We start from the raw sequence: 72,089 nt of genomic DNA on the forward strand, positions 1-72,089 counted from the left end.
AAGCTGTTTTTCAGTCTCTCGGTCCCTGTTTTGTTGCACCTGTACTGACCTCGCCTTCTGGATGATAGCGGGGTGAACAGGCAGTGGCTCGGGTGGTTGTTGTCCTTGATGATCTTTATGGCCTTCCTGTGACATCGGGTGGTGTAGGTGTCCTGGAGGGCAGGTAGTTTGCCCCCGTTGATGCGTTGTGCAGACCTCACTACCCTCTGGAGAGCCTTACGGTTATGTGCGGAGCAGTTGCCGTACCAGGCGATGATACAGCCTGACAGGATGCTCTCGATTGTGCATCTGTAGATGTTTGTGAGTGCTTTTGGTGACAAGCCGAATTTCTTCAGCCTCCTGAGGTTGAAGAGGCGCTGCTGCGCCTTCTTCACGACGCTGTCTGTGTGGGTGGACCAATTCAGTTTGTCCGTGATGTGTACGCCGAGGAACTTAAAACTTACTACCCTCTCCACTACTGTCCCAATCGATGTGGATAGGGGGGTGCTCCCTCTGCTGTTTCCTGAAGTCCACAATCATCTCCTTTGTTTTGTTGACGTTGAGTGTGAGGTTATTTTCCTGACACCACACCCCGAGGGCCCTCACCTCCTCCCTGTAGGCCGTCTCGTCGTTGTTGGGAATCAAGCCTACCACTGTAGTGTCGTCCGCAAACTTGATGATTGAGTTGGAGGCGTGCATGGCCACACAGTCGTGGAGGAACAGGGAGTACAGGAGAGGGCTCAGAACGCACCCTTGTGGGGCCCCAGTGTTGATGATCAGTGGGGTGGAGATGTTGTTACCTACCCTCACACCTGGGGGCGGCCCGTCAGGAAGTCCAGTACCCAGTTGCACAGTGCGGGGTCGAGACCCAGGGTCTCGAGCTTGATGACGAGTTTGGAGGTTACTATGGTGTTAAATGCTGAGCTGTAGTCGATGAACAGCATTCTCACATAGGTATTCCTCTTGTCCAGATGGGTTAGGGCAGTGTGCAGTGTGGTTGAGATTGCATCGTCTGTGGACCTACTGTGGGGCAAAAAAGTATTTAGTCAGCCACCAATTGTGCAAGTTCTCCCACTTAAAAAGATGAGAGAGGCCTCTAATTTTCATCATAGGTACACTTCAACTATTACAGATGAAATGAGAAAACAAATCCAGAAAATCACATTGTAGGATTTTTAATGAATTTATTTGCCAATGATGGTGGAAAATAAGTATTTGGTCAATAACAAAAGTTTTCTCAATACTTTGTTATATACCCTTTGTTGGCAATGACAGAGGTCAAACGTTTTCTGTAAGGCTTCACAAGGTTTTCACACACTGTTGCTGGGATTTTGGCCCATTCCTCCATGCAGATCTTCTCTAGAGCAGTGATGTTTTGGGGCTGTTGCTGGGCAACACAGACTTTCAACTCCCTCCAAAGATGTTCTATGGGGTTGAGATCTGGAGACTGGCTAGGCCACTCCAGGACCTTGAAATGCTTCTTAAGAAGCCACTGCTTCGTTGCCCGGGCGGTGTGTTTGGGATCATTGTCATGCTGAAAGACCCAGCCACGTTTCATCTTCAATGCCCTTGCTGATGGAAGGAGGTTTTCACTCAAAATCTCACGATACATGTCCCCATTCATTCTTTCATCAAAAACTAAATTGCAGCTTTTATGAATCAAATGCATTCAAAGGGATGTTGTCTATTCTCACGATTCAACTGTAATCTAACCTGGAAATTGCAAAGGAACATGCATTTAGGCCTACCTTTACTTGGAAATGAAGTCCATTTGTCTGGTGAATCTCTTGATGACAGCAATGTCAGAGTCACAGCAGAACCCCATGTCCATTCTTTTATTCTGCACACAGAAGGGAGACGCAATCCCAAGGCCTCCTTCGGTTCTATTCTCACACTGACACAAAAATCATTACATCCAAAAAGCAAAAGTAAATGTCCAAGATGTGTAAAAATCCAGGTAAAAAAGTATTAATTGGTAATGACATTTCACACAAGCGGACAGTCCAGTGCTCACTGTTTCCCTGCCTGACAGCTAGCAGTGAGGGAGATGGTGGTTGCCTGTCATGCTTTGTTTGGTCTTAACTTTCATTATAGTTGACGTTCCACTCTTCGAACGCTCCAAATGGCACGTTACATTATTCCATCTTGGAAAATAGTTTGAGGCGCTGTAGTGTCCATTGGTCAGGTTGTTTATGATAGCTAGCTAGCTTTGTTCAGTTCAAGGGATGCGAGAGACAAATGATGTAGACACACCCAACTGTGCACAGCTTACCCCAGACAATATCCACACGACATGTTTAGGCAAAACATGCGCAAAATATGAAATCAGCCCAATGCAACGAATAGAGACTAGGCAAAGCCTGTGCTGACCCTGTCCGTAACTGGAATCTGGAACGGCGGCGGCATCAACGATTTGAATGGCTGGAAAGTAAGGCATGAATACTCAGGGGCTTCCTTAGGGTTTGATGCTGTTTTAACACATGTTGAGCATAAAAACCACCAGAATCATTGAGAAAAAATACAATGTCATTATTTTTTTGTTAATTTGGCTTTTCATAACAGTTTTTTTTTATTAGATTAACACAGGGTAAGCACTGCCTATGTAACAGTATAACTTTAGACCGTCCCCTCGCGCGAACCAGGGACCCTCTGCACACAACAACAGTCACCCACGAAGCATCGTTACCCATCACTCCACAAAAGCCGTGGCCCTTGCAGAGCAAGGGGAACTACTACTTCAAGGTCTCAGAGCAAGTGACGTCACCGATTGAAACGCTATTTAGCGCGTACCACCGCTAACTAAGCTAGCCGTTTCGCATCCGTTACACCTACCCTGACTGCACATCACTGCACATATGTACACAACGACATATATAAGTAAATATGTGTTATCATGCACAATGGACACAAGCCTACAGTGCCTTCAGAAAGTATTCACACCCCTTGACTTATTCCACATGTTGTTGTGTTACAGCCTGAATTCAAAATGGATTAAATAGATTTTCTTCTCACCCATCTACACACAATACCCCCTTTTTTTTTAAATGTTCACAGATTTATTGAACATGAAACACAGAAATATCTAATTTACATAAGTGTTCACACCCCTGAATACTTTGTATAAGAAACGTTGGCAGCAATTACAGCTTTCAATCTTGGGTATGTCTGTATCAGCTTTGCACATCTGGATTTGGGGATTTTCTCCCATTCTTTCTTGTAGATGTTCTCAAGCACTGTTAAGTTAGATGGGGAATGGTGGTGAACAGTAATCTTCAAGTCTGTCCACAGATTTTCAATGGGATTCAAGTCTGGTCTTCGGCTGGGCCACTCATGGACTTTCACAGTCCTGTTCAGAAGCCGTTCCTGTGTTGCTTTGTATGCTTGGTGTCATTGTCCTGCTGTAATGTAAATCTTCGCCCTAGTCTAGGGTCGTTTGCACTCTGAAGCAGGTTCTCATCAAGCCTGTATTTGGCTCCATTCACTGTTCTCTCTATCCTTACCAGTCTCCCAGTCCCTGCTGCTGAAAAGCATCCCATAGCATGATGCTGCCACCACCATGCTTTACGGTAGGGAGGGTGTTCGACGGGTGACGAGTCGTGCCTGGTTTTCTCCAGACGTAGCACATAGCATTCAGATCAAACAGTTTTAAAAAATTGTCTCATCAGACCACAGAATCTTTTGCCCTATGCTCTCAGAGTCTTTCATGTGCCTTTTTGGAAACTCCCAGGCATGCTGAGCATTTTTATCAGGAGTGGCCTCCGTCTGGCCGCTCTCCCATAAAGTGAAGTGCTGTAGAGACTGATGTCCTTCTAGCAGGTTCTCCCATCTCAGCCAAGGAACTCTGTAGTGGTCATTGGGTTCTTGGTCACCTCTTGACTAAGGTCCTTCTTACCCGGTTGCTCAGTTTGGTCAGACGGCCAGATCTTGGCCAAGTTTGGGTAAATCCATATTTCCCAATGACGGAGACCACTGTGCTCCTTCCCCAGATATATGCCTAATATCGAATATCTACGGACAGTTCCTTGGACTTCATGGTATAGTTCCTGCTCTGACATGCACTGCCAACTGAAGGAACCATATGCAGGTGTGTTTCTTTCTCAAATCACAGGTGTACTCAAGTTGTAGTGACATCTCAATGATGATCAAAGGAAATTGGATGCACCTGAGCTCAATTTGGAGTGTGTACGCTTGTGTAAATGAGATATTTCTCATTGTCAATAAATGTGCTAAAATATCTAAGAACGTGTTTTCACTTTGTCATTGTGAGGTTGTGTGTGTAGATGGGTGAGGCGAAAAAAATGGATTTAATCCCTAATTTGAATTCAGGCTGTAACACAACAACATTTGGAATTAGTCAAGGGGTATGAGTACTTTCTGAATGCACCGTACGTAGAGTAAATACGTGGTCAGTCACTTCATTATATCCACCATCCCTCATTCGCCGAGGCATGGACACAGACAGTAATGTCTGATTATCTGTCTTCTAGGTGTCTTTTTGTCCTTCTGTCAGGTTGTTCTTAGTATGACTACCTGTCGGCCCAGGTGTGTTTATTTGTAGATGGAAAGAGGTGGATTGTCTGTTGGTCCAATTAGAGTTACATTTACCTAGTATTATTTTCTGTACAATAATGTGTTGAATAACCATAGCATAACATTGACATTTTCCACACCTTCCAACCTTTAAATTGTATGCCATCATAATCACCTGTGTCGTTGGTTTTCCTTGACAATGTCCTGCAATGGGAGGACATTCAAGTATGCAACAGGTGTAACACACACACACACACACACACACACACACAGAGTACGAGTACAGGTGGTTTCGCCACATTGTCATTCAGCAGTCAGCCGTGTATGAAGGTCAATACTTAAAAGGAGGTCATGTGAAGAACAAGCCAATCAGAAGTAAGAAATTAGATGAAAGTATGATTGACTTGTCGAGTGAGAGTGAGGCACGGTATCTGCATACGAAATGAGGATATCAGCCCTGCTGCAGATGAAAGAGCTTGTTGCTGTGGTAACACACCTGCAGTGTCAGAATGTCAGAGAAACTTCAGTGATGGAAAGGGTTTGAGGCAAAGGAGGGTGGGAGTGTGTCAGTTTGGGGTGGGGGGGGGGGGGGGGGGGGGGTTAGTGTACACCTGTCGCATGAACATTCTTATCCACTTCAGAATTCAGGTTTATCTCAACATCCTATGAGATAAACAAGGGGCTAAGCGCATTTCCCGCTCTCTGTCATTGGTCTGCGAGGTACACTGAGTGTACAAAACATTAGGAACACCTGCTTTTTCCATGACATAGATTGACCAGGTGAAAGCTATGATCCCTTATTGATGCCACTTGTTAAATCCACTTCAATCAGTGTAGATAAAGGGGAGGAGACAGGTTAAAGAAGGATTGTTAAGCCTTGAGACAATTGAGAAATGGATTGTGTATGCCATTCAGAGGGTGAATGGGCAAGACAAAATATTTAAGTGTCTTTGAAAGAACGGGGCATAGTAGTAGGTGCCAGGTGCACCGGTTTGAGTGTGTCAAGAACTTCAACGCTGCTGGGTTTTTCACACTAAACAGTTTCCCGTGTGTATCAAGAATGATCCACCACCACCATTGGGCAGCATTGGAGTCAACGTGGGCCAGCGTCCCTGTGGAAGCCTTTCGGCACCTTGTAGAGTGCCCCGAAGAATTGTAGAGTGCCCCGAAGAATTGAGGCTGAATTGAGAATTGAGGCTGTTCTGAGGACAAAAGGGGGTGCAACTCCATATTAGGCTCCTAATGTTTTGCACGTCTCCCTTAAATGGTCTTTCCTTGGGAGCTCAAATGGTCAAAACCTCACGGCAAACAACAAATAAATAATATGATGGCAGTGATCCAAAGAAGATTATCCAATTTAAGAGAGCGATAATGAATAAATGACATTTCTTAAATTATTATATCAGAGTATTAGTTGTATGTTTCAGTTCACTGCATGCCTTTGCACATCATATGTGTACAAAGATAAAACTGACCATTACAGAAATATATAATGTGGTATACCAAATACATAGATAAGATAACTTTTCTGGACTGTACACTAATAGTCCAGAATAGGATATATTCAGTTAGTTTTTAGGGTCTTTTGAATGACAGGGTATAGCGCAAGATGTGTTCAAAACTTTAAAGAACATACTTTGAACATGTAAAAGCGCCCCTTTCCATCATCGTCTGCACGTGCTCTAGGAAGGGCATGGACAACAACGTGAGTTGTACCTTCACTGTACAGACATGGCCTGACACTTACATAGACAGATAGATAAATAATGAAGGAATTGGAGAGGGAGGGTGAAAGAAGCAGAACCAAGGCTGTGGAGGAATACTCCCTTCTTGGCTAGATGAAGAGAAAGAGAGAAGGCCCTGTCCTCGTTTACCTCTCCACTCCTCTTCTCTCCACTCTCATTTATTTCAATTTGTCATGCTTTACTTTTCCCTGAAGAAAAGGCGCTTGGTGGCGAGCGGCCACATATACAGGCAGAGAAATTGTCTGCGCTCTGCCTGTAATGAAAACATTTAGATGCAGGGAGAGCGATGGTCGTGCATTAATACGAGCATCGGGCCTATAGGCTGGTCTCTAGCACAGCAGTCCCCTGTATCCAACCCCTGGAGTCATAATGCAGGACTAAAGTGGAAACAGCTCCTTTCTTAGAAATCAAAATGCATCTTCACCCTTGAAGGGTTAAGGGCTCCTTTTTGATTGATCTGTCTTTGGTTTTGGTTTTGGGTTAAGAGCTCTACAATGGTGTATAAAGGTTGTAGGGGGTTGAAGTTCAATGGAGGTGTGTTGTGTTTGTAATGATGACTGATGGTGTTTGCTATGGCAGTAGGTCTCAACCAGTTTCCCAACCGGTTGCACATTTGTACTCCAGCCCAGCACTAACATGGGGTTGCTCAAAACGGCGTGACGTTTGATGTACAGTATAACATTTAAGGTCGAAATGTAGCAACTAAATCTGATAGGATTACCTATACTCTCCCTGACAACAGATGTTATTCGTACTGTAATCATTTCTCACATGGATTGTCAGGTCTAAGTCAGGATTAAATGGAGATAAATAGGAGAGAAATTAAATGTTTTAACGTAACATACATAACATAAGGCGAAAAACCAAAAGTAGATTCATTATCATAAGGAACTCAAAGCAGTGTAACACCAAACCAAACTGCTTAAGGTTCCAACTGCAGCACGTGTTGCAGCATATGTTGATAGCTATGGGAGTGTTAAAATGTCAAAAGCTATGAATAATTTGCTTTAAAAGCATTGGTATTCACCTTGTTTCTTAAGCCTGTGAGGGTGTTAACCCTTGGATGTTTGCTTAAGATTTTTACATAAAAAACAAAACAGTTTTACATGGCTTACGTTTACTTAATCATACATGGAAGTGTATATCTAGTGTATGCAAATGACTTCTTCTCATATTTAAATATGGAAATGTGTTTCAACAAAACACGTAAATATCTCTGCACAGGTGCCACATTACTACAAAATAGAATGATATTTGAGAAATGCATGGCATTAGGACATAGTATGTATTCATCTTTAAAGGCAAGACGTAGATTCGATGTCACGGGCTAGATAGAGTCAAAAACATGCATGACACCAGGTCTTTTCACTGCCATATTGAGTCTCGGATTAACCTCAACACTATGCCTTGCACCACACATCGCAAGGAACCATATGAAATTCACCAATTCACTGTATTGATATGCATATGTGTATGTCTCCTTATATTCAAGAGCACTCCCTTTGATAGAACGCCAGACTTTTGTGCTCCTATTTTCCAAATGCAAATCTGAATAAAACATTTTTTAAATGAAATAAAAGGACCTGAGGGAGCAGAGCATTCGTGGAGGGCTACTTTCCTTTTTACCTTTAATAGAGAGAGAGAGAGAGAGATGGAGAGAGAGAGAGAGAGAGAGAGAGAGAGAGAGCTCCAGGCACAAGTCCACTTCGTTACATGTTTGTGGAGAATGAGGCTTTGTTCATTTTAGGAAACCGTGAGTTTATTTTCCCTGAGCTGGTTAGGGTCTGACATTTCTGCAATTGAGAGATCAAAGGAAAGTGTATAATGGTGAAGTTATTCCGTTGCTTTGTTATGTCCACCGGACTTTGAGGTCAGAGTAGGCGGGATGGGGGGGGGGGGGGGGGGGGTAAGAGATTCTCAATCAATGTTTATCTGAAACCCCAGGGGGGGGGTGTGTCTGTATGTGTTAACAATCGAGGATAGACAGAAATGAAAGTAAAGGAGGGGGAGACCAAGAATGAGGGATGAAGGCAAGATGGAGAGAGAAACAGAGGGAGGGAGGGAATAAGAACTGTTCGTAAAGTGTCTAAGCAAAGTTTGCCATGACAGTTTTACATGACTGACATTACAGGGGTGATATCACCAGTCTGATCGCCATAAGAGTCAGTCCCGTAACCATGCTATAACTCTTTATCTACTGTATCTCACAATGCTATCTCCACACACTGGGTTGAAAATGGCTAATGTCTTCACCAGGAAGCCAATTCATCTCCCCCAGCCAAGCGAGACAAGCTTATGAAATAACCATCACCGCCAATGTAATTAGTCTGTAGTTATAAAAACAAAAGGCTGTAATGAATTGCATGATTCCTGATAAGCAGTCCTTTTTTTTACAATTGAAAAGTTATTATTCTATCTCAAGATCACTTTAACATTGTGATTGTCACGTAGATTCAATTGTTTAGTTACATGTTGACTTTTAATGTAAATCCGGTAATCATTTTAGGATGGGAGACAGCCAAAGGACACAGACATTCGCATGCACACATGCTGGAACACACACATATACACTACCGTTCAAAAGTTTGGGGTCACTTAGAAATGTCCTCGTTTTTTGAAGAAAAAAAAAGTGTCCATTAAAATAACATCAAATTGATCAGAAATACAGTATACACATTGTTAATGTTGTAAATGATTATTGTAGCTGGAAACGGCAGATTTTTTTATGGAATGTCTACATAGGTGTACAGAGGCCCATTATTAGCAACCATCACTCCTGTGTTCCAATGGCACCTTGTGTAAGCTAATCCAAGTTTATCATTTAAAAGGATAATTGATCATTAGAAAACCCTTTTGCAATTATGTTAGCACAGCTGAAAACTGTTGTCATGATTAAAGAAGCAATAAAACTGGCTTTCTTTAGACTAGCTGACTATCTGGAGTATCAGCATTTGTGGGTTTGATTATAAGCTCAAAATGGCCAGAAACAAAGAACTTTCTTCTGAAATTCGTAAGTCTATTCTAGAAATTAAGGCTATTCCATGCGAGAAATTGCCAAGAAACAGACTCCTCACAAGTCCTCAACTGGCAGCTTCTTTAAATAGTACCCGCAAAACACCACTCTCAAAGCCAAAGAAGAGAAGAGGCGTCTCCGGGATGCTGGCCTTCTATAGAGAGTTCCAGAGTTCTTTTGCCCATCTTAATCTTTTTTTTTTATTGCCAGTCTGAGATATGGCTTTTTCTTTGCAACTCTGCCTAGAAGGTCAGCATCCCGGAGTCGCCTCTTCACTGTTGACGTTGAGACTGGTGTTTCGCGGGTACTATTTAATGAAGCTGCCAGGTGAGGACTTGTGAAGCGTCTGTTTCTCAAACTAGACACTCTAATGTACTTGTCCTCTTGCTCAGTTGTGCACCGGGGCCTCCCACTCCTCTTTCTATTCTGTTTAGAGCCCGTTTGCGCTGTTCTGTGAAGGGAGTAGTACACAGCGTTGTATGAGATCTTCAGTTTCTTGAGTTTCAGAAAAAAAGTTTTGTTTCTGGCCATTTTGAGCATGTAATCGAACCCAAAAATGCTGATGCTCCAGGTACTCAACTAGTCTAAAGAAGGACAGTTTCATTGCTTCTTTAATCAGCACAACAGTTCTAAGCTGGGCTAATATAATTGCAAAAGGGTTTTCTAAGGATCAATTAGCCGTTTAAAATGATAAACTTGGATTAGCTAACACAACGTGCCATTGGAACACAGCAGTAAATGGTTGCCGATAATGGGCCTCTGTACGCCTATGTAGATATTCCACAGCAACTTCCAGCTACAATAGTAATTTAAAACATTAACAACGTCTACACTGTATTTCTGATCAATTTGATGATATTTTAATGGACAAAAAAAAAAAGTGTTTTTCTTTCAAAAACAAGGACATTTAAGTGGTCCCAAACTTTTCAACAGTAGTGTACTTGCCGGTGTCTGCCTGACTAGCGTATCCCTTTTCCTCATACTTGATACCTGTGATGACACCTTTGTGTTGTTCAAACTGTATTTATCAAAAATGAATGTAGCTTCGTACAGACATTCAAAGCCATACATTCAAAACCCATTAAACTTTAAGGCCCTTACTCTCTCTCCTTCCAGTAACACCAGCAGCGTTCAGGCTGATTTAGATGACACTTGTTTCCTGTTTCCTCCTCCGTGTGCTGCTTTGCAAGTTAAGTGGAGTGTTTGTGACAGCTTGTGCGGTGGCAGTGAAGGCAAGCAGAGCTTTGGATTGCAAATGTTCCCTGAGGGGGTCGGCCCTGGTTTGATATACTTAATAAACTTCAAATCCGACAAGCTGGCAGCAGCAGCCATAGCGCTGCTTATTTCTTCCCTCCGCGAGATAAGGGACTGGGAAAATGGAAAATGGCAAAAGTTTAGAACAGTTTCTGATAGAATTTGGTGGTGTGTGTGTGCATACATGCATGTGCGTGGATTTCCCAGGAAGTTATGTAATGAAATGATTTCATACCACATCCTGCCTTTGCCGACCCAAAATTGTTGGATGAATGAATGTGTTATGATGTGTTTTGATGAATTAATGAGTGAATGGCTCAACATAGATGCTGACTTTAGGGAGGCGCAGTGGTATTGGCAGTTGGGAAGTAATTGGCGAGATAGTGTACAGCTTCAGCAAGGCATCAGAACGAGTGAGGGTAGGAAAGGAAACAGTGATAAATTGGTTTCGGGACTAGATTAGCGGTTCATTAAAGGACATTGGAGGGAGGGAGGGAGGGAGGGAGGTGTAGCATTAATGCTCAAAGTTTGTTTGTTTTTCTTCCCCAATAGTGAATGTGTCGAGTCCCGCAGCTATATTGTAGTACACTGTTAAATGAAAGAACAAAATTAGACTAGTCTGTGCCTTTCCTTGGCCAACAGGCTGCCTGATTCTTTAAGATGGAGCAGAAGGTAGCCTAGTGGTTAGAGCGCTGCGCCAGTAACTGAAAGGTTGCTGGATCGAATCCCCGAGCTGCAAAGGTAAAGAAATCTGTTGTTATGCCCCTGAACAAGGCAGTTAACCCACTGTTCCCCGGTAGGCCTTCATTGTAAATAAGAATTTGTTCTTAAATGACTTGCCTAGTTAAATAAAAGTTAAATAAATACATTTAAAAACGACCTGGATATTAGTAGGAGTTTGCTATGCTAACCCTACTTCACAGTAGCTACCCTGTCAATGGTGCTGTGTATAGGGCTGCTGTCCATGGTCCTGAATCCAAGCCTCTGCTGTCCATGGTCCTGAATCCACTGAATCCAAGCCTCTTGAGGGGCCTAAGTGGAGACTTCTATTCCAAATAAGATTCAGAAGCAAAGTTTGAAAAGGTCCAATGCAGATGTTTTTATGACAATATCAAATAAATTCTGGGTAAAAATTAAATACCTTGTAAAATTAAAAATGTACAAGGATAACTTCTTAGCAAAAAGCAATTTCTCAAGCAACAATTTTGCTAGGACTGTCTGGGAGTGGTCCAAGTGGGTAGGGGAAAACTAGCTGTTATTGGCAGAGAGGTTTGGAACTCTCTTTATTTTTGGTCTATTAACTCATTTTCCGCCTTGGTATGTCACCAGGCAGCCAAAAACTCCATCCCAGAAATTCTAGGCGTTTCTTTTAAATTGCTCTTACACTAAAAGGGCATTGTCATCATTTTTTACAATGTCACGGTATTATTTCAACCTCATAGTGGAAATATACATAAAGCACAGGACAATCACAGTTTGACTGCACTGGGCCTTTAAGTGGTGCTGCTGCTAACACAATCAAGATAAGTCTAAAGTAGTTTTAGGAATAACCTGTCTAGGCTGCCTCTTGTGAATGTGAACCTACTAACAGAGAAAATAATCCAGCATCCCCTCTCTCAGGAGCTACATCTAATCATCCACTTGTGAATGTGAACCTCCTAACAGAGAAAATTATACAGCATCACCTCTCTTAGTAGCTACATCTAATGCTCCTCTAGTAAATTAAAGTGAGTTACATTGAATTAAACACTTCCTGTCCAATCCAGATTTAGAACAAAGTATCTGATGTAGTACAAATTATTATAAATAGTATTTTTTCTTTAGTCGTAGTGTTCTTAGTTGAAATGTGTTGCTGTTCCTGTCCATTAGTGTCCTGTATTTTGTCATGTTCTATGTTTTGTGAGGACCCCAGGAAGATCTTATTGTATCTTATTGGTTTCACATTGGTTGTGGGAAAGAAGCCACACTTTTCCTGACCGTTAAAACTGAATGTCTTTTAAACGATCTGAGAAAAAGAAGTAAAGATTTCACCTGTTCTGAGAACATTTATACTAATCTGTTAATTTTAGACTATTCAGACAGACCCCATTTCAAAGGAAACAAGCACTTATTAAGATCAGGTCTGGCCAATTAGTGGGCGTGGCCAACACACCTGAATACACAAAACAAGATAGAGGATAGAGATCATTTTGTTGATGCTGAGAACAGAATGTACAGTACCAGTCAAAAGTTTGGACACACCTACTCATTCCAGTGTTTTTCTTTCTTTTTACTATTTTCTACATTGTAGAATTATAGCAAAGACAAACTATAAAATAACACATATGGAATCATGTAGTAACCAAAAAAGTGTTAAACAAATCAAAATATAATATATATTTGAGATATTTCGAAGTCGCTACCCTTTGCATTTATGACAGCTTTGCACACTCTTGGCATTCTCTCAACGTTATGCTGAAGTACTGAAATTCCCACAGAATAACATTGTTTCTTAACATCCTTGGAACAATTGGAGAGCATGACTTTATAAAGAACAATGAGGAAACCTGTATGCTGAAGTATTACAATTCCCAGAACATTCCCTATGTCAAAAAGAGTTGGAGAATATTCCTAGAATATGACCTACATTAAATCTAACCATGTTTGAACTTTTAGGAAACTTTCTGTTAAAGTAATAAAAATACCAAGAAAACAATGTTTTTTTTTTTGTCAAGTTCATTCAGATGTGCTAAGAATGTTCCGAATGCCAAGCGGCTATCTTGCACCATTCCCAGAAAGTTGTGGGACGGTTGTACACAAAATAACCATAGGACAACCATGCTCTTACCAAGCTCTAAGAAACATATGGTTCTCAGAATGTTTCTTTTTTTCCGTTTTTTATTTAACCTTCATTTAACTAGGCATGCCAGTTAAGAACAGATTCTTATTTACATTGACGGCCTACCAAAAGGCAAAAGGCCTCATGTGGGGCCGGTTGCTGGGATTTAAAATATATATTTACACTACCGTTCAACAGAAGAGGTGACTCGGGGATGCTGGCCTTCTAGGCAGAGTTCCTCTGTCCAGTGTCAATGTTCTTTTTGCCCATCTTAATCTTTTATTTTTTATTGGCCAGTCTGAGATATGGCTTTTTCTTTGCAACTCTGCCTAGAAGGCCAGCATCCCGGAGTTGCCTCTTCACTGTTGACGTTGAGACTGGTGTTTCGTGGGTACTATTTAATGAAGCTGCCAGGTGAGGACTTGTGAGGCATCTGTTTCTCAAACTAGACACTCTAATGTACTTGTCCTCTTGCTCAGTTGTGCACCGGGGCCTCCCACTCCTCTTTCTAGTTTGTTTAGAGCCAGTTTACGCTGTTCTGTGAAGGGAGTAGAACACAGCGTTGTACGAGATCTTTAGTTTCTTGGCAATTTCTCAAATGGAATAGCCTTAATTTCTCAGAACAAGAATAGACATGAGTTTCAGAAGAAAGTTCTTTGTTTCTGGCCATTTTGAGCCTGTAATCGAACCCACAAATGTTGATGCTCCAGATACTCAACTAGTCTAAAGAATGCCAGTTTTATTGCTCTGAAACCAGATTGCATAGCGGAGAAGGTGCAGTGGGATTCGAAATGGTGGTAATCTGTTTGTTGACTTGGCTTTCGAAGACCTTAGAAAGGCAGGGTAGGATAGATTTAGGTCTGTAGCAGTTTGGGTCAAGAGTGTGCCCACTTTGAAGAGGGGGTTGACCGCAGCTGCTTTCCAATCTTTGGGAATCTCAGACGACACGAAAGAGAGGTTGAACAGGCTAGTAATAGGGGTTGCAACAATTTTGGCAGATCATTTTAGAAAGAAAGGGTCCGGATTGTCTAGCCCAGCTGATTTGTAGGGGTCCAGATTTTGCAGCTGACTGGATTTGGGAGAAGGAGAAATGGGGAAGGCTTGGGCGAGTTGCTGTGGGGGGTGCAGTGCTGTTGACCGGAGTAGCCAGGTGGAACGCATGGCCGGCCGTATAAAAATGCTTATTGAAACTGATTGAAATTTATTGAAACATTAACAATGTCTACACTGTATTTCTGATCAATTTGATGTTATTTTATTGGACAAAAAATGTGATAACATGGTACAAACATTATTGGGCACAGACAACAGCACAAAGGGCAAGAAGGTAGAGACAACAGTACATCACGTGAAGCAGGCACAACTGTCAGTAGAAGTGTCTATGATTAAGTATTTGAATGAAGAGATGGAGATAAAACGGTCCAGTTTGAGTGTTTTTTGCAGCTCATTCCAGTCACTAGCTGCAGCGAACTGAAAAGAGGAGCGACCCAGGGATGTGTATGCTTTGGGGACCTTTAACAGAATGTGACTGGCAGAACGGGTGTTGTATGTGGAGGATGAGGGCTGTGTTATATGCGAGCTGGGAGGATGAATGATGAATGTCATTCAATGAATGTTCAATGTGAAGAAACTGTATTGTTGCATGGGCTATCCGTGTTTCTGGGATTGTCTGCGGCTCCTCTGGGTTTTAGGGTGTCAGTTACTGCAGTACTTGACAGAGCTGTCAGACTCTCCCATTGGCCAGATTTGGATGTGCCTTATGTACTCTATGCCAGTGATATTCTGGATGTACTGTTCTGATTAGATTTCGGGGTTTTGAGATGAGGATCTTCTTCTGCAGTCAAATGTATGCATTTACTGTAACATGGTTCAGAGATTCTGGAGGGACATTTATCCTTTCGTGTGTTTTTGAAATTATTCTAGATAAAAGTAGCCTGTGAATGTACTATTTCAGTGTTTATCTCACTGATATTTGAATATATAAGTCTCTAATATTTCAGTGTATTCCAGTGATATTTCAGTATAGAAGTCAGTGAAATTGTAGCATCTAAGTCAAGAGGCTCGCAATATCGCTTGCTGTTGACACAGGAACAACAGTAGTGTTTATTGTCGACTGCGAGTGGGAGCGAATCAATAAAGGATAGTGTCGGTTCGTTGAAGCCGAGGAGGGAAGAGCCCGATGTAATTCATTTTCAGCGTGGCTTGGCCATGGTGTGGTGTCATAGCTCCTTTCACCCCTTATCACTGTTATGAATCTCCCTCCAGACCCCAAGCTTCAGCTCTAGGGTCTCTAACCTTATCTACACCTACATCTTATCAGAGAATTGTCCCCATACACACAACCTGTCTCGGAGGAGATCAGCTTCTCTTAGGCCTGTATCCTGTTTTCTTATGTTGCCTGATGTAGCTGTTAAAAGGAAACTAGCATAATCCTCAATGTCTATTTGGTCTGGTTTCATGTTTCTTTTAACCTTTTTAGTTGATTCTAGGGGCTGGTTTCTTGGACACAGATTAAGCTTAGTTCTGGACAAAAACGCATGCTCAAAGGAGAATCTGTATCGAAATAATGTTTAACATTTTTACATTTACATTGGTGGCGTAGCAGGAAGATCGGATCCCAGGTGAAGACATGTTGAATAATAATTACTGTATAAATGAACATGCACAATGCGATCATGTATGTCAATGTGTCAAATACAGTATATATACACAAAGGTACTGCTGACAGGTGTATAAAATCGAGCACACAGCAATCTCCATAGAGCTGCCCCGGCCAACTGTAAGTGCTGTTATTGTGAAGTGCAAATGTCTAGGAGGAGCAACTGCTCAGCCGTAAAGTGGTAGGCCACACAAGCTCACAGAACGGGACCGCCGAGTGCTAAAATGCGTAGTGTGTAAAAACCGCCTGTCCTCGATTTCAACATTCACTACCGAGTTCCAAACTGCCTCTGAAAGCAACGTCAGCACAAGAACTGTTTGTCGGGAGCTTCATGAAATGAGTTTCCATGGCTGAGCAGCAGCCCACAAGACTAAGATCACCATGTGCAATGCCAAGCGTAGGATGGAGTGTCAAGCTCGCCACCATTGGACTCTGGAGCAGTGGAAACACGTTATTTGGAGTGATGAATCACACTTCACCATCTGTCAGTCCGACGGACTAATCTGGGTTTGGTGGATGCCAGGAATACGCTATCTGCCCGGATGCATAGTGCCAACTGTAAAGTTTGGTGGAGGAGGAATAACGGTCCGGGGCTGTTTTTCATGGTTTGGTATAGGCACCTTAGTTCCAGTGAATGGAAATCTTAACGCTACAGCATACAATGATATTGTAGATGATTCTGTGCTTCCAACTTTGTGGCAACAGTTTGGGGAAGGGCCTTTCCTGTTCCAGCATGACAATGTCCACGTGCACAAAGCTAGGCCCATACAGAAATGGTTTGTCGAGGTCAGTGTGGAAGAATTTGACTGGCTTGCACAGAGCCCTGACCCTAACCCAATCGAACACCTTTGGGATGAATTGGAACTCCGACTGCGAGCCAGGCCTAGTCGCCCAACATCAGACAAACAGACAAAGAGCTGTAAATGGATCAGTGGTTTACCAATCAGGGGATGTTTCAGGGAATGTTTATTTGGGACAATCAGGTGATGCCCTGACAACTGATTCACCAGTAGAGGCTCTTCAGAGAATGAAGGGGAAGACCATCCTCCTCAGTAAATTTTACAAAAATAGTGTAACATTAAAAAAGTTATCCCTTTTAGATAAAACTATACAAAATATTTTCACGTCAGCAAATAATTGATTAAAACACACGGCTCTCTAAAGGGTAGCACTATGGTGTAGCCAGAGAACAGCTAGGTTCCGTCCTCCTCTGTAAACATTGACTTCAATACAAAACCGAGGAGGCTCATGGTTCTCACCCACTTCCATAGACTTACACAGTATTTATGACAACTTCCGTAGGAAGTCCTCCAACCTATCAGAGCTCTTGTAGCATGAACTGACATATTGCCACATGTGTGGCTGCTATGAAAGTGAACTGTGTTTGCGTGCAATCAGGGGACTATTCATTCAGCTGATTCTGTTGGAAAACCTTTCTGAAATGGATGCAAACGGAACAAAACAGGGATAAACATATTTGAATAATGTCCAATAGAACCTCTTGTTTGCAACTGTTGCACTAATGATTACACCCTAGATCAGCTGAATGCAGACACGAGTGTTGAAGGCAGGATTGAATGTGTCAATATCTGTCACCTTGATTACTCAAATGTCTCTCGACCTGTGCACCTACGTTGTAAACTTTCATTCATAGGCTAGGTTGTAGCAACCTCATGTTCTGTGTATGTTTGGTGTGACAATGCAATATTCTCCTAACCCTCAGTAAACTGGGCACATGAATATTCTTGCAATGTTCCCATGAAACATGTCTAGAACATTAATATGTTATGTTTAACCATATTTTGTGTATGTTTGGTATGATGTCGATGGAATATTCTCCTAACCCTCAGGCAACTGGACACATGAATGTTCTTGCAACGTCTCATGAAACGTGTCTAGAACATTAATATTGGATATTCTGAGACCATGGTAACCACGTTCTGCTAGAGTTCCCCTAACTCCAATGCCAGAGCATGCTAAATAGGTTCTCAGGAGGTTGCTAACATACATAGAATTATCTCCTAACTAATGGAAAACTGGACACTCAAACATCAAGAGAACATTACATGTAACATTAAAAAAAACGTTCTCTATCACTCTACCTAGAATTGAGATCTGGGAGGTCTCCAGAGATGGTCTGGAGTTAGGTGGCTGGACATCACTAGCCATAGGATTTTCCATCTGAAGAGAGTATTTGGTATTCAGACTTACCTTATTCAGTTGCATAAGAGCCAATTCATGCTTGATCCGTCATTCAGGGCAGGTGGGGCACTTTTTTCCATTGTAGAATAATAGTGAAGACATCGAAACTATGAAATAGCACATACAGAATCATGCAGTAACCAAAAAAGTGTTAAACAAATCTAAATATATCTTAGATTTTAGATTCTTCAAAGTAGCCACCCTTTGCCTTGATGACAGCTTTGCACACTCTTGGCATACTCTCAACCAGCTTCATGAGGTAGTCACCTGGAATGCATTTCAATTAACGAGTGTGCCTTGTTAAAAGTTCATGTGTTTGAGCCAATCAGTTGTGTTGTGACATGGTAGGGTTGGTATACAGAAAATAGCCCTATTTTGTAAAAGACCAAGTCCATTTATGACAAGAACAGCTCAAATAAGCAAAGAGAAACAACAGTCCATCATGCTAAAATCGCCACTGCGGAATGACTCAATTGCACAGCCTTGCATTGACATGATTGGAGGTCCTGTATAAACACAAACTCACTTCCTTGACAACTTCCTTCACAACAGTTCTGCACTGCTCCGAAAGCCCAAGTAGTATGAATGCCCTTACTTCTGTAGAGGCTGTATCACCGAATGCTGCACAGCCTATGCAGAAGGCAGATTGACCATGCAGCACCTTTAATGCGCTCTGCAGGTGTGGCTACCTTGTGCCCTCTGAATAAATGTAATTCAATCGCTGAAAACCCTCCAACTTGCTGGCCAACATATTTTCTCGTGGAATTTTCATTCAATTGGGTTTTCAGTATATTTATCTTACGTCATCCCTTTAAATACGGTGTACCTTTTAGTTAAAGTATTTACGAATCATAAAACATTTTTTGGAGAGCCTTTATGCACAAAAGAAAGAAAACTGAGGTTTGTTTTATTCAGAAAATTGCCACATTCAGTTCTTCAACCCATGGTAATGTTGTTAGATTAGTGTACATACATTTATAATAGGGATAATTGTGTACAATAGTAGGCTATACCCTCGTCTATTGCCCGCACTAATGTTAGATTTGCATCAATTCGAATCTGGTATCAGGATAAATATGACAATGAGTCACCGATTGTATACTATGTATTTTTTATTAGCTAAGCAATAAGTGGTAAATGCAATTTTCGTATATACGGGCTCTCTGTCCCACCTCGCAGGGCAAACAGAGAACTGACAAGATGTATGTAAACAGTATTCTTTATACTGTGATAGACAGTTCCAACCCGTCTGTTGGCCTATCACAGTAGAGACTGGGCGTGGTTTAAACTTGCTCCCCGCCTCTTGGCGCTTCTGTTGACAGATGTAACTGTTGCTGTGAAGAACATCCATGGCTCATGCTCCATACCGTTATCTCGCACCTGGCTCCTGTTATCTAACAAAAGACAGCTTGTTCTGCAACCCCATGCTACTCTGTATTTTTCCATCATGAGAAAGGCCCATGGCCTTGAAACTGTTAACAATGTTTCAAGTCAGCTATGTTGCATAACACATACATACATACATCCACACAAGCCAACAGCAGATAATATTCAATCACATATATGGTAACGGGCTATAGTGCATAACACAGAAACCTCATACTAACCATGGAACTGTGGGGATACGGGCGGGAGTATTGCACCATGCGTCGTTGTAACGTTTGCTTCCATCTCACACCCTAAAACACGTAGATCCCCTGAACACAGCTCACTTTCCAGCTCACACTCTCAAAAACCTAGATCCCCTGAACGCAGCTCCCAATCACCTGAATTGTAATCACCTGTTCACTCACCTGTATATCATTATCACACACTATTTAGTTCAGTTCTTTGCACACCATCACTGTGAGGTGTTGTTTGTTTTGTGACTCAGGTCTTTCCCCGTGATTTTTGCCTGCCTAACTGACGACGCCTTTTGCCTATTCACTGCCTGTACTTTAGCCTATCGGATTTCATGTTATCTACCTATTGCCTGATCTCCCGGACTATGTTACTAGCCTTTCCCTGCCTGTATTTGTTGTCCTTTTTGAGCCCCTGTGTTTAACCTTCTTCCTGCCCCTGGACCCAGCTACCTGCCTCCTCCTGTGGTCCTTCACAATAAACACCTGCTGAGGCTTGAAACCAGTTCTCGGTCTCCCTTCATGTTTATTACAGTCGGTTCAAACCGTTGGTTGAGTTCAGCTCCATAGACGATTTAGCCTACATGTCTTTTTTTATATGTTCAACTGTTATTACTAATGACCTTCAGCAACAATCACACGGCTATGACAGCGTTTTAGAACGCGAAATGAAGGTAAACAAAACAATGGAATTGAATGGAATTATAATGTAGGCTATAGCCTACCAAATGAAAGGAATTAAAAGTACATTGGCAGTTGAATATGTGTGGATATTAGTCCTACTGAGGGTCGACACTGATAGTGGCTAATCTTTAACGTGATAGAAATAGGAAACAGAAAGTCTATAATTAAGCCAGTCGAGTTTGCTCATCCCTGCAAGTTAAAAGGCTGTACAATCTCAATTCTGCGTAATGGAACAGCATTACATAGACTTTACTATGGGAAAGATATGTTGATTTGCTTCAGTTTGCCGCACTATGACTGGTTTCACATTTGCCTCCCACAGCGAGTATAACCTCAAATAGATCTGAAACAACTGTCATATTTACAATTCCCTTATCCAAACGGATTGCCCATTTACTTAGCTCTTATCAAGTTGTAAACTACCGTGCATGTAGAATGGTGTCATTTCGATCAGAAAAAAATAAGTAGATGCTTTTTCTGCTTGGAACTGGTAGGTTCGCGAGACCTTATTCATGGTTTCCTAGTAAGTAAAAGTGTTGGAATTATCAGGGAATAATTCCAGATCCGAATACAGTGTATCTGTAGACACGTCTCAGCCACTTTCATTTATTAGAACTCCATCCTAAATGAAGAGTGGGTGAATAGAATGCTATTCTCATGCTTAAAGGGACATTTCAGATATATTAAACTAAATATTAATTCATCTCCAGCAGTGTTTCCAGTGACATCGTTAAATTAGTAGGCAACGCCTGCTCATAATTGGTTAAAATCACGTGATGCACATCGATGTCGTCATTGGAAACACTTATCTTCCTCTGTCGTTTTTTTACCACGAAACATAGAAACGCAACATTTTCACATATGTTGATGTTGATTTCCCAGAACATGCATAGAGAGAATAGTGCAGAAAATGTGAATTATGTTCCATTTACGTGCTCTTAACTCGGGTCGGAATTCCCCCCAAAGCTAGCAGCGAGGCACTCAGCCATGGAGCAGGAGGGGAGGGCCCAGACGGTCAGGAGAAAAGGGGACAGTGAGAGTCATTGGATGCGGAAATGGAGGAGAGTAGGGTCGAAGAGGCAGAATCAGTATGAAGGAAGTTAGTTTCGCGAGCCAATGCTAGCTAGCATTAGCGCAATGACTGGAAGTACAGCATATGTGTATCTGCTACCATCCCACATTGATTATTGCTTGAATCATTTCATTATTTCAGTGAGACAGTCCCCAGCACTGCCAGCACTCACTGTTTGCATTGGGGCAGTCCCCAAGTGTTTAAAAAGTGTTTAACATGTTTAACAATTATTTGTAATTGTTTATTTAAAAGTGTAAACCCTTGTGTGGTGATCAGGTCTGTGGGACCCATTTTCAATGTTTACTAAAAGAAAACCTGAGACTCATTGGCCTTGGCTCATTTTCTGTGAAGAGCATGTAAAAAAGCACCTTTTCATTGACTGCACACTGTGCACCCCCTTACACATTTATATTACATATATGGTGTTCGGGTCCACTGAACCCAAGGGTGATAAATGTGTAGAAAAGTGGGTAGGTGAAAACAAGTAAAAATGAAACCAAAAGGTTTGATGTGTGCCATCACTCTGTCTTCCTCCTCCCTCGGCCTGCTGTTTCAACACACTGTAGCACCAAGAACTTGTCTGACTCTCTGCCTGTCTCCCTCTTTACTCGCACTCTTTACGCTTTGTAGTGTGAAACTACACAATGTCTTGCATGAACCTGCACAATGTTATTACATTATTTCAATACATTGTAAACAATGCAGTATTTTCCCACACTCTACCCCAGCCAAGTGCAAATTGTGGGAGGGACACAACTGTCACGGATCCCTGCCGGTACTGCTGCTCTTTCTGTTCACCAGCCCTGGAGTGGACTGCCGGGAGGAGGTCTGGACAACCTCCTGCTGTCCCAACGAAGACCTGCGCGAAATCCGGAGCCCATGGCTACACCTGCTACACCATGGCTACACCGCCAGAGCCGATGGAGGTGGGCTCTGCACTTTTGCACGTGGAGAAAGGGATCATTTCTCCCTGTCCTGCCCTCTATTCACTAATAGGTGAGTAGGTGACAAGCCAGGGAATTCCCCTGCTCCAACCCAGGCATGATGCATGATCTCCCCTCCTTTTCTGTCAACTCAACCAGTGTGTTTTCCCATCAAATTCCCTGAATACCCTAGCCTCTCACTCCTGTTAGCTTTGATTGATTCCGGAGCCGCTGGGAATCTTTTAGATAGCGCACTGGCCACTGCTTTACGCATTTCTTTGGTTCCCCTACATTCATCCATTCCGGTTCAATTCCTGGATAATCGTCCAATAGGGACAGGGCTCCTCCTCAAGCATATTTTTTGTTAAGAAGAAAGATAGGGGACTGTGCCCCTGCATTGATTATCGAACACTGAATATAGCCACCATTAAGTTCAGCTATCCTTTACCCCTCATCCCAACCATCATCAAACAAATCTATATGGCGTCTATATGGTCTATTCTGTTGACTGCGCCCAGCATGTCTCGTTAGTCAGGTCTGCGCTGGGAAGACTGTTGGAGAAGTATCTATATGTTAAACGAGAGAAATGTTTGTTTTTCAAGCGGTCCATGTCCATTTTTGGGCTACCTCATATCCACGGAGGGAGTGGAGATGAAAGAGCAATGCGCCAGCGTAGTCAGGTCAAGGCCCATCCCCAACTCCGTGAAAGCAATCCAGCGATTCCTGGGGTTTGACAACTACTTCCGGAGGTTCAGCCGGGGCTTCAGCACAGTGGTCACGCATCTTACCTCCCTGTCACCGATTGTATACTATGTATTTTTTATTAGCTAAGCAATAAGTGGTAAATGCAATTTTCGTATATACGGGCTCTCTGTCCCACCTCGCAGGGCAAACAGAGAACTGACAAGATGTATGTAAACAGTATTCTTTATACTGTGATAGACAGTTCCAACCCGTCTGTTGGCCTATCACAGTAGAGACTGGGCGTGGTTTAAACTTGCTCCCCGCCTCTTGGCGCTTCTGTTGACAGATGTAACTGTTGCTGTGAAGAACATCCATGGCTCATGCTCCATACCGTTATCTCGCACCTGGCTCCTGTTATCTAACAAAAGACAGCTTGTTCTGCAACCCCATGCTACTCTGTATTTTTCCATCATGAGAAAGGCCCATGGCCTTGAAACTGTTAACAATGTTTCAAGTCAGCTATGTTGCATAACACATACATACATACATCCACACAAGCCAACAGCAGATAATATTCAATCACATATATGGTAACGGGCTATAGTGCATAACACAGAAACCTCATACTAACCATGGAACTGTGGGGATACGGGCGGGAGTATTGCACCATGCGTCGTTGTAACGTTTGCTTCCATCTCACACCCTAAAACACGTAGATCCCCTGAACACAGCTCACTTTCCAGCTCACACTCTCAAAAACCTAGATCCCCTGAACGCAGCTCCCAATCACCTGAATTGTAATCACCTGTTCACTCACCTGTATATCATTATCACACACTATTTAGTTCAGTTCTTTGCACACCATCACTGTGAGGTGTTGTTTGTTTTGTGACTCAGGTCTTTCCCCGTGATTTACTCCTCCCTTGTATGATAGTTTTTGCCTGTCTAACTGACGACGCCTTTTGCCTATTCACTGCCTGTACTTTAGCCTATCGGATTTCATGTTATCTACCTATTGCCTGATCTCCCGGACTATGTTACTAGCCTTTCCCTGCCTGTATTTGTTGTCCTTTTTGAGCCCCTGTGTTTAACCTTCTTCCTGCCCCTGGACCCAGCTACCTGCCTCCTCCTGTGGTCCTTCACAATAAACACCTGCTGAGGCTTGAAACCAGTTCTCGGTCTCCCTTCATGTTTATTACAGTCGGTTCAAACCATTGGTTGAGTTCAGCTCCATAGACGATTTAGCCTACATGTCTTTTTTTATATGTTCAACTGTTATTACTAATGACCTTCAGCAACAATCACACGGCTATGACAGCGTTTTAGAACGCGAAATGAAGGTAAACAAAACAATGGAATTGAATGGAATTATAATGTAGGCTATAGCCTACCAAATGAAAGGAATTAAAAGTACATTGGCAGTTGAATATGTGTGGATATTAGTCCTACTGAGGGTCGACACTGATAGTGGCTAATCTTTAACGTGATAGAAATAGGAAACAGAAAGTCTATAATTAAGCCAGTCGAGTTTGCTCATCCCTGCAAGTTAAAAGGCTGTACAATCTCAATTCTGCGTAATGGAACAGCATTACATAGACTTTACTATGGGAAAGATATGTTGATTTGCTTCAGTTTGCCGCCCTATGACTGGTTTCACATTTGCCTCCCACAGCGAGTATAACCTCAAATAGATCTGAAACAACTGTCATATTTACAATTCCCTTATCCAAACGGATTGCCCATTTACTTAGCTCTTATCAAGTTGTAAACTACCGTGCATGTAGAATGGTGTCATTTCGATCAGAAAAAAATAAGTAGATGCTTTTTCTGCTTGGAACTGGTGAGACCTTATTCATGGTTTCCTAGTAAGTAAAAGTGTTGGAATTATCAGGGAATAATTCCAGATCCGAATACAGTGTATCTGTAGACACGTCTCAGCCACTTTCATTTATTAGAACTCCAACCTAAATGAAGAGTGGGTGAATAGAATGCTATTCTCATGCTTAAAGGGACATTTCAGATATATTAAACTAAATATTAATTCATCTCCAGCAGTGTTTCCAGTGACATCGTTAAATTAGTAGGCAACGCCTGCTCATAATTGGTTAAAATCACGTGATGCACATCGATGTCGTCATTGGAAACACTTATCTTCCTCTGTCGTTTTTTTACCACGAAACATAGAAACGCAACATTTTCACATATGTTGATGTTGATTTCCCAGAACATGCATAGAGAGAATAGTGCAGAAAATGTGAATTATGTTCCATTTACGTGCTCTTAACTCGGGTCGGAATTCCCCCCAAAGCTAGCAGCGAGGCACTCAGCCATGGAGCAGGAGGGGAGGGCCCAGACGGTCAGGAGAAAAGGGGACAGTGAGAGTCATTGGATGCGGAAATGGAGGAGAGTAGGGTCGAAGAGGCAGAATCAGTATGAAGGAAGTTAGTTTCGCGAGCCAATGCTAGCTAGCATTAGCGCAATGACTGGAAGTACAGCATATGTGTATCTGCTACCATCCCACATTGATTATTGCTTGAATCATTTCATTATTTCAGTGAGACAGTCCCCAGCACTGCCAGCACTCACTGTTTGCATTGGGGCAGTCCCCAAGTGTTTAAAAAGTGTTTAACATGTTTAACAATTATTTGTAATTGTTTATTTAAAAGTGTAAACCCTTGTGTGGTGATCAGGTCTGTGGGACCCATTTTCAATGTTTACTAAAAGAAAACCTGAGACTCATTGGCCTTGGCTCATTTTCTGTGAAGAGCATGTAAAAAAGCACCTTTTCATTGACTGCACACTGTGCACCCCCTTACACATTTATATTACATATATGGTGTTCGGGTCCACTGAACCCAAGGGTGATAAATGTGTAGAAAAGTGGGTAGGTGAAAACAAGTAAAAATGAAACCAAAAGGTTTGATGTGTGCCATCACTCTGTCTTCCTCCTCCCTCGGCCTGCTGTTTCAACACACTGTAGCACCAAGAACTTGTCTGACTCTCTGCCTGTCTCCCTCTTTACTCGCACTCTTTACGCTTTGTAGTGTGAAACTACACAATGTCTTGCATGAACCTGCACAATGTTATTACATTATTTCAATACATTGTAAACAATGCAGTATTTTCCCACACTCTACCCCAGCCAAGTGCAAATTGTGGGAGGGACACAACTGTCACGGATCCCTGCCGGTACTGCTGCTCTTTCTGTTCACCAGCCCTGGAGTGGACTGCCGGGAGGAGGTCTGGACAACCTCCTGCTGTCCCAACGAAGACCTGCGCGAAATCCGGAGCCCATGGCTACACCTGCTACACCATGGCTACACCGCCAGAGCCGATGGAGGTGGGCTCTGCACTTTTGCACGTGGAGAAAGGGATCATTTCTCCCTGTCCTGCCCTCTATTCACTAATAGGTGAGTAGGTGACAAGCCAGGGAATTCCCCTGCTCCAACCCAGGCATGATGCATGATCTCCCCTCCTTTTCTGTCAACTCAACCAGTGTGTTTTCCCATCAAATTCCCTGAATACCCTAGCCTCTCACTCCTGTTAGCTTTGATTGATTCCGGAGCCGCTGGGAATCTTTTAGATAGCGCACTGGCCACTGCTTTACGCATTTCTTTGGTTCCCCTACATTCATCCATTCCGGTTCAATTCCTGGATAATCGTCCAATAGGGACAGGGCTCCTCCTCAAGCATATTTTTTGTTAAGAAGAAAGATAGGGGACTGTGCCCCTGCATTGATTATCGAACACTGAATATAGCCACCATTAAGTTCAGCTATCCTTTACCCCTCATCCCAACCATCATCAAACAAATCTATATGGCGTCTATATGGTCTATTCTGTTGACTGCGCCCAGCATGTCTCGTTAGTCAGGTCTGCGCTGGGAAGACTGTTGGAGAAGTATCTATATGTTAAACGAGAGAAATGTTTGTTTTTCAAGCGGTCCATGTCCATTTTTGGGCTACCTCATATCCACGGAGGGAGTGGAGATGAAAGAGCAATGCGCCAGCGTAGTCAGGTCAAGGCCCATCCCCAACTCCGTGAAAGCAATCCAGCGATTCCTGGGGTTTGACAACTACTTCCGGAGGTTCAGCCGGGGCTTCAGCACAGTGGTCACGCATCTTACCTCCCTGTTGAGAGGAGGTAACCAGCGGCTTTGTTGGATGGAGGAGACGGAGAGGGCGTTTGAGACACTGAAGGCACGCTTCACCACTGCTCCCGTGCTGGCACATCCCGACCCCTCACTCCCCTTCATTGTCGAAGTAGATGCCTCCAAGTTAGAAGTCGGGGCAGTGCTATCCCAGCGCACCGGAACCCCTCCAAAGCTGCGACCCTGCGCCTTCTACTCCAAGCAGCTGAACCCCGCCCAGAGGAACTACGACGTAGGGGACCAGGAACTCTTGGAGGTCAAGAAGGCTCTGAAGGCATGGAGGAACTGGCTGGAGGGGTCCAAACACTCTTCCCTGGTGTGGACGCTTGGAAAATTCCAGAAAATGACGTCATGGCTTTAGAAGTTCTGATAGGCTAATTGACATAATTTGAGTCAATTGGAGATAAACCTGTGGATGTATTTCAAGGCATACCTTCAAACCCAGTGTCTCTTCGCTTGACATCATGGGAAAATCAAAAGAAATCAGCCAAGACCTCAGAAAATAAATTGTAGACCTCCACAAGTCTGGTTCATCCTTGGGAGCAATTTCCAAACGCCTGAAGGTACAACATTCATCTGTACAAACAATAGTAAGCAAATATAAACAACAAGGGACCACACAGCAGTCCTACCTTTCAGGAAGGAGACGTGTTCTGTCTCCTAGAGATTAATGTACTTTGTTGCGAAAAGTGCAAATCAATCCCAGAACCACAGCAAAGGACCTTGTGAAGATGCTGGAGGAAACAGGTACAAAAGTATCTATATCCACAATACAACGAGTCCTATATCGACATAACCTTGAAAGGCTGCTCAGCAAGGAAGAAGCCACTGCTCCAAAACTGCCATAAAAAAATCAGGCTACGGTTTGCAACTGCACATGGGGACAAAGATAGTAATTTTTTGAGAAATGTCCTCTAGTCTGATGAACAAAAATATAACTGTTTGGCTATAATGACCATCGTTATGTTTGAAGGAAAAAGGGGGAGGCTTGCAAGCTGAAGAACACCATCCCAACCGTGAAGCACGGAGGTGGCAGCATCATGTTGTGGGCATGCTTTGCTGCAGGAGGGACTGGTGCACTACACAAAATAGATGGCATCATGTGGCAGGGAAATTATGTGGCTATATTGAAGCAACATCTCAAGACATCAGTCAGGAAGTTAGAGCTTGTTCGCAAATGGGTCTTCCGAATGGACAATGACCCCAAGCATACTTCCAAAGTTGTGGCAAAATGGCTTAAGGACAACAAAGTCAAGGTATTGGAGTGGCCATCACAAAGCCATGACCTCAATCCTATAGAAAATGTGTGTGCAGAACTGAAAAAGCTTGTGCGAACAAGAAGGCCTACAAACCTGACTCAGTTACACCAGCTCTGTCAGGAGGAATGGGCCAAAATTCACCCAACTTATTGTGGGAAGCTTGTGGAAGGCTACCCAAAACGTTTGACCCAAGTTAAACATTTGAAGGCAATGCTACCAATTACAAATTGAGTGTACGTAAACTTCTGACGCACTGGGAATGTGATGAAAGAAATGAAAGCTGAAATAAATAATTCTCTCTACTATTATTCTGACATTTCACATTCTTAAAATAAAGTGGTGATCCTACCTGACCTAAGACAGGGAATTTTTGCTAGGATTAAATGTCAAGAATTGTATGTAAACTTCTGACTTCAATTGTATACACGGCTGTGACAATAACCAAGGATAGTTTTCTTGGGAGATAATTCCGTTGGCATTTGATTGTGAGGATTTCTAGGTCAGGTGAACAAAAGGACTTGAGTTCTTGTATGTCGTTACAATTACACCATGAGTTGTTAATCATGAAACTTACATCCCCGCCCTTCTTCTTACCAGAGAGATGTTTGAAAATCCTATTGGCTGTACGGACTCCGACAGCATGTCCCCAGCTAACCATGTCTCCGTGAGTGCAGGAACATTGGGTGAATAACAAAAACATGAACACCACACAAGGGTTAAAGGTCTAGCAAAACAACAAATGGGCCGAAGTCTCAAACAGTCTTACAACTGTCTGTATCCACGTTTTTCATGTTCTCCATGTTGTATTTCCATTGTCTTTTTTCCATAGTGCCAAAGATCCGCGTTAACACTTGGTTAAACTTTTACAGGGAATTTCCGATTGAGCCAAAATATGCAGCGTGAATGCAGTCTCCGTGAGCGCAGGAACATTGTCTTTAGATTTTTATTGCACTACAGCTCGGATCTTCAGCGCTAAGGATTAAATATAGGCCTTACTGTTAATGAGGTAGATGTATGGGTAACTTCATATATATATGGAAGCTCAGTGGGTTCCCTGTTAACCGACAGACATTATAGATTCTGAATATTTTGAGAGAAATAATGATTTTCAATTGTGCAGCGGCCTACAAATTCTCACCTCATTGACATTTCAATGGTTCTAGACTTTAATTCACTTTTTAATCTAGTGATTCTGTGCTACTTTTTTATATGATGTATCACTTCAAAAAAGCTATAACTGTAAGTGGGACAAAATGATTAATTAGGTAAACAACATGGTTCTATTTTGAGCGTGAGAGGGCAGAGGAAGACCAAAGGCAGTAACACAATCTCGCAGGAACACAGATGTCTGTAACAACAAAGCTAGGAATTGTAATTGGCTATGATTATTTTAATGTCTCTAGTCTCTATGGATTTTTTTTCCACAGCATGTGAAATTGTTGATTAGTTGGGGGCTTTTTATCCGTTTGATACAATTCCATAGCACAGCTCACATAGCACAGCTCATTATGTCAATGTCACATAGGTGTACTTTTAAAACATTTATTTACAACCATGTGACCATTTTATTGGCATTCTTAGTCTGTTTCTGCTTCATTGTCAACTCCTGTTAACATATTTCATTGCCGGGTAATTTTCTCACACTCAAATGGGCATGTGTTACAAAAATATAGGATACGTAGGTGCAGAACAGGGTTGTGAGATGCAAAATGTTCCAGGATTATTTTTTTTTGAGAGAGAGAGAGCGAGAGAGCAAGAGAGCAAGAGAGAGAGAGAGAGATGCTATCATAAACCATGCACATTTTTATCCATTGTCATTCAAGTGTTGAGTATCCAACAAAACAAAGAACATGCTGAATAACTCCAAACAGAATCCTCTCCTTTCTTCAACATGAAAGCTCCTGCCCGCCGTTTGCCGAGTGCCATTTCCCATGCGATGCAGGTTGTCTTTGATACCGGGAGAGAATAGAAAAATCTAATTTTATAATTCAAATGAATCAATTAAGGTTAGCATAATAACAACCTCTCTGGCTATTATGTATGCAGGTTTTCTTTTTGGGAGCCCCATGGTTGTTGAATTAAAACCATTCGGGTCAGACCCGCATTCAATCTATCTCACCTCATTGAGTGGGATCAGAGGAGGCAGGTCGGTTAATGAGAAAGAGTTTTTTCCCCCCCTCCTTTGATAACAGAGTGGCCTGTGAGAGGAAGTATCTGTGTGGAAGCAGTGTTTTGAAGGCCAAAAGTGGACATATTATTTTCTGCTGAAGGTGAACGGCAACAAGGCAGGGTTGGGTTACTTCAATTTGTTTTGGCCCTAGAAAGCTGATCTTAGGTTTGTGTTGGATGATGATAAGCTGACCCTAGATCTGTGCCTATAAGCAATTTCTACCCGGCTCTAGATCTACACTACCAGTCAAAACTTTTAGAACACCTACTCATTCAAGGGTTTTTATTTATTTTTACTATTTTCTACATTGTTCCTTATTGACTGACCTTCATGTCTTAAATTAATGATGGACTGTTGTTTCTCTTTGCTTATTTGAGCTGTTCTTGCCATAATATGAACTTGGTCTTTTACCAAATAGGTCTATCTTCTGTATAACCCCCCTACCTTGTCACAACACAACTGATTGGCTCAAACACATTAAGAAGGAAAGAAATTCCACAAATTCACTTTTAACAAGGCACACCTGTTAATTGAAATGCATTCCAGGTGACTACCTCATGAAGCTGGTTGAGGGAATGCCAAGAGTGTGCAAAGCTGTCATCAAGTTAAAGGGTGGCTACTGACGAATCTCAAATATCAAATATTTGATTTGTTTAACACTTTTTTGGTTACTACATGATTCCATATGTGTTATTTAATAGTTCTGATGTCTTCACTATTATTCTACAATGTAGAAAATAGTAAAAAATAAAGAAAAACACTTGAATGAGAGGTTGTTCTAAAACTTTTGACCAGTAGTGTATACACTTACAGTATCACCACACCCTACCATAGTTCTATGGAACTTAAATGAATTTGTTTATTTGTTGGTCATTTTACAGACACAAGCGAAGGACATTTCTCCGTAGATCAGTAATTGACTACAAATGTATCATTTACATTTTTTTTTACTGCTATAGCGTGAATAAGTTTGAAAGTGAGAAAGTTAGATGGGTGAAGATGAGACTGGGATTTTTGTAAAAAGAAGCAAAACATTGTCAATGGTCTCGAAAACATCAGTGTGCTCATTCCCAATTATATTCTAAAATGACAAGTCAGTAAAAAAATCTTTCTTGCTTTCCAACGTCTTGATTGAAATAGTTTAATTAGTTGAAATACTGTCTGAAAAGCACATTTCCTCACAAGCCATTTTATTCAACGAGATAAAAGCCTTTTTCGTTAGATGTAAATTCTCCATTGCTTCAAGTCAGCCCTGCTATTTGCTTATCTCCGTAATGCCTTTTCTTTGTCACTCATTTTTCAACTAGAATTCCAAGTTCAGCTTAATCATCCTAAAATGGTACATTATTTTGCATTCAGTAAAAAGTATAAAATAAAATTATATTGGTCGCATACACATATTTAGCAGGTGGGTGTAGCGAAATGCTTGTTGTTCCTTGCTCCAACAATGCAGTAATATCTAACAATACACAGCAATACACACAAATGTAAAAAGTAACAGGATGGAATTAAGAAATATAGAAATAATACGACGAGCAATGTTGGTGTCCGGAGTATATATACAGTACGAGTCAAAAGTTTGGACACACCTACTTATTCAAGGGTTTTTCTTTATTTTGACTATTTTCTACATTGCAGAATAACAGTGAAGACATCCAAACTATAAAATAAAACATATTGAATCATGTAGTAACCAAAAAAGTGTTAAACTATTCAAAATAGTAAAAAATATATATATACAGTGCATTTGAAAGTATTCAGACTTTATACAATGCATTAGGAAATAATTAATTAATAATAAAACATTGTGTATATCATCACCAGTCTACACACAATACCCAATAAGGACAAAGTGAAAACAAGTGTTTAAAAATGTTTGCAAATTAATGAAAGATAAAAAAACAGAAATATCTTATTTATATAAGTATTCAGACCCTTTGCTATGGAACTCGAAATTGAGTTTAGGTGCATCCTGTTTCCATTGATCATCCTTGAGATGATTCTAAAACTTGATTTGAGTCCTCCTGTGGTAAATTAAATTGATTGGACATGATTTGGAAAGGCTCACACTTGTCTATATAAGGTCCTACAGTTGACAATGCATGTCAGAGCAAAAACCAAGCCATGAGGTCAAAGAAATTGTCCGTAGAGCTCTGAGACAGGATTGTGTCGAGGCACAGATCTGGGGAAGGGTACCAAAAAATATCTGCAACATTGAAGGTCCCAAAGAACAAATTGGCCTCCATCATTCTTAAATGGAAGAAGTTCGGAACCACCAAGACTCTTCCTAGAGCTGGCCGCCCAGCCAAACTGAGCAATCGGGGGAGAATGGACTTTGTTAGGGAGGTGACCAAGAACCCGATGGTCACTCTGACAGAGCTCCAGAGTTCCTCTGTGGAGATGGGAGAACCTTCCAGAAGGACAACCATCTCTGCAGCACTCCACCAATCAAGCCTTTATGGTAGTAAAAGGCACATGCCAGCCCGATTGGAGTTTGCCAAATGGAACCTAAAGAAAACAAGATTATCTGGTCTGATGAAAACAAGATTGGTTTCACAACGGTGAAGCATGGTGGTGGATGCATCATGGTGTGGGGATGTTTTTCAGCGGCAGGGACTGGGAGACTAGTCAGTATCGAAGGACAGAACTTGAGAGTCTTCACTATTATTCTACAATGGTAGAAAATAGTAAAATAAATAAAACCCTTTAATGAGTAGGTGTATCCAGACTTGACTGGTACTGTACGTGTGATGGGATGTATTGACTTTATGGACAGTATATGGATAGCATATGTAGCATATCTGAAGAATACACAGGATAGAATATTATATGTACAGAAATAGTTGAATAGGAATACAGTGTATACATACAGTGGGGGAAAAAAGTATTTAGTCAGCCACCAATTGTGCCAGTTCTCCCACTTAAAAAGATGAGAGGCCTGTAATTTTCATCATAGGTACACTTCAACTATGACAGACAAAATGAGAAGAAAAAAATCCAGAAAATCACATTGTAGGATTTTTAATTAATTAATTAGCAAATTATGGTGGAAAATAAGTATTTGGTCACCTACAAACAAGCAAGATTTCTGGCTCTCACAGAACTGTAACTTCGTCTTTAAGAGGCTCCTCTGTCCTCCACTCGTTACCTGTATTAATGGCACCTGTTTGAACTTGTTATCAGTATAAAAGACACCTGTCCACAACCTCAAACAGTCACACTCCACACTCCACTATGGCCAAGACCAAAGAGCTGTCAAAGGACACCAGAAACAAAATTGTAGACCTGTACCAGGCTGGAAAGACTGAATCTGCAATAGGTAAGCAGCTTGATTTGAAGAAATCAACTGTGGGAGCAATTATTAGGAAATGGAAGACATACAAGACCACTGATAATCTCCCTCGATCTGGGGCTCCACGCAAGATCTCACCCCGTGGGGTCAAAATGATCACAAAAACGGTGAGCAAAAATCCCAGAACCACACGGGGGGACCTAGTGAATGACCTGCAGAGAGCTGGGACCAAAGTAACAAAGCCTACCATCAGTAACACACTACGCCGCCAGGGACTCAAATCCTGCAGTGCCAGACGTGTCCCCCTGCTTAAGCCAGTACATGTCCAGGCCCGTCTGAAGTTTGCTAGAGAGCATTTGGATGATCCAGAAGAAGGTTGGGAGAATGTCATATGGTCAGATGAAACCAAAATATAACTTATTGGTAAAAACTCAACTCGTCGTGTTTGGAGGACAAAGAATGCTGAGTTGCATCCAAAGAACACCATACCTACTGTGAAGCATGGGGCTGGAAACATCATGCTTTGGGGCTGTTATTCTGCAAAGGGACCAGGACAACTGATCCGTGTAAAGGAAAGAATGAATGGGGCCATGTATCGTGAGATTTTGAGTGAAAACCTCCTTCCATCAGCAAGGGCATTGAAGATGAAACGTGGCTGGGTCTTTCAGCATGACAATGATCCCAAACACACCGCCCGGGCAACGAAGGGGTGGCTTCGTAAGAAACATTTCAAGGTCCTGGAGTGGCCTAGCCAGTCTCCAGATCTCAACCCCATAGAAAATCTTTGGAGGGAGTTGAAAGTCCATGTTGCCCAGCAACAGCCCCAAAACATCACTGCTCTATAGGAGATCTGCATGGAGGAATGGGCCAAAATACCAGCAACAGTGTGTGAAAACCTTGTGAAAAAGTTTGACCTCTGTCATTGCCAACAAAGGGTATATAACAAAGTATTGAGACAAACTTTTGTTATTGACCAAATACTTATTTTCCACCATAATTTGCAAATAAATTCATTAAAAATCCTACAATGTGATTTTCTGGATTTTTTTTCTCAATTCGTCTGTAATAGTTGAAGTGTACCTATGATGAAAATTACAGGCCTCTCTCATCTTTTTAAGTGGGAGAACTTGCACAATTGGTGGCTGACTAAATACTTTTTGCCCCACTGTATGAAGTGCGTAAAACAGTATGTAAACATTATTCAATTAATCAGTGTTCCATTATTAAAGTGTCCAGTGTCTATATACATAGGGCAGCAGCCTCTAAGGTGCAAGGTTGAGTAACTTGGTGGTAGCCGGCTAGTGACAGTGACTAAAGTTCAGGGCCGGGTACTGGGCAAAGGCCAGCTAGTGGTGACTATTTAACGTTCTGAAGGCCTTCAGTCTTTCGGTCCTAGCTTTGATGCACATGGACTGACCTCACCTTCTTGATGGTAGAGGGTTGAACAGACTGTGGCTCTGGTGGCTGGTGTCCTTGATGAGCTTCTTAACCTTCCTGTGACACCTGGAGGACAGGCAGTGTGCCCCCGTTGATGCGTGGGACAGACTGCACCACCTTCTGGAGAGCCCTGGGGTTTCGGTCGTTGCAGTTACCGTACCAGGCGGTGATACCGCCCGATAGGATGCTCTCAATGGTGCATCTATAAAGGTTTTTGAGGGTCTTAGGGGCCAAGCCAAATTTCTTCAGCCTCCTGAGGTTGAAGAAGCGCTGTCTGCTTGGGTGGACCATTTCAGATTGTCAGTGATGTGTACGGCGAGGAACTTTTCACCATTTCAACTTTGGCCTTTCTGGCCCTCAATGTGGATGAGGACGTTCTATGTCTGCTGTCTCCTGAAGTCCCCGATCAGCTCTTTAATTTTGTTGACTTTGAGGTAGAGCTTATTTTCCTGGCACCATTCCGCCAGGGCCCTCACCTCCTCCCTGTAAGGCTGTCTCGTCGCTGTAGTGTCATCTGCAAACTTGATGTTTGAGTTGGAGGTGTGCATGGCCACGCAGTCATGGGTGAACTGGGAGTACAGGAGAGGGCTGAGAACGCATCCTTGTGGGGATCAGCGGAGTGGAGATGTTGTTTCCTACCTTCACCACCTGGGGGCTGCCGTCAGGAAGTCCAGGACCCAGTTGCACAGCGCAGGGTTCAGACCCAGGGCCCCAAGCTTAATGATGAGCTTGGAGGGTACTATGTTATTGAAGGCTGAGCTGTAGTCAATGAACAGAATTCTTACATAGGTATCCCTCTTGTCCAGATGGGATAGGGCAGTTTTCAGTGTGATGCTGATTGTGTCATCCTGGGATCTATATGGGCGATATGCAAATTGCAATGGGTCTAGGGTGTCAGGTAAGGTGGAAGTGATTTGATCCATAACTAGCCTCTCAAAGAACTTCTTGATTACAGAAGTGAGTGCTACGGGGCTATAGTAATTTAGTTCAGTTACCTTCGCTTTCTTGGGTACAGGAACAATGGTGGACATCTTGAAGCAAGTGGGGACAGCAGACTGGAATAGTGAGATATTGAATATGCCTGTAAACACTCCAGCCAGCTGGTCTGAGCATGCTCTGAGGACGTGGCTATGGATGCCATCGGGGCCTTGCGAGGGTTAACACGCTTAAATGTCTTCCTCATGTCAGTTTCGGAGAATGAGAGCTCACAGTACTCGGGAGCGGCAGCCCGCAGCAGTGGCCCGCAGAGGTGGCCCGCGTCGGCGGCATTGTGTTTTCCTCTAGGCTGGCAAAGAACGTGTTTAGCTTGTCTGGGAGCAAGACGTCGGTGTCCGTGACATGGCTGGGTTTTCCTTTATAATCTGTGATTGTCTGGAGTCCCTGCCACATACAGTACGTCTTGTGTCTCAGCCGTTGAATTGCGACTCCACTTTGTCTCTGTACTGACGTTTGTCTGTTTGATTGCCTTACGGAGGGCATAACTGGGTTGTTTTCATTTTTTCAGTATTGTGTGAATGCTGACATCTATCCATGTTTTTTTTGTTTGGATAGGTTTTAATAGTCACGGTGGGAACAACATCCGCTATACACTTCCTGATGAACTCAGTCACCATGTCAGTGTATACGTCAATGTTATTCTCAGAGGCCAACCCGGAACATATCCCAGCCTGCTTCCACTATGCTCAAGCAATTAACAGGAAATGAATAAAAAATGGATGCCAACCAAGTAGATCTGAATTTAGTGAAAGGGAGGAAGCATTTCTATTGTCTTTGCTTCTATGTACAAAGCTTTTTTCTCCATGCTGTGGGGGATTGTCAGCGTGAGCTGTGTATGTAAGAAAATGGTCAGAAGCAAGGAGATACACTGGAGGCTAAAGCCCATTTGTATCAATTGGTATCTAATTCATAACAGGAGACATTTATGTGCGAATGAGGAATCTCTGGGGTTCATTAGCATATGCCAAAGTCATTGAGAAATCGGTGCACAGCTTGCCCTTACGAATTGCCCTATGCTGGAGAGGAGACCAGTTTATTACACAGCCTTGAACTAAATTGTCACAATCTTGTGGTAATTGATATGTAATCATGGCCAGTGGATTTTGTCCAGGGCAATAGTCAATGGTCTGTGACCATTTTTACAAACATAATTCAGAATTCATTAATCTTTTTCTTACCTTGGCAGGTTTTTTTGTTGAGAACCTGCAAGTGCCACCTGGGTTGTGTCTCTTAAGACATGCAATAGAAAACATTTGAAAACATTGGTAGCCCCTTCCTTCTTCAGTCTGTTTTGTTTCCGTTTGGTGCATAGCAAATTAACCTGACACTGGCTTTCAAGATTTGGACACTGTGCTGACAAACCTCCAAACGAGCTTCAATGCCATACAACACTCCTTCCGTGGCCTCCAACTGCTTTTAAATGCTAGTAAAACTAAGTGCATGCTCTTCAACCGATTGCTGTTCGCACCCGCACGCCCGACTAGCATCAACACTCTGGACGGTTCTGACTTAGAATATGTGGACAACTACAAATACCTAGGTGTCTGCTTAGACTGTAAACTCGCCTTCCAGACTCACATTAAGCATTTCCAATCCAAAAATAAATCTAGAACCAGCTTCCTATTTTGCAAAATAGCCTCCTTCACTCATGCTGTCAAACATACCCTCGTAAAACGGACTATCCTACCGATTCTTGACTTTGGCAATGTCATTTACAAAATAGCCTCCAACACTCTACTCAGCAAACTGGATGCAGTCTATCACAGTGCCATCCGTTTTGTCACCAAATACCCATATGCTACCCACCACTGCCACCTGTACGCTCTTGCTGGCTGGCCCCCACTACATATCCGTCGCCAAACCCACTGGCTCCAGGTCATCTATAAGTCTTCGCTAGGTAAATCCCCACCTTGTCTCAGCTCACTGGTCACCATAGTAACACCCACCCGTAGCATGCTCTCCAGCAGGTATATTTCACTGGTTATCCCCAAAGCCAACACTTCCTTTGGCCGCCTTTCCTTCCAGTTCTCTGCTGCCAATGACTGGAACGAATTGCATAAATCACTGAAGCTGAAGTCTTATATAGCACACCCAACTACCTCATCCCCATATTGTTATTTATCCTCTTGCTCATTTGCATCCCAATATCTCTACTTGCACACCATCTTCTGCACATCTATCACTCCAGTGTTAATGCTAAATTGTAATTATTTTGCCTCTATGGCCTATTTATTGCCTTACCTCCCTACTCTTCTACATTTGCACATACTGTACATAGATTTTTCTATTGAGTTATTGACTGTACATTTGTTTATGTGTAACTCTGTGTTGTTGCTTTTGTCGCACTGCTTTGCTTTATCTTGGCCAGGTCGCAGCTGTACATGAGAACTTGTTCTCAACTGGCCTACCTGGTTAAATATAGGTGAAATAAAAATAAATACATTTTTTATAAAAGACTTAAGCTATTAGCAACCAGATGCTAATGTTTGCATCGATTAACACAAAACGATGAGCATGAGTTTTGCCTAAAATGTTTTATGTTGGGTACAGATACTATAAAGCAATTCTGCTACAGATCTCAAGGAAGCATATCCAAATATGTGTGTGGTCCATCTTTTCAACAACGGTCTCTGCAGTCTGCCGCCATCTGCCTTCTCCAATCACAAGAGAGCAATCCTGAGGTTCATCCACCTGTTGGATCGCATTTGGGCCAAGAACATTAGAAAGCCTTGGTGCAACAATAACTTCATAGACATTTACAGTAAATGGCCTCATATATGAACCTGTCATCCAAAACAGGTTTGTCTTCAGCAAGAAATATTTATTCAATTGTTGCCCACCTGTGCGGTGCACATTTGAGGACATTCCTAATCCCTATGACAAAAGCCTGTCTCCCCACTATATTTCTGTGTTCCTAAACAGAGGTTGTTGCAAAATCTGCCACAGAGGGATAGCATTATTGCTGCGTTATTCAGTGCTGTGGCATCTCACATCATGTTGATCAGAGACTATTTGTCTGAAGTTCACTGTGGTTTAATTTGACATCATTCACCCGCCGTGACCTTTGATCAAAGGTGATAATGAGGCCATGCCTCCTACCTTTGTTCTTCTGAGTAGATCAATCCCGAACATACACATGAAGAACATGTTTAATGAGGTACATAGTTACCTCGATGCCGATTTAATATGTATTTATGTATCCACCTTGCACAATATTGAACCTGGGGGTTTCAACCAAGACAAGAGGTTCTTAATAATGGAAATATAATATATTTATATCCCTACGATACTAATATATGTAATCTGACTCTGAGTAAGTGCATTAGGGTTTGCCAACTTAGCAACCCTCCTCTTGGAGAGTGTACAGGCTTTTGTTCCATCCCTGCTTGAACTCACCATATTCACCAAATCAAGGTCCAGTTAAGCTGCTGATTGGTAGAACCAGGGTTGTTAAAGAAGGGTTGGAACAATGGTCCGGTAGCACTCCATAAGGAGGGTAGGGAAGTTGGCAACCTATGCAGTAGGCAACATGTACCCTTGGATTTGGCTAAATGATAAGGCAAGAACGTAGGTATTTACTCTAAACCATTGACAACTATAGGGAAAAGGTACCTCAAATGAGCTGGTGCACTTGGAAAAGACTATGTGTTCGTGCCAGGCTCAGTGAGACGAGAGAGGAATAAACCCACTGAGAACAGTTTCTATTCCACGTTAGTTCAACGTAATTTTGTTGAAATGACGTGGAAACAACATTGATTCAACCAGCGTGTGCCCAGTGTGAACTGTCAGCTGTTTGCATGATGGATTACATAATAGTGCAACAGTACCCCCTAGTGAACAATATGTGGAATGACCTATGTGGTGACTAAATCGATTTTCTTTAACCTTATCGCTTAGTTACACAACTATCCAATAGCGATAGTGATGGATGGGTGTCTGTGGACTATGGTCTCTCTCTTCCCACGTGAGCCTCTTTTCTCCCACCCCCGCCCCCCGATGAGTCCAAAGATAAGAGCGAGAGAGGAGAGAGACAGAGACAAATGGGCTGATCTCCACAGAAGGGTTACTGATGATTAGTCCATGGCCAGGATGTATTGCAATGCTTATGTATATGTTTGTATTTTACAAAAACACAAACATCAACATAAATGACACTGACAAATTCAAAAATGTATTTTAGGAAGAGTCCGATTAATTTAAAGGTAATCACACTTGAATAACACAGGCTAGGCAGCTCACTTGGCAGAAACTGATTTAATCAATGTTGTTTCCATGTCATTTCAACCCCCAAAATCTATGAGATGACGTTGAATCAACGTGGGAAACTAATTGGACTTGCAAAAAGTAATCAACTGTTAACCTAAATCCAATGACTTGGTGAATGTTTTTGTTGATTTCACGTTGAATTCACGTTAGCTGACAACTCAACCAAATGTAAATCATAACCAGTGGGCACCGACTGAGAGGTAACTATTACAACAATAAGGCAGATGCATGAAGACAACAAAAAAAAACTATACAACCTGGTAGAATTCTGTTATTACATTCTAGAATGTGTGTGTGTGTGTGTGTGTGTGTGTGTGTGTGTGTGTGTGTGTGTGTGTGTGTGTGTGTGTGTGTGTGTGTGTGTGTGTGTGTGTGTGTGTGTGTGTGTGTGTGTGTGTGTGTGTGTGTGTGTGTGTGTGTGTGTGTGTGTGTGTGTGTGTGTGTGTGTGTGTGTGTGTGTGTGTGTGTGTGTGTGTGTGTGTGTGTGTGTGTGTGTGTGTGTGGTCATATTCACAGGGAAACATATCCCAGCATGTCACAGTTTTATTAACAGGAACACAGGAGACTATTTTATCCGGCACAGGGAAACCGAGGAGTCAACATTCCAAAGCATAAACCCTGGGAAGAGGGGCTCAGTGAATATGGTCTGGAATGTGTGCAGGGGTGACTGTAGGAGTTCAGAGTGCCAGCCGCCAGATACACTCCTACTCTGTAGGAGCTGAAGGGGAAGAAGGGGACAAGTATGTCAGTCTTCTTATCATTGTGTCTGGCAGTGTAACAGTTACTATATGTGCTCAGGCACCACGACTTGTCATTGTATCCAAGAAAACTGTCAAAACCCATTCTTCTCCTATTTCCTCTATATGTCACTCCTATACCAGTCTTTACACGCTCCACTCTGCTTCCCGGTAACAGCGCCCAGTCAGACCCTGTCTGCACAGGAGCTGTAGTCAAATCTCTCTGGGTGATCAGGATACGGCTGCTCCTCTATCACCCGTGTCACCTTTCTGTTCTTTTCAGACAGAAAGAGCTTTCTGTCTGTTGTGTTTCAATCTAGTGTGAGCTCACTGGCATCTTTTTAGTTGATCCTATCACATCAATAGAGTCAACCAACCCTGTTCATTTCTCTACTGTCATGTAATCACGTCAGGAGGGATTAGAAGATGTCTTATATGAATTGTCAAATCAAATGCATTCACTTACAAGTCTTGATTTTACAACGACTCATTTGGGGAAAAAAATACAAAAAATGACCATGATTCCATATTTCAGTATCGCGCGCACACACGCACGGTCAATGTCACATGAATACAGTTTGACACAAACCCTCAACATATTTCAGTTTCTCAAGTCTTTGGTGAGGATCCACCAGACCAGCGGAAAGCAGCATCACTTCTTGAGTCTCCTGGGTGATTGTAACTTGGTTCCAGCTCTCCCAGGTGGGAAGGGTTTGACCTTCTGCTGAGACCAGGAAGCCTGACAGCCTGCAGAGAGCTTATTATATGGCACTATACACCTGGTACGGGGGGGAAAAGTATAAAAATCTATGCACTGTATGCAAGTCGCTCTGGATACGAGCGTCTGCTAAATGACTCAAATGTATAAATGTAAAATGTCATTCACACGTTTACAACATAATTAAAAGTGTAATTATAAAGATGCCAACTTTCTCTGTGAGGTTACACCCATTCAACCTAAATGAAATGTAGAAATATGCAATGTTCAGGGTTTGTGTGTAGCATCTCATTTGAGAAAAATTGGTAATTGTAGTGTTCATGTTTTATTTTGATATACAGTATAGGAATATTCTGTCTGTTTTTAACATGTACCTACAGAGCTGTATTGAATGTTTTGACCACTGGCAGAACCCTCTATCAGGTTTCAGGTAAGACCCAAGTGCAGACTGTGTTGAAGTAACAATGTTTATTGCAACAACAGGGGCAGAGAAACGACAGGTCGAGGCAGGCAGGGGTCGATAATCCAGAGTAGCGGCAAAGGTACAGGACGGCAGGTGGGCTCAGAGTCAGAACAGGCAAGGGTCAAGACCAGAAGGTCGAGGTAAAAGAGATACTGGGGAATAACAGGATCTGAGAAACCGCTGGTTGACTTGAGACAAACAAGGCAAACTGGCACAAACAGACAGAAAACACAGGTATAAATACCAAGGGGATATGTGGGGAAGATGGGCGACACCTGGAGGGTGTTGGGAGACGAGCACAAAGACGGGTGAAACAGATCAGGGCGTGACACCCTCAGAAGCCCCTTCTGTGATTTGGAGAATATTTTCTGGTCAAACACATCCAGCTCCTCTTTTGAAGTCAGCAACACAAAGACCAGTGATGACCACCGAGCAGGTGAGAGGTTGGCCTCTGAGAGACATTCTGCATGTAGCGTTTGACCAAGAGAATGGTCATTCAGCTCATTCAGACAGTGGAACAGATTGAAGCATCTCCCTGAGGGTATGTCCCTGATATTCTCCTTGATGTATTCCACTATCCTCATATTGGTCTATGTGCTGCTTCTTGTCTGTGTCAGAAGGCCTCTGAGTCGAGTGTGACTGGACTCCAGCGAGAGGCCGAGAAGGAAGCTGAGAAACAGGTCCAGGTGCCCACTCTCACTCCGTAAGGCCTTATCCACGGCACACATGTCGGCTAATTTCAGAATTCTCATCTTGACTAAAGGTTGATTTGTGGTTCATCCAAAAGGTTAACATTGTCATTGTCGAATGTGAGAAACACATAAAGCAGCCAGAAAATCCTGGATGCGCAGATGAACACTTTCTCCTGGTACAGCATACACTCCTCTCTAAAGATCTGTGTGCACACTCCTGAGAACACGGACGCTTCTCTGACATCAATGCCACACTCTCTCAGGTCCTCATAGAACATCTGATTCCCTTTCTACAGCTGTTTGAAAGCCAGTTTTCCCAGGGTCTTGACTTTCTTTATTCCAGTGTGGATCTGGCTCATCTTTCCCATGATACAGTGACTTGCAAACGTGTTCACCCCCCTTGGAGTTTTTCCTATTTTGTTGCATTACAGCCCGTCATTTAAATTGATTTGTAATTGGATTTCATGTAATGGACATGCACAAAATAGTCCAAATTGGTGAAGTGAAATGAAAAAATAACTTGTTTTTAAAAAATTCAAAAGATTACAAAACAAAAATGTGGTGCGTGCATATTTACCCTTTGCTCTGAAGCCCCTAAATAAGATCTGGTGCAACCAATTACCTTCAGAAGTCACATAATTACTTAAATAAAGTCCACCTGTGTGCAATGTCACATGATCTGTCACATGATCTCAGTATATATACACCAGTTCTGAAAGGCCTCAGAGTCTGCAACACCACAAAGCAAGGGACACCACCAAACAAGCGGACCAAGGAGCTCTCCAAACAGGTCACGGACAAAGTTGTGGAGAAGTACAGATCACGATTGGGTTATAAAAAAATATCATAAACTTTGAACATCCCACGGAGCACCATTAAACCCATTATACATTTTTTTAAAGACTATGGCACCACAACACACTTGCCAAGAGAGGGTTGCCCACCAAAACTCATGGAATAGGCAAGGAGGGTGTTAATCAGAGGCAATAAAGAGACCAAAGATAACCCTGAAGGAGCTGCAAAGCGGAGATTGGAGTATCTGTCCATAGGATCACTTTAAGCTGTACACTCCACAGAGCTGGGCTTTACGGAAGAGTGTCCAGGAAAAAAAAGCCATTGGTTAAAAAAGAAAACAACAAAAAAACACGTTTGGCGTTCGCCAAAAGGCATGTGGGAGACTCCCCAAACATAACCAGGTCTCTCTTGGAAAAGAGATATTATCTCAATGAGAAAAACACGTATAAATAAAGGTAATATAACATATGTAAGGAGGTACTCTGGTCAGATGAGACTAAAATTTTGCTTTTTGGCCATCAAGGAAAAATCTCTGGCGCAAACCCAACACCTCTCATCACCCCGAGAACCTCATACCCACAGTGGAGCATGGTGGTGGCAGCATCATGCTGTGGGGATGTTTTTCATCAGCAGGGACTGGGAAACTGGTCAGAATTGAAGGACTGATGGATGCTAAATACAGGAAGATTCTCGAGGGAAACCTGTTTCAGTCTTCCAGAGATTTGAGACTGGGACGGAGGTTCACCTTCCAGCAGAACAATGACCCTAAGCATACTGCCAAAGCAACACTTGAGTGGTTTAAGGGGAAACATTGAAATGTCTTGGAATGGCCTAGTCAAAGCCCAGACCTCAATCCAATTAAGAATCTGTGGTATGACTTAAAGATTGCTGTACACCATTGGAACACATCCAACTGGAAGGAGCTGGAGCAGTTTTGCCTTGAAGAATGGGCAAAAATCCCAAATGGCTATATGTACCAAGCGTATAGAGACATACCCCAAGAGACTTGCAGCAGTAATTGCTGCAAAAGGTGGCTCTACAAAGTATTGAATTTTGGTGGTGGGGGGGGGGGGGGGGGGTGAATAGTTATGCATGCTCAAGTTGTCTGTTTTCTTGTTTGTTTCGCAAAAAAAAATATTTTGCATCTTCAAGGTGGTAGACATGTTGTGTAAATCAAATGATACAAACCTCCCCCCAAAAAATATTTTTAAATTCCAGGTTGTAAGGCAACAAAATTGGAAAAATGCCAAGGGGGTGAATACTTTCGCAAGCCACTGTACCTCATGTTCATTATTGACCTCTCTACTTCCACCCTCAGTGATATAGAGCTCTGTGTAGATCTTGTTGAGAAGTGTTGTGTTTCCTAGTTTAGATATTCCCTCAATTATACTTTCAAACTTCTTCTTCAGATGAGATTTAAGTTTTTGTTGGCACCTCTTGGCAAGTGTATCTAAAAAATATATATTTTTGGTACTTTTACCCCAGTTTCGTGATATACAATTGGTACAGTCTTGTCCCATCGCTGCAACTCCCGTACTGACTCGGGAAAGGTGAAGGTTGAGAGCCATGCATCCTCCAAAACACAACCCTGCCAAGCTGCACTGCTTCTTGACACACTGCTCGCTTAACCCAGAAGCCATCCACACCAACGTGTCGGAGGAAACACAGTACAACTGCCATCAGCTTGCTAGAGCGCGATGGAACAAGGAAATCGCGGCTGGCCAAACCTTCCCCTAACCCAGACAATGCTGTGCCAATTGTGCACCGCCTCATGGGTTTTCCAGTTCACAGCCAGCTGTAACACAACCTGGGCTCAAACCTGGGGCTGTAGTGGCACCTAATGTGATGCAGTGCCTTAGACAGCTGCGCCACTTCGAGGCCAAAAACAGAACATTTAACCAGAACTTTATTTTTGTACTTTTTTTTTATTGTATTCACGATTTCAAGCTGAAAGTCTATGTGCAACAAATGTTTTTAATTATCTACAGAATACTAAGGTATTTACTTTGTTTGGTATATACTGTGTATTTCATGAATTTAGCATTAAACCTAGAGACTACATGCAAATTCATGCTTAATTGCACAATCTGATTGCACTAACGGGCTTTTTAAGCTAACACATTTTGTTTGGCTCATATTATATAAACGTATTAAAATATTATTTAAATATTTCTTAGTTCTATATAGTTCGTTAGCGAGCTCATTCTGGTTCATGTTCCTCAGGACGTGCAGTGTGATCTTCAGACCGCCCTCTCTGGCACTGCTCAGCTGATCCTCATTCAGTGTTCACCCCTTCCTCATTCTCCCTTTGACTTCCAAAGCATTCTGGGAGATCTGGAATCCTTTTTATCCTCTACAGCTCTTTCTTCACAAACTTGATGATATTGTCTTCAAGTGAGTCCGCGGCCGGACTCAAGTGAGTTCAACCAGGAGTCCGCGGCCGGTACTGCAGGGGGTCCGCGAAAATATATTTAAAAGAAAGTCAAATATTTGTTTTATTTCAACGTTTCTATGAATATCGCTAGAAACAACAGAATAAACACATTTTCAATGACATACCTATAGTAGACAAGAGCAGAATATATATTTCTAATGATGTCAACTTAATTTCACTCACTGGAGTATCTGACATAGGCTTTGAAAAAGCACACTCAAATAGGCTACTAGTCGGTAAGTGCCTCTGGCTGCTGGTAAGTTTTCTTGAATTGGACATACATTTTTGCCAACACATGGCTAAACAGCTGCTCTTGGCAACCATGTTTGGCGTTACCTTTCTACCTAATAGACTATGTTAGAGTTTACACTTCCTCTTTCAACTATAATGTGGGGAGGTCAAAATAATGAAAAACGATCTAACAAATCTATTCATTTTAAAATGTTGATTACTTTTTCCTTGGCATTATCATTCACCTAATGATAAGACAAGAAATGTGAAAAAAAATGTTTTGCCAGTTTGCCTGAAAGGGGGTCCCTGGGCAAGGAAAGGTTGATTTATATACAGTGCCTTCAGAAAGTATTCACACCCCCAAAATACTCTGTGATGTCAAAGTGGAATAAAACTTCTTTTTTTTAAAAACTATTTACAGAAAATAAAACACTCAAATATCTTGATTAGATAAGTATTCAGCCCCTGTGAATTCATCTCCCAGTGTCTGGTGGAAAGCAGACAACCAGGTTTTCCTCTAGGATTTTTCCTGTGCTTAGCTCTATTCTGTTTATTTTTAATCCTAAAAAACTCCAAGGTCCTTAATGATTACAAGCATGCCCATAACATGATGCAGCCACTACTGTGTTAAAAAAAATATGGAGAGTGGTACTCAGTATTGGATCTGCCCCAAACATAACACTTTGTTTTCAGGACAAAAAAGTAAATTGACTTCCCACATTTTTTGCAGTATTACTTTGGTGTTGCAAACAGGATGCATGTTTTGAAATATTTGTATTCTGTACAGGCTTCCTTTTCATTCTGTCAATTAGGTTTGTATTGTAGAGTAACTAAAAGGTTGTTGATCCATCCTTATTTTTCTCCTATCACAACCATTGAACTCTGTAACAGTTTAAGTGACCATTGGCCTCATGGTGAAATCCCTGAGCAGCTGTCTTCCTCTCCGGCCACTGAGTTAGGAAGGACACCTATTTTTGTAGTGACTGGGTGCAGTAATACACCATCCAAAGTGTAATTAATAACTTCACCATGTTTAAAGGGATATTCAATGTCTGCTTTTTTTTTTACCCATCTACCAATAGCTGCCCTTCTCTGCGAGGCATCAGAAAACTTTCCTGGTCTTTGTGGTTGAATCTGTGTTTGAAATTCACTGCTCGACTGAAGTACCTTACAGATAATGGTATGTGTGAGGTAAAGTTAATCTTTGGATACAATCATTTGTGATCTAATGTCAAAGTCTAATGTCATGTTGGCAGGTAAGGATTTGGTGTACAATAATATCACAATTTATTCATTAACAGAATAGTATTTTCTGAACGTGTGTATGTGTCTGCCTGAGGTGCGATTCTAGCGTGCGTGTGTGTGTGTGTGTGCCGCCAGTCTCCGACAGCCATGAATAAAACATGCAAGAGGTGGTGGTGGAAGCTCCAAAGTCAGTGGTGTGTGTGCTTATGTGCTGCCGGCCCAGGCGACCCATGATGTCAGTCAGTTGGCAGGAACCTGTCACTGAAAACGTCCTTCTTCTTTGAAGGCCTGTCATTTCTAATGTACCAGAGCCAGAACTGTGGCAAAAGTAGTCTCGTTTGGCTTGCGTCGTGTGTGTATATGTTTGTGTTTTGAGGGGAAACATTTTCAAATTAACATATCCACTGAACTAAACAGGAATCTCAGTCCATTTCCCTACTACACACATCAAGGTCTCCATACTCTCACTTTAGCAGTAATTGCTTCTGTATTTCAATAATGCCCTCAACCAAGTAAATTCATTTGAAATACTAATAAACCAGACTTATCCCAATTACACTTGGTGTTCAAGGTCATCAAACACACCACATCCATGATAGATATTTGACAAAATGTGACACATCTGGGATGCTCGCGATTCCTCATCTGGATAGTAGGATGCTGCCTCTTAATGAGAGTGAAAAATTGTCCAAGCTTTCCAACTTATTGTAACGTCACAGCAGTCATTGAGGGGAGGTATTGTCAGCTATAATAGAAATGTAACATTTAGAGAAAGCATGGTTCTGTATACCAGAAGAGACTTGATCAGCACCAAGCAAAGGCTCATTCAGACTTATATTTCTATATGAAAACTTAGGTAACTTTTTGCACCTTTATCCAGGTATGATATCTGTCCCTTGCAGCCACGACGGAAATAGAGACGGGCTTTCAATTAAGTGTCAGGCATTCTCTCAGGTGACAGGATAGGTGTTTATGCCAGGGTGGTGGGGGCTGATGGGTAGGCGGGCATGGTTGTATTTCTCTGCCCATTTGGCCCTGTAATGAGCCACTCTGACGAGCTTGTCTGACAGCAGCTGGTGAGAAAAAAATACAAACAGGAAACAGCCAGCCAGGGATGAGAAGAAGTGCAAATGAGAGCGAGGGAGGAGAGAAAGTGTGTAATGCATGCTGCTCTTAAGGCAGCAATAAATTCTATTTTAATGGGGCACCGCAGCAGTATCAGGCACTCAGCAGCCTGTTGTGTTTGATGCCAAATTGGGCAGAATAAACAGATTTGCTGTGCAGCTGGCCCAAACTCTATCATCCCCCCCCCCCCCATCACTCCTGCTCCCTCTTTCCTCCCCTCCAAACATCCCAGATGTGAATTGCACCATGCACACAGATTCCAGAATACACTTCAGGTCTGACAGAAGCACATTGATTTCAATGGGATGCAGTGCACACTATTGAGACTTTGCATGTCGTGATCATTGCAAGTGGCCTAAAAACTTACCTCAAAAATATTTGCAGTCCTCAAAAACAGTTGATATAAAGAAAATAACTGGTTTCTAATCTCATCCTTTAATTTGGGATTGCGACATAGCCCTATATAGCCAGAATCTATACAACCGGCAGCATGAGACGTGAAGTAAACTTTACGTTAGCTGTGTATTACTCCTGAAAACACTTGCAGTGAATTATCCCTTTTAAATTCTGTCATGACAACTACAAAATTGTATATTCACATGATCAACTATTGTATTTCTTTAAAACTACCTTTTTTCTTATACTTTATACACAGTGTATTATGAGGGTGTCAAAAATGGTGCAATTGCACCCCCTTGTGGATCAAATAAAACTTCAGGTTGGAAAATAAATGAAAGGTGCACTGTGACACACACACAAAAGGGAAATCACTACATAAATGTGATTGTATAGGAATCTTCAACATCTCCTTCCCATCAAGTTTTACAATTGGCATGACAATTGTGTATCAATAACAACACTTTTTGGTTGGAGAGTTTGTATTAGAAGGCAGAGAATCCTATAGGTTCTTTGGAAGCCATATGAAATACAACAGAAACTTGAATTCAACCGCAAGGTACACATACAGCTACTCTGAGCACAAGGATGCCAGGATACATATATGACTTACTATTCAAATTCGTACAGAGATGGCCAGTAAGAGCCATTCTCGTGTTTTCGTTGCCATCTTTGGTTAGAAAGTTTACATAATCCCCTTTCTATGTGTTACCTTATGAGGTTAGCATGATTATTTTACTGTAAAAGAAAAGTTAAAACGTCAAAGTAAAACAAATAATTGCATTCCAAAATGTAGATCACATTAACAGTTGCAGGACAAGCCCCAAAAGATTGCAACAAAACGTAGACAAAAAAAAAAGTATATTTTTTCTGGTTAGTGTACCACTAACTCTGTGATTACAATCACAGTATAAAGAGACTCACTATCAATAGATATTGTATACACGATTAGGCTTTACACAACAGCATGTACTGTATAGTGAACGGTCAACTGATCAAGTCACAGAAAAGTCAAAGGTCCTTGGTTTGAAGCAGCAAAGTCACATGGGTGGATATAGACTTTCATAAGTAGACAGATTTGACCATACTGATAAGTCATCATAACGGCCAGAATTCTTTGGGACCTTTATGAGGTATTTTCAGCATTGTCCACTAATGTTGCTGCGGGTAGGAAATGTGCTGTAATTGACACAAGCTGTTTCCAATCAAAATCAATCAATGTCTGGTTGTGCGTGTGTGGCCGGGGAGGCGTAGCTCTGCTAATCTTAAAAATCGTACAAAACAGATTTGGCAGGGAATACTATTTGTAGATCAGTGATTCTACACTTCACTTTGCTCATGCTGATCCTCTGCAGCACTCTCGGAAGTTAAAGCTTAGAACTTGATCAATTAGGGGCAGTTAAAAAGGGGAGAATCAATGACACCGGCTAACCCCCCCCAAGTTCATTACAATGTACTTCCATGGTTGGTTTCGTTGTCTGTGTTTACACAGGCAGCCCAATTCTGATATTTTTTCCACTAATTGGTCTTTTGACCAATCACGTCAGATCTTTTTTAAGACCTGATCTGATTGGTCAAAATACCAATTAGTGAAAACAAGACAAGAATTGGGCTGCCTGTGTAAAAGCAGCCAAAGACCCTCCTTTAACTGACCCTAATTAAAAAATAAATGCAAAAATATCCGAGTCCATTGGAGAGGATTCGATCCACTTGAGAAAAATGAGGTGTAGAATCAATGATCTACAAATAGTATTCCCTGCCAAATAAAAGGCTTTGTGCAATTAAGAGTCACAGCACTACGGCTCCCATGTCTAAGGCGATCCTCCCACCAAAACACACACGCACAACCCGACATTGATTAGACAGCTTGTGTCAACTGAATAACATTTTCTAGGATTTCCTACGTGCAGCAAACCTAGTGGATAATGCTGGAAATAAATGGTTAAAGCACAACACCAGAAAAAGTGCCCCAAACTCCTTGCCCTAGTCATCACAACTACAAACATATTCCACAAAAGTGGAAATAAAAATTGTATAGCATTAAAAAAAAAATCATTAAAAGAGTTTTAGTTTAAAGTTACATAAAGCTATTAGCAGCAGTTAGTTTAAAGCTAAATCAAGTATTGCATGGTTCATAAAAGAGAGTTTAAAGGGTGTGATATAAAAGTATATGAAATACAGTACACTTAAGTAGATTATCTTATCCAGAGTGACATACAGGAGCAATTAGTGTTAAGTGCCTTGCTCAAGGGCACGTCGACAGATGTTTCACCTAGTTGGCACGTGGATTCGAACCAGCAACCTTTCAGTTACTGGCCCTACGCTCTTAACCGCTAGGCTACCTGCCACTTATATACAGTAGCTAAAGTTAAGAACAGATTTTTCTCCTTGACCACATTACTGCATTATTGGTTCTTTAGAAAAAGAGTATTAAAAAAAATTGAGTAAAATTGTATCATCGTTTCCCTAAATACTGTGGCTTGACCCCTACTTCAGCTGAGGGGAGGCAAAAAAGCCTCCTTGGCGACTTGAGCTAGCAGATGCCTTGCTCTTGCTTCCAAATCTGTAAAATTACACAAGAAAAAAAAAAACATGAACCTCCATCACCCAATACTAGGAAGAAATACAAGACAGCTAAATACCCATTTAAGGACAGATAGAAGCACACATTCAGCGAATTAAGCACTGATGTAATCCAAGCTAGTGAGAATTATTTATTTTTTTGGTTGACAAATGTATCACCCAAGAAACACACAGAGAAGGAACATTACTCAAAACTAAAACAAACATCGGGGTCATGTTAATTAGGACCCACAATAGAAAATGTTTTAGAATGTTAAACAATCATTCAATTTTTTTTATTGGACCAGGTACTCCCTGTTTCAGTAAGTTTTCTTATTTGGCTCCTAATGGAACACAACCCATTTGAAATGTGCATTAAGATCTTGGGGGGGGGGGGGGCTATGTTTAGAGTGTGCTGCTTACATGGTGGTGCTTGACAGGGTCTTCTTCATTCGCTGGGACAGGGAGCTGGAGGAAGGAGTTTTGGTCATCTGGTGTTCTGGAGTGGTCACTGGCCCCAGCATGCTCACTGGTTGGGGGAGAATTAACACATTCAGGAGAATATTAGCTCAGACTGGAGATTCTTTTTCGCACATTACGGCCATAAAAACATTCAAGTTCGAGTTAAAAGGCCATAGCAATGATAAAGGACATGTTTTGTATTTAAACATTCCTTGACACTAGTCTATAGGCCAGGACAGACTGGCTCTCAGTGGTGTTTACCTTTGTGGTCAGGAGTATTGTAGCAGTTAGCATTGCCCTTGACCATGTTGTCTGCGTGGGCCTGCTGCTCTACTGTGTACTGGCTCCAGTACTCATGAGGAAGGTCCAACAAGCGCTCCATCACCTGTTCACATCAATAGGAATCAAATACCCTGTTGTGTGGAGACTAACACTAATTTCTGTATGGTGAGAATCATTCTTACTAAGTATTGAAAGGGTACTAAAATATAACACAAATTGTACGTTAAAAACTAGACAGTTGATAAACTAGTGTCCACATCCTTTAGGGGAAAAAAAAAAGTACATTTAGCTGTCATATTTGTTTTGTTCCATACATACCCTTGGTTGTCTGTTGGTATCCTGCAGGATGGTCATGGGGTCTGGTTCTGGGACGGCATGGCCTACCAGGGTGGGCCCGAACACTCTGGCCAAGTTGGTGACGTCCATCTTGGTATCTAGTACACACTGGGCCACCCTAAAAGCACCAGAAGTCAACCATTTCAGAGAGACTCAAGTGAACGGAGCTTCTCCAGTGCCTTGTGAAATCAGGACACTTAAACTTGCCTTTGATTATGGAGGCCGGTTCCCACAGAATTTAAAATGACGATTACATTTACCAAACATCCACCACCACAGTTTACAGAGGTAGGGGCAGCACTCTTCCCTGGAAATAGAAAGTGACAGATTTGCAAAGTGACCATGAAGGGGTGGAAGCGCTGCCGTACCTCTGCAGGTGGATGGCTAGATAGGCCAGAGTGTCTCTGTTGGGTTGGGGCAGCTCACTGATGGTTTGGTAGATCAGCGCCAGGCTTTTGTCATAGTCCTGAATTTCTGTGGACAAGACAAGAGTGATAGAGGCACTCCATAGAGTACTCACAAGGTAAGGAAACAAATGCGTAATTTTGTAATTTGGGTGAACTATCCCTTTAATGCATACCTGAATACACTTGAACATAACCAGAATGACGTCTACGTCTTAAAATCTATTTAACCCCTTAAAGAGACAACCAACTGCCAAGGACGGACCTGCAGCCACCATGAAGGCGCGGTTGAGGCGGAAGGTGAGGAGGGGCTCAGGGAGGTTCCTCAGGAAGTCCTTGAGGAGGCCCGTGACACAGTGGATGTCATCCACCTTGGCCAGGGCCGGCACCATCCTCCCCCGCAGGAACCTCTCCTTCAGCTCCTTCACTGTGCGCCCCTCGCCTGACACACGGTACAGACCCGTCTGAGAGGGGCGGTGGAGAGAAAAAATAAATAAATGGGCAGGAATGTTAACTGGCAATAGGGACAATTAAAAACAGGAATTATCAAGGTAAAAAATACATTTCCTATTTATTCCTTTTATCAAAGTGAATTTTCTAAGTGCTAAAATGGCTGCTCACCTCATTTAAACCCCTGTGTTCGATCTCTTTGACACAGTGGACCACTAGGGCTGGGATCATGGGAGAGGAGGATGGAGCGTAGTCTGCAAGGGTGCTTGGCTACAACACAAGAGATACAGTTATGACATGCAAAGTTTGGAGAAGGCAATCGAGACAAAGATGGTACCAATACAAATTCATGAACGGTGTCCAGAATATACCAAACTATACGCAGGTAAACCCTGAATCCGATATGAAGAAAATAGCATAATGATCAGTTATTGCTGTATAAGCGCCAAGTGTTGCAAATATGAAGTCTTGTCAATCTAGGCACGTATAACTAACTACACAAGGTTCCGTACCTCTCTCGTCCTGACGGGTGTGCTGCCTGTGGAGACAGGGTTGCACGGCAGGGGGCAGTGATCACGGCACTCGGGGTGAGCCACAATCCTGCAGTCCTGGCACCTCAGGCAGAGCTTTCCAAACTTGGTCTTCTTTCCGCAGGGCACGCAGAACTCTGACTTGATAACCTGAGTTAGAAGAGGGGCAGAACAGAGACTCGGCTTGAACGTGTAGACGTTGGACAAATCATTAGATGGTAGATAAGATTACTCAATTTTAGACTTAACTGGGTCAACAACCTCAAGTTAATTATGTGACAAAAATATTTTCCCAATGCTGTTAAAAAAATAATAATATGTAAATCCTAAAAACAAGGTACAGGCAAAAACAATAATGACAATGTGTACCGTTTTGGCGAGGAACTCATGCTTTCGGACCCCACCTTTGGCTCTGGGTGTTTTGAGTGGGAGTGGAGCCTCACTGCAAGGGGTGGTGCTGGGTGCCTCGCTAGCTGTCTCCGATTGGTCAATAGTAGTGGTACTGTCCCAGCCCTGAGGATCTGGAAGAACAGATATACAGTTACAGATGTAGCAGGGAACTATTGTCATCTCCTTGAAATCTCGTGGCAGTTGCTGGGATTGACAAAAAGTGGTGTTTATGCACAAAACGTTTTCAAACAAGGGAGGTAGCCCATTACCTGAACTTGTCCAATCATTTTCACTTTCCATTTCAACAAGCTTCACTACGCTGTGCCCATTTGAACATGCCCCTGGCTGATGAAAATAAGGATGTATCTAGGCTTGCTAGTTTCATCTCACCAGTCCTGCTGCGTATCCAGTAGCCAGGCACTGTCTTGATGGTGGACACGGCCTCCACAGGACCTCCGTTGACAGGCACTGTGATGGTGGTTTTGGTCACTATGGAGTCATTAATCTGCAATAATACATACACATCTTGTGATTGACAGGAAATAATACTCAAAAAGGAGAACGCGAACACAGAAGCAACATCTATTTTTTTTATGTAAAGATACTGGTCTAGTGACCAAAATTCTATACATTGAATAGCAGTGTGCTGGAGTGCTATCCAAATCAAGTGAGACTAGGGTCAGAAATTAAGTCATTTTGTAGATGTTGCATCAGCTTCACCGGAGTTAATTTCAGAAGCCTGCATTAAGTAGTACCCTCTCCGATGTTCGGCCACTGGACCGGGGTTTCTTCACCACCTGCTGGGGTGGCTCAGCAAGGTTTCTGGGAGAGCGCTGTGGAAACAAATAGGAACGACTTCGCTAACCAAACTTTCAAATGACTGAGCATTGTTGTCATAAGTGCCAGGTTATCTACATTTCCACCCCATCCTTGACTACAGATCCTTTAGATAACATTTGGAAAAAAAAAAGACATGTACATTTCTATTGTGGATCTGTCAGGATCTACACTAAATAGTAACTCTCCACACACCCTTTTCTGGAGCTTCCTCAGTCGCACCGTCCTCATCACAGAGGAGTCCTAGAGGGAATAGAGAATGGTGACTCCACAGTTCATGTTTAGGAGAATATTAGGTAGTATTAGTGTGGCTATATCTACACTTCAAAATATAAAAACGCAACATGCAACCATTTCAAAGACTTTACTGAGTTAGTTATTGAAAGGAAATCAGTCAATTTAAATAAATAAATTAGGCCCTAATCTATGGATTTCACTTCTGGGAATACAAATATGCATCCGTTGGTGACAGATGCCTTAAAAAAATTAAAGAGAGAGAACCAGTCAGTATCTGGTGTGACCAGCATGTGCATCATGCAGCGTGACATCTCCTTTCCATAAAGGTGATCAGGCTATTGATTGTGGCTTGTGGAATGTTTTCCCACTCCGCTTCAATGGCAGGTGAAGAAGCCGGATGTGAAGGTCCTGGGCTGGCGTGGTCTGCGGTTGTGAGGCTGGTTGGAAGTATTGCCAAATTCTCTACAACGACGTTGGAGGCAGCTTACGGTAGAGAAATTAACACAAAATTCTCTGGCAACAGTTCTGGTGGACATTCCTGCAGTCAGCAGGCCAATTTCACAATTCCTCAAAACTTGAGACATCTGTGGCATTGTGTTGTGTGACAATACTGCACATTTTAGAGTGGCCTTTTATTGTCCCCAGCATAAGGTGCAGCTGTGTAATGATCATTCTATTTAATCAGCTTCTTGATATGCCACACATGTCAGGTGCATGGATTATCTTGACAAAGGAGAAATGCTCACTAACAGGAATGTAAACAAAGGAGAAATAAGCTTTTTGTGTGTATGTAAGATTTCTGGGATCTTCTATTTCAGCACATGAAACATGGGACTCACACTTTACATGTTACGTTTATATTTTATTTGATCGCTTTTTCTATTTTGGCTTATTGTATTCATGTATTTTTGTGATGGCACACAACTACAACGTCCAAGACAAATGGCCCCTTGGGGAAAATGTAAAGCGGATATACTTACCAAAGAATCATCCGTTTTGTCATAGCTAATGTCAGACAACAAGGAAGCAGATTCATCTATGGTGGTTAACCTGAAAGACATGACGGGAGGCTTGGTTATGATCACTGTTCTGAATCATAACAATCTGGGCCATATTCACTAAGGGCCCGATTCAGACTTGGGAAATGTACGCCCATCCAACACACTTCTCAGTAGTTGGTATTCCGACTTACCTTATGCAGGTGCATAGCAGGCTTTGTAGGCGTGGTTCACTTGCGTGCCCTGAATAAATGTCATTCAACTGCTGAAAACCCTCCCACTTGCTTGCCAACAGATTTCCTCATGGAGTTCATTCAATAGGGGTTTCAGTACATTTATCTAAAGCCATTCCTTTAAGATTTGGTGTACCTTTAATTTGAATTCTCTCAACAGAATATAAGGGATCAATGAAAGAAAGCCATGTAAATACATGCATATTAATCTCATTTTCAGCACCAATTGGTCAATTTAAAAAAATACTCTGATCTTGTATGTCATTTAGAGTTAGGAAAGCATTTTTTAAAAATGGTTTGGAGAGCCTTTAAGTACTAAATATATTGGTGAATCAGAAATACAGTGGTTTGATTCATCCTGAAGGTTGCCATATTCAATGGTTCAATCCATGAAATATTCTAAGGTGAGAAAAGTGTATAATAGGGGTTGAACATTAGTCCTATAAATCTACCCTCATAATCCTCACCAATGATGGAACTGTATGACAACGGTCCAGTTGTCGTGAACCGTGCGCCAGGCTCCAGGTTTATACTGCTACGTATGGTCTATATTGATTAAAAAAGGCTACATGTCCCAAATTACTGCACAACTTGTAATATATTAGCCTATTATGATCCACTATTCCTAGAGATCATCAGGGGATTTACTCTCCATTTACGCCCCTTAAGCATTTAACTGAAGCAAACGGCCGAAAGGGGGTAAGAGTTTCTGAATTTGTTCAAAAACAAATGTTACTTATTATTTCCCATTGCAAACTTTTTTTCTCTCTAGAGGAGTGTACAGTACCTGCGGCTGGTGTTAAGGCTGGTGTTGTTCTTGGCGGCCTGTGCGGCCTGGGAATGGGCATTGAGGAAGGCCAGGGCCGAGCGCTGCTCCTCGCTCAGGTGGAGGCTGCTGCTGGAACCATCCGCCACCAGCAGATCCCGGATCAGCTGGATCTGACGCTCCTACACACACACACAGAGTAACACACAGAGTAACACACAGAGTAACACACAGAGTAACACACAGAGTAACACACAGAGTAACACACAGAGTAACACACAGAGTAACACACAGAGTAACACACAGAGTAACACACAGATCAGGATGGATCAGGACCTCATGATGTCCTAGCCTTCCAAACAGTGTTCATACTAACTCATAGGCTTATTAAAAATCAGGCTGTAATGCACAATGAATTGGTTAGACAGCCTGGTGTAAATGCTCCTTACAAGCCAGAATGTTTAATAAAGTTGCATTTGAACTTACTCTTACGGTTGGCCGTGGTGTTTGTCCATCTTATGCTCAAAATTTGCGACAAAATATCTACAGGAAAGTATTGTTTACCTGACTTTTAAGAGCTCCGGTACTGAAGTTTACAATTCTATCACCTGCCACAAGCACAAAACCATGTTGACTTCAGTTAGTATGTATGCTGAAGCCAGCAGGTGTTTACATGGTTTTGCGCATGTGCCAGGTGATAGTAATGTCAACTTCAGTACCGACCCTCTAAATTGTTTTTTTAATTGGATACTTTGTTGCAAATTTCAACCACCTGAAGGACCAACAACAACCAGTAGACTAAATTCAAATGTAATTGTATTTTACTCAACATTAAAATTAAATTAAAAAAGGTTGATTGTGACATACACCAGATAGTGAAATTTGTTGTTTTACAGGGTCAGCCATGGTAGTAGTACAGACACCAACATATTTTTCACCTTGTCGGCTCAGTTACTCAATCCAGAAATATACCAATTAACTGTGTATTACAGCCTGATTAAATCAGTCTAACTCATAACTAATTAACCATAGGGGTCTTCAAACTTTGCCCTCTATTTAACAATGAACATCACAAAATAGCAGAATTTCCCAATAGAAGCCACCACAACTTTATGATGTACAACACGTTTAATGTACTGTAATTTTTCTATAACTGTACCAACCAGTTTCTCATAGTCAGACTCTGCCCGCTGGCGCCGTCTGATCTCCACATCCACCTGGTTGCGTGCGTGCTTCAGCTTGACCTCAAGAGCCCCCCTCTCAGTCTCCGTTTTGGTCAGCACCTCCTTGCATGCCACAAGCTTCTCATCACACTGGAGCCACTTCTGCCTGCAGTCCTCGAAGTTCAGAGCCATCTGGATGAACTCTGGGCAGAAAAGCAAGAGGACGGTTATTGTTTAACAATCTTTTCTCTACAGACCTGTTGATTCCTTTGAAGTCAATCTCCCCTATTGTTTGTTTTTTCAGGTGAGGAGTGTGTGTGTTGGGGGATTAGATTTTCACCAGCCAGTGAGAAAACCTGCAATCTCTGATATGCCATCCCTGATATGCAATGCCTGGAGAAACACTGATCGCCACCGTCAACCAACAGCATGCTCCACTAGTCACTTACGTGGTTCGATGCCCTCAATGAGAATCTCGGAGTGAGCAAGCAGACTCTGAAACTGGTTGTGCAGGTTCAACACGGTCGATTCCATGTTCTGATAAAGTATGGGTTAAAAAGGGGAAACAATCACGTGACAGAAACCCAGCAGGGGACTTGATAAAAGATGTTCTACTATATTCCTCTCTGACTTTATTTATTTGGTCGTTATAACGTTAGCTAGCAAACATTAGAAATAATAGATGGGCTAGCCAGCGTAGGCTATTTTAACATATTGAAACGGACTCGCTTCCATTTCTTTTGCAAGCAGGCTAGCTAGCTAAATTCGTTAACTTTAGTAAACAACACTGACAAAAAAACAAACAGACACTTACGGGCGTCGGTCCTTCCGCGGACAGAGTCTCGCGGCTGATGTTTCCAGCTGATGTCAAAAGCAACTTTTATTGCGATTCTTGATAAAACAAGATACGTTGTGTGTCTAGCCACACCTGTCTTATCTGGTCCCAAGCATTTCAAAACCAGGCGCCAAGGCAGAAGGCGTTTCTTTTGTATTATTGACGCAGTACTGCCCCCATCTGTGTTGGAGTGTAAATATGCTTACAATTGATAGGCCAAAATACATTAGGCCGGCTCTAGCGTTTAAGATGCCCTAAACGTGGTATTGCAAATTTCCTGCAATACCACACATTTTGCCATGACGTATGCCATGTTAATGATATCTGAGTGAGTGTGACTAATAAAATCAATGGGGGTCCCTTGGAGGTCAAGGCCCCTGGGCACGTGCCCTGCATGCTCGGTCGGTATTAGGCCATGATACCTAAAAGTTTAGATAACTGTCTAGACTAACTTACCAATCTAAAAATTGGTAGCTGACATGACTAATTTAGTGACTGTCAGTGACTGACAAAACAAAAGAAAAACTGCTGAAGCACAACCAAATTTCAATCGTGCACCTGTATTCTGCTTTTCTGGCTCTCAACAGTAAGTTGGCTTAGCAGCAACCTACTGGGTCCCCCTAGTCACCTTGGGCCCTAAGCGACCGCTTATGACGCTTATGCCTGGAGCTGGCACTGGTACAAGTGTCTTGTAAAAACCCATGTTGAAAGAAAATTGGCAAGTTACGTTCTTCAAGGCTCTGGGATGTAAGACCCTGATGAGATAGAGAGGAATGCCTGTGAGTTTTCAAACCTTTAGTCAGACACTGGAGCCTGTCCTCTTTCACTTGGTCTGTCACACATGGGACGTACCCCCGCAGCATCATTAATCAGCCCAGGCTGGCGTATCTGGGCCCTGCACTACTGTGTCATGTAATGAGGAGAACACATACTCGTATATAGAGAAACACACACAAATAGTCCACTCACACACACACACAAACATGCAAATGCGAACTCGAATGTGGATGCACATGCAAACACAGTTAAAAACATTCATTACAGACACACTCATTTACACATCGCCTACTACATAGGCCTGCATGCAAATATGGACATCGGACACATTATCTAACAAACACATGCAAACCCTGAATACACTATACAGCATTTACATTTAGGTTATTTAGGTAGATGCTCTTATGCAGAGTGACTTGTAGTCAGTGTGTTCAACTAAGGTAGATAAGCAAAAACATGTCACATTCATTGCAATAAAAAAGATGCATGCAAACACACACCTGTACACCACAGGAAGCTGTTGAGGGGAGAAACGCTCACAATAATGTCCGGAATAGCGCAAATGGAACGGCATCAAATACCTGGAAACCATGTGTTGGATCTATTTGATACCATTCCACCTATTCTACCACGAGCCCATTCTCCCCAATTAAGGTGCCACCAACCTCCTGTGCTGCACACACATACCACGAGCAACACCTATCAGCACATTCTACTTTGCTATGCAGTTCATTCACTCCTAATTGTCCATTTTGTGTTTACATTTCTCTTCCACTACTGCAGGTCCATTAGACTTGATTTGAGATGATTGGACCTGTCAGTCAATAATACTTTATCTATTATTCATGTAAAAGCAATAGGCCGTTCCCTGGCTCTGGAAAATGTTCCTCTTGTCAAGCATCATTTAACTGCCAGAACTCACTCTCTCTCTCTTCTCTAAACAGTCGATTGTGTTGGACTGACTGGAGAAGTTTTTGAGTTTCCTCTCTAGGAAGATTGGCATCAGTCTTATGAAGACTGTGATACGCAAGGAGAAAAAGGAATCACTTTGCCACTTTCCCAGACAACCCAGTGAAGGCATTTTGGGAAATAAAGCCACCTACCATGCCAGTGAAGAGTTTTAACAACAGACTGCATTTAACACATTTCTATTAAAACACACATCTCCTTCCACCCTATGTCGTGGCTACATGACTTAAATCCAGGGGCATACTTTGTACACACACACTACTCAATCCACTTTAGCACTTTAACAAACAACAATCTTGCAAATCTAATGCATACTAGCCACACTTACTATCATGCTGCTAAGCCAGGGCTTCCCTCCCACCTGTCCATAGTTGTTGGAACTGTACTAATTAGCTCATTTTATGAAACAAAACAACATTATATCTGTCAATTATGTCCCCTCCAAAAGGACCACAATGGAAATAAGCTTTTAAGCTTTATTGTGTTATCCTTGATGATTTTCTTAAATTGTACTTGGAGGCGTCACCGGCTGATGCGCCCTTATGTTTGTATTTGAAAAATAGGTTAATAAATACAATCAATCAATCAAAGAGCGCACAGGAGAAAAGCCAACTCTACTATCAGGACCATTATCAAGGAGTCAGCAATACAAAACTATCAGGGTAACATCATTGTAACAAAAACAAGACTAACATGCAGATTGTTTATTGCAGAAAAATGTGTTGTGTACATGGGGTGGAACGCGTTTTGATAGTAATGTTTTGATAGTAATGTGCATGCATTATGAGCATATACAATAATTTTGTACGCCCAATTATTCAGTTTTTGATTTGTTAAAAAAGTTTGAAATATCCAATAAATGTCGTTCCACTTCATGATTGTGTCCCACTTGTTGTTGATTCTTCACAAAAAAATACAGTTTTATATCTTTATGTTTGAAGCCTGAAATGTGGCAAGAGGTCACAAAGTTCAAGGGGGCCGAATACTTTCGCAAGGCACTGTATGGTTGGTCACAGCGGACTCCTTTTGGCTCGTTCCTTAAACGGGATACTTGCTTTCTTTATTTAGTGGGTCTCTAGAAAAGTCATAAAGCTGTAGATGGGTCCTGAAAACTAAGTTTGGGATCCAGTGTTGTGGAGAAGTTCTGGGTCATTAGCATTACTGAATCCCCACAGGCTGTCAGCGTTGTGCTGAGTACATGGTTAGGGCTTTCCTGTGGCACCAACACAACAGCAGTAATGGATCTGCAACTAGACTCGAGGGGATCACTTAGTCGACACACATCCACTTAAGAGGAAGCAATGCATGGATCCGACCCCTCCCCCCACCCCCACACAATGAACATCCTGTGTGTGTGTGGGTTGGTGAGGGCTCAGGGTCTGCTGCAATGCCAGCACAGCAAAACAAACTTTGGCCTTACATTTTCACATCACCCTCCAAAGCACTGCGACACTCTCCATATTGTGAACCATCAGCCCTAACCCCAGGTGACCTCAGTACTAGTAGCACTAGTACATTCAACTACAACATAGACATTCTTCCTAAGTGAAATGTGACAGAACCAGTAATACTGCATATCCCTTGACAATCACATCATAGGAATTTTGGCTGTGATTGTATGTAGTGTGTGTCAATGTGATGTGTGTGTGTGTGTGCGCGCATTCATGCACGTGTGCATGCACATGCATATGTGTGTGTGTGCGTGTGTGTTTCTGCGTACATACAGTACACTAACATGGTAGAGTGGTATAACATAAATTAGATTACACATGGAATCCTCAATTCACAAAGTGGTTCCTGGCAAAGGCTTCCTTTTCCATATTCCTCTGGCACCAAAACATCAACATCAACATCAACAAACAGAGGAGGTTTCTCATCAAAAGACTGCATTGACACATAGCCAGTAAAATATAGAGGAAATCACTGAGCGAAAACCATTATGACAAATCAATATTTTATTCAACATAACTTAATGAGAAATAATGGCAGACAGTAGGCCTACCTAAATGCTGTGCTTTTTACTGTTATGCATTTTTTAAATGTGTGCTTGAAAGAAATTAGCCCAGTAAGGTATGTGGGCAACAGGATAAGGCCATAACAGATTGTAATAGCATGGCGCCAGATTCACAAAGAATTTGCATTCGTTTAGCTTGGTCTTTCCTTAATACTCTCTCCTGAGTACACTGGTGCAAGAGCATGGTAAATGTAGGGCACATTACTCCCATAAATGTATCACATCAACACCACATTCAGAATCCCACCATCCCGTCGTCGCCAATCAACAAATCAAATCAGTATTTTTGTTTGGAGGTCTCCTGTCTGGCATGCATACAGAGCCTCAGGAGCTCATGGTGGCGATAGGGATGACGATGACGAGGATGATGGTGATGGAAGTGAAGATGAGCGCCCCCAGCTTGCAGGCTTTGGCTCTGCGCTGGTTGGCCTCTTTGCGCCTCAGCAGTGTGCTGTAACCTGGCGTGTAGATGTCCTCCATCCAAAACTCCAGGTTATTAGGGTTTAGAGACTCCTGGGCCTACGAGACAAAACATAAGGTCACCACTCTATCATGCCAGTCAAGTAGATAACCGTTCCAGTTGTTCCATTAAAAGTATTATTCACTGGGGCCTCCCGAGTGGCACAATGGTCTAAGGCACCGCATCGCATACAAGGCTAAAGGTGTTACTACAGACCCGAGTTCATTCCCGGGCTGTGCCACGACCGGCCGTGACCGAGAGTCCCATAAGACAGTGCACAATTGGCCCAGCGTCGTCCGGGTTAGGGAAGGGTTTGGCCGGTGGGGCTTTTCTTGGCTCATCGTGCTCTAGCGACTCCTTGTGGCGGGCCCGGTGCCTGTGGGCTGACCCCGGTCGCCAGTTGAAAAGTGTTTCCTCCGACACATTGGTGCGGCTGTCTTCCGGGTTAAGCTGGCGGGTGTTAAGGGGTACGGTTAGGCGGGTCATGTTTTGGAGGATGCATGACTCAACCTTCTCCTTCTGAGCCAGTTGGGGAGTTGCTGCGAGATCGAAAATTGGAGAGAAAAATGGGGAACATTTTTATATAATTGGAAGTTCCTTTTGGATCCCAGTTCAGATATACATTTTACATTTTAGACATTTATCCAGATAGACTTACAGTAGTGAGTGATACATGTTCATACTGGTCCCCTGTGGGAATCAAATCCACAACCATGACATTGCAAGTGCCATGCTCTACCAACTGAGCCACATGTGATTCTATATTTTCTGAAGGTTCACTGACTAATCCTGGTTTGTATAATTTTGGGAGAAAGCTGAACTTTATTTAATGCATTGTAATGCAGTTATAGTGCATCAAAAGAAATGTCATATGTATAATGTATTAGTATAATCTCATAATGATCTTGACTAAATAACTCATTTGTTCAGTCTGTTGAACATTTACAGCATATAAGATTATAATAAGACATACGTGCTCATGTGCTTATGAAAAGCAATCAAACATTTCCTCTTGGAAAGCAGGGAGCTCGTACTGGCGGTCTGACGGGTCCCGTGAGGTGATTTAATGTGGCCCACAATTGTCGTTAAGTACTGCGCTACCAAAAGGTCAACAAGGTCAAAATATACAGTACCTGTAGGTCCAGAGGGGACATTCTGGCCTCTCTCTCCTCCACGGTCCAGACCGGGGCTCCTCTCCCCTCAGCCAATCGGAGGTCAGAGGTCAAACCAGAGGTCAACCCAGAGGACAACCCTGGATTGGTCAAACCGCCACCCTTCTGATGGAAGAGAGAAGAGTTGGACACCTGCTCCACCAAGTGGGAGTGTTTTTGAGGAGGGAGTTTGTGACTCTGGGCAGAGCTGTTTGATTGGTCCGTCTGCATGGAGGGTGGGACAAAGATGTGAAAGAGGAAATGTGGATGGATGGGAGGAAGAGAGAAAAATAAATCAAACATAATGGCAGGAACAAATATGGAATACATATGTGAACAAACTAGATACACACAAGGAAACCTGCTCTTGCATTTGTGTGGGGAATTACTGATTACTGAAAGGCAGTCTTGCATTGACAGTAAAATAGCTATGGGAATAATTGACTAAGTAAACAACTGACCACCTAAACCACATAGTCTGACCAACAGGCCAACTAATGTCTGACTCAATTTCTGCTTTAGGTTTTAGTCTCCATATTAGTCTAGTTCTTTCAAATGTCTGCCTAAAACCCCCAAATCCACAGAGTTTATAATTCCTTATCCTCACACAACTAGCCACTAGCCTTGCTAGATCCAAACAGCAACATACAACTATATAGAGCAGGTAACAGGTCAGACCCAGACCCTAAGACTACTTTACAAGACACACACAGCTAAACTCCTGATTTAGCAACAAAATGAGCACACACACACACTAAAACACACACACACACATACTCACACTTGCACACACTATCACACTCACTCCAAACCAAATCCAAATCTCCAAAACGAATGCATGCATGTGTGCACATACACACACACACACACTGTTGCACTGACTAAGTTGGTACACTACCTGTCCTGTTTTCCCAGGCTGGTCCTTGTCATCTTTACTTTTCGAGAAAGACACCGTCCAATCCCGTGCAGACAAGATGGAGATGATGCTTGGCCGCTTGGAGTCCACGCCACTCTTGCAAGAGGCCTGCCGAGAGAGCACCTTCTTCCCCACTTTGCTTTCGCTCACACCTCTGTTCTCCTCCATCTTCCCCCACCGGTTCCAGTCCAGGCTACCAAACGAATGCACAGATACAGACAGAGGCTGGGGCTCAGAGGAACCACCAGACCCAGGGCTGAGCGGATGGCTTAGCACACCCAGGGAAGACTCACCGCCGCTGGGGGGTCCCAGCCACCTACCTCCCCGTGTACCTCCCACGGCCTGCTCTTGCATCTTCTCGTCCAGCCGCTGGAGGAAGGAGAGCACCTGGGAGATCTCGGCCTTGACCTCGGACAGGGACTCCAGGCTCTGTTCGATCTGACCCATTCTCAGGAGGAGTTTACACACGCTTGCCTTGAGCCCGCCATCGTCACTGCCGTCCAGCGAATGGAAGAGCCTCTGGAGCTGGCCCAGGCGGCCGCGCCGCGCCTCCGGGGTGTCCTGGGCTGCCGAAGGGCCCCCGTCGGGGGGGCAGATGTACCCTGTGGAGCCGCACATGCTCATGTCATCCAGGAAGCGGAAGATGGTGCTGATGTCGTCCTCACCTAGCATGTCGGGGTTGTCCATCGAGGTCATGAAGGACAGGTGGTCGGCGTGCACCAGGCTCCGCAGGTGCCGCGTGCCCGGCATGGTGTCTGTCTGGGTGCCCGTACTGCAGGCCATCCACCCTTCTCCTTCAGGTCTGGGACTGACGGTCCCCTCCCATCCCTTTAAAAGGGGCAACCACTCACCAGAGTTTGTGGTGGGGCTGGGAGCAAGTCTCCTCTGAAGGGAGCCCTCGGAGCCATCCAAGCCGACCAACCTGTCATCCAGACTGAGGCTCTTGTCCGTCCATCCTGGCCTACGGGTCCTGGGGGGTTGGGGGTGGAGGGGGGACCATTCAGGAATAGTACCCCCTGGGCCAAAGTATGTGGAGTCCTGGAGGTCATCCAGGCTTTCATTTTTTCCAGGCGAAGGCCGACCGACCATGGGCGAAGGATACGGGTTGGAGAGCATCTCGAAGCTGCGATTGGTGAAAAGTTCCTGCCTCCCTCTTCCTCCTCCTCCTACTCTTGGAGTCACGGTACTAATGGTCACCTCGGGAACGAGGTGCGACTGGTTGTGGAAGTCCATCTTGAAAATACCTCTCTTCTTCGTGCAGGAATGCCGCTCCGATCCCGGCTGCGATCCCGGCTCTGATCCGGGATCCCTGGGTGCCGAGTCTCCACTCAGGGAATCCTTTGAGGACTCGCTGTCTGTCTCCAGGGGGAGGTAGATGCTCTGCATGGCCTGGCCTGGGATGCTTCCACTGCCAGCGAACAGCGGGGTGTTGTGGCGCCAGTCGAAAGACACAGCCCTGGCACGGCCTGGAGGGGATGACGAGACCAGAGAGAGGGGATCAGGAGGGAGACTGGCACGCTTGAGGAACGAGTAATTTGCTTTGGGCCAGAGCAAGCTCTGGTCGATAGGGCCTGAGAGGGTCTGAGAGTCTGACAGTGTGCGCACCCTATCGCGGCTGGAGAATCTCACCTCGTCAGCGATGGGCAAAGAAATTTGCAAAGAGGGCCCCGGGGATTGGTCGATATTGGGGCCGAGCTGAGCTTTCATTGGCTGGGCCGCCTGGGCCTCTTCAGGAACCCCACCCGTCATTTGAATGAGGTTGAATATTGTGACGATGTCAGCTGCCACGCCAATCGGGGATGTCCCCAGTCCCTTAGGGTTGACCCTGTCTCTGAAGAGGGTGGCGGGGAAACAGGGATCGCGGCAGGCTGCGGAGAACAGCAGGCTCCTAAGCTCTGTGAGGTGCTGCAGGTCGAAGCGGGTGCTGACCATTCTACACAGGTCCTGAAAGGAAAGCCAGGGGCGCATAGCAGCCAGCTCCTCCAGAATCCCCAGCAGGACCAGGGGGTACTCCTGCTGCAGACTGGCCATGACCCAATATCACCTTCAAATTAACAACAAAATCAACAGGGGATGTGGTTGAAAATAAATCATAAGAAAATGTATGTATTACCACAAATGTATTACCACTTGAATAACACTGAGTAAAAAAATTACACATTAACAAAGCTGCCACCCCTCCTCTGTTTTGGTAAACAGCTGATGGATAGGCTTGGAGAAATGTAACCACTCTCAAATTCATAGACAGAGCTATGGATGCAAGGACTGACCATCCATGATATAAAAATAATAGTTTTAACCATGCATGTTTTATGGCTATACAGTGTTTATTAACATTTACATTGTTAACAAACACTGGAGTAAAACAAGTTTATATTTTGGTTTCTGATGGGGTGCAACAGATGAACTAAGCTCATGAGGCGTTTATACACTATATATACAAAAGTATGTGGACACCCCTTCAAATTAGTGGATTTGACTGTTTCAGCCACACCCGTTACTGACAGGTGTATAAAATATTAGGAGTAGAATGGCCTTACTGAAGAGCTCAGAGACTTTCAATGTGGCACCGTCATAGGATGCCTCCTTTCCAACAAGTCAATTCCCCAAATTTCTGCCCTGCTGGAACTGCTCCGGTCATCTGTAAGTGCTGTTATTGTGAAGTGGAAATGTCTAGGAGCAACAACGGATCAGCCTCGAAGTGGTAGGCCACACAAGCTCACAGAACGGGACTGCCAAGTGCTGAAGCGCGTATAAATCAAATGTCCTCGGTTGCAACACTCACTACCGAGTTCCAAACTGCCTCTGGAAGCAGCTTCAGCACAATAACTGTTCGTAGGGAGCTTTATGAAATGGGTTTCCATAGACGAACAGACGTACACAAGCCTAAGATCACCGTGCGTAATGCCAAGTGTCGGCCGGAGTGTTATAAAGCTCACTGCAATTGAACTCTGGAGCAGTGGAAACGCGTTCTCTGGATTGATGAATCACACTTCAACAACTGGCAGTTCGATGGACGAAGCTGGGTTTGGCGGATGTCAGGAGAACGCTACTTGCCCGAATGCATCGTGCCAGCTGTAAAGTTTGGTGGTGGAGGAATAATGGTCTGGGGCTGTTTTTCATGGTTCGGGTTAGGCCCCTTAGTTCCAGTGAAGGAAAATCTTAATGCTACAGCATACAATGATATTCGAGACGACTCTGTGCTTCTAACTTGGTCTCAACTTTACTGTTTCAGCATGACAAGTTCCCCATGCACAAAGTGAGGTTCTTACAGAAATGGTTTGTTGAGATCGGTGTGGAAGAACTTGACTGGCCTGCACAGAGCCCTGTCCTCAATCCCATCGAACACCTTTGGGATGAATTGGAATGCCTACTGCGAGCCAGGCTTAATCACCCAACATCATTGCCCAACCTTTCTAATGCTCATGGCTAAATGGAAGTGCCCGCAGCAATGTTCCAGCATCTAGTGGAAAGCCTTCCCAGAAGAATGGAGGCTGTTAGCAGATAAGGGGAACCAGCTCCATGTTAATGCCTGTGATTTTGGAATAAGATGTTCGACGAGTCCTCATACTTTAGTTCATGTAGTGCAAGTTATATTCTTCAAGAATTAATGGGTGTATATCATTCATTTATATGTCCAACAATGCATGTTGAAACTAAGGATTCTAGCTTTAGCATATTTTGAGGCGTGCATTGTAAGAGGCTACATTTATTGCACCCGTGAGTGAGAGTACTATACCAATTTAAAAGGTAGACTCAGCAAAATGAAGTTGCTCGGAGCAGCACCACAGATATTGAGATGAACGAGATGCAAGACTTCGCTCTCACACAGTATCTCCGCATTTGTGCGTGTGTGCACATTACGCTGTTCACCGAATGGTAGCCAGGGCACCAAAACAGCAGGGAAGTTGAACCTTGTGCTTCAACGCTCTTAGTTGTTGCGGAAATTGACCCACTACGCTGTTTACTTTCTGCATCTACTGTACGTCATATCCAAGCTGCTTACCTATTGCAGATTCAGTCTTCCCAGCCTGGTGTGATTTTCTGTACAATGTGATTTTCTGGATGTTCTTTCTCATTTTGTCTGTCATAGTTGAAGTGTACCTATGATGAAAATTACAGGACTCTCTCGTCTTTTTAAGTGGGAGAACTTGCACAAATGGTGGCTGACTAAATACTTTTTTGCCCCACTGTATTCATATCCCTTGACTTATAATTTGTTGTTACAGCCTGAATTCAAAATGGATTAAATATATATTTTTTCACCCATCTACACACAATACCCCATAATGACAAAGTGAAAAAACATGTTTTTTAGAAATGTTTGCAAATGTATTGAAAATAAAACACAAAAATATTAGATTTACATAAGAATTCACACCCTGAGTCAATACTTTTTCTGTTTCTGTGTAATAGGCTGACCACACCGCATGCGCTGCAAAATAATTTTAGAAATCTATGTTATTCAATTATTGCACCCACACTGTTCGTGCGAGCCAACAGGCGTCTGCGATGCCAAGGGCTAAAATAGAACTCCTTTCTTTTTCTGACGCAGATCGCGCTGCAAGTCCTGCCTCTCCCATCTCCTCATCGGTTTATAGAAGCAGGTACCCACGTGCCATCTCCTCATTGGTTATACCTACGTGGGTGATTGAAAGACGAACTGTTTTGCCGGTTGTCGTGGTAATACTATGAAAGTGTAGATGTGATCACCATATAAGTTCAAAGATGAAAAAGCCTGGAAGGAGGAGAGATGACTAGAAACGATTCGAGTGGCCGTTTTATGTGTGGATTAATTGTCGAAGTAGAGGACCTTGTGCATTTCAGGTAAAATAACAACTCAATGTTTATATCCCAGGATAAATTAGCAAGCAACAGCAAGCTAGCTAAATAGGACAAATTAGCTAGCAAGTGCACACTAACTAGCTAAATTGCCATACATGTTTAATGCTATTCGACCTGTCCCAAATTAATGTCATTTGTTCAGAGTTTGTTTTGATATTTTAACCTGCTTGTCGTGATCGCGTTTGGTGTAGTGGGACAAAATACATTTATGCACGATGGCTCACGCGCCCAGCCGGTTTGGGTTCAGCGTAAAAGAGCTTTCCACGCCTGGATTGTGCAACATTTGCCTATTATTCTTTTCAAAACCCTTCAAGCTCAAATTGGTTGTTTATCATTGCTAGACAACAATTTTTGTGTCTTGCCATAGATTTTCAAGTATATTTAAATCAAAACTGTAACTCAGCCACTCAGGAATATTCACTGTTTTCTTGTTTACCCATAAGTGTCTAAGCCCTGTCTAAACCTGGGAAGGGGGGGTTCTACTAAACTATATGGAATTGTTTGAAGAAGGTCATACCAAGGATCATTTTTGTTCTGAAGTGTCTGTCCTATATCTGAGAGAAAAGAAAGATCAGGAAAGATCAACATTATCATTTATTTATTTTTACATGTATATTTAACCCCTTATTTTTATACAGTACTTCCATTCATTTTTTAAAATGGTATGGGATTATAATGATGAAAGAACTACGTGAGTTTGTATTTAGAATTTCATGGTCGCACATTCAGATTCGTGGTTGCAAGGACGATTCGCAAATGTGTCATTTAATTTCGCAAGCTTCTATCATGATGTGTGAAAGATTTAACAATGGTTGCAAACTTGTAACTTGAAATTTGAATATATATTATATTCAGAATGACTGAAAGTCAATTTAGTACTATGAA

At 42.7% G+C, this 72,089-nt stretch overlaps 2 protein-coding genes across 2 annotated transcripts; both read right to left on the reverse strand.

Annotated features, from left to right (window-relative positions):
- Window positions 1-50,051: 50,051 nt before the first annotated feature.
- On the reverse strand, window positions 50,052-60,208 carry LOC110493977 (rac GTPase-activating protein 1). The gene is made up of 17 exons (XM_036949988.1): window positions 60,052-60,208; window positions 59,687-59,774; window positions 59,238-59,440; window positions 58,096-58,256; window positions 57,058-57,127; window positions 56,036-56,083; window positions 55,759-55,836; window positions 55,394-55,508; window positions 54,983-55,134; window positions 54,596-54,763; window positions 54,255-54,353; window positions 53,899-54,097; window positions 53,598-53,703; window positions 53,212-53,347; window positions 52,873-52,996; window positions 52,573-52,678; window positions 50,052-52,150 (listed from the first exon to the last, which is right to left on the reverse strand). The coding sequence occupies exons 2-17, from the start codon at window positions 59,769-59,771 to the stop codon at window positions 52,075-52,077; spliced, it is 1,926 nt and encodes a 641-aa protein (XP_036805883.1). The 5' UTR covers window positions 59,772-59,774; window positions 60,052-60,208; the 3' UTR covers window positions 50,052-52,074.
- Window positions 60,209-62,915: 2,707 nt separating this feature from the next.
- LOC110493978 (major intrinsically disordered Notch2-binding receptor 1) lies at window positions 62,916-68,768 on the reverse strand. Its single transcript, XM_036949989.1, has 3 exons — window positions 66,342-68,768; window positions 65,426-65,668; window positions 62,916-64,351 (listed from the first exon to the last, which is right to left on the reverse strand). The coding sequence occupies exons 1-3, from the start codon at window positions 68,388-68,390 to the stop codon at window positions 64,157-64,159; spliced, it is 2,487 nt and encodes an 828-aa protein (XP_036805884.1). The 5' UTR covers window positions 68,391-68,768; the 3' UTR covers window positions 62,916-64,156.
- Window positions 68,769-72,089: the final 3,321 nt, after the last annotated feature.

Source organism: Oncorhynchus mykiss, chromosome 17 (assembly GCF_013265735.2).
Source record: "Oncorhynchus mykiss isolate Arlee chromosome 17, USDA_OmykA_1.1, whole genome shotgun sequence".
Lineage (NCBI taxonomy): Eukaryota > Metazoa > Chordata > Actinopteri > Salmoniformes > Salmonidae > Oncorhynchus > Oncorhynchus mykiss.

Excerpts from the sequence above, each read along its gene's own strand:
- LOC110493977 (XM_036949988.1), bottom strand. The coding sequence starts at position 59,771 with ATGGAATCGACCGTGTTGAACCTGCACAACCAGTTTCAGAGTCTGCTT. Across the intron at positions 53,348-53,597 it reads CTAGCCATCCACCTGCAGAG|GGTGGCCCAGTGTGTACTAG; the intron begins GTACGGCAGCGC and ends TGGTGCTTTTAG. Across the intron at positions 52,151-52,572 it reads ACCCTGTCAAGCACCACCAT|ATTTGGAAGCAAGAGCAAGG; the intron begins GTAAGCAGCACA and ends GTAATTTTACAG.
- LOC110493978 (XM_036949989.1), bottom strand. The coding sequence starts at position 68,390 with ATGGCCAGTCTGCAGCAGGAGTACCCCCTGGTCCTGCTGGGGATTCTG. Across the intron at positions 65,669-66,341 it reads AGCCTGGGAAAACAGGACAG|ACGGACCAATCAAACAGCTC; the intron begins GTAGTGTACCAA and ends CCCTCCATGCAG. Across the intron at positions 64,352-65,425 it reads TGTCCCCTCTGGACCTACAG|GCCCAGGAGTCTCTAAACCC; the intron begins GTACTGTATATT and ends TTTGTCTCGTAG.